Below are 60,948 nucleotides of genomic sequence, written 5' to 3' on the forward strand. Positions count from 1 at the left end.
AGCTGCGGAAGAGAAACAGCAGGAAGCCCAAAGCTGGCTTAGGCCCCCGAGCGCTGCTAATTATCCCAGCGTTACCCAGGTACCCACAACCCCTCGCTTGTCTCTAGCCCTTTTCATCAAAGCACTTTACAGAGCCAGTATCTTTATTTTACAGATGGGGAAACTGAGGCACAGATAGGGGCAGTGACCCAGCAGGCCAGAGGCCAAGGACCCCGGGCTCCTGAGTCCCTCTCCAGTGCCCTAAGCACATGCTGTGCGGCTGAAGGTACCAGCTTTGTTTCTGCAGCGCTGCCCTCCCATTCCATACAGCAGGCGTGGTGGAGAGCCAGCAGAGAAAGGGTTAATCGAGCACGCCTGGGGCAGCCGATGTGGGTGTAACAAGGTGAACCAGTGGGGCTGGTGCCTGAGGAACTGATTCTGTTCTCAGCTCCGTGCAAAGCAGGGCTGGAGTCCTGGCCTGCCGGCATGATCTGGTTCTGGTTCTGGTTCCAGCTGGGGCACTGAGGGTCACACATGCTGCCTGCCCTCGGTACCTGCCTCCACCTGTCTGGTGTGTACGGACGGCGAGCAGCCTGCGGCACTGCAGCCACGTCCATCCAGGGACACATCCAGGCCAAGCCAGCTGGCCCAGCAGCAGCTGAGGCGACCGAGGTGGCAGGACGTTCGCAGAACGGGAGGAGCTGAAAATATTTCTGCAGAAAAACTCTGTGCCCAGGGGAAATCTGAGGCTTAATAAATTCCTCGATGCTAAAGCCAGAAGGGACCCCTGTGACCTCTCGTGTAACACAGGCCCTGGGACTGCCCTGACTTCATTCCTGTTCCAGCTAGAGCAGATCTTCTAGAGAAACAGCCAATATGGATTTAAAAATGGCCAGTGAGGGAGAATCCCCCTCCCCTGCCCTTGGGATACTGCTCCCAGGGTTACTGACCCTCCCTGTTAAAAATCTCCACCGGGTTTCCTGACAGAATTTCTTTGGCTTCAGCTCCCAGCCACTGGCTCAGGTGTGCTAGACTGACGAGCCCGTTATCAAATATCTGTGCCCCGGGCAGGTACCCCTGGGCTGCGGTCAACTCACCCCTAAATCTGCTCTTCGTTAAACTAACTAGCCTGAGCTCCTGGAGTCGCTACTGAGCACGTGTTCCAGCCCCATGGCTCGTCTCTGACCCTTCGCCAGTTTGTCAACAGCCTCCTTGAGCTGGAGCGGAGCTCGACCTGCCCGAAAGAGCAGCCCTCCCCGGGGTGTATCAGCAATAATTCCCTGGGACGGCACATGGCTTCAGACTGCATTGCCCAAGCACTTGGCTAGTTCAGCTAAAGCTACATGTAAACCAGCCCCCTCCCTGCCCCCTTCCTACAATACAGGACGAGTATCAAGGGGCTTGAAATGGGAGAGTTCCTGTGACTTATTTTTCCTCCAGTAGGTGTTTGCAGAGTACGGGGCTGGGCGTGTGTACTGAAGTAACACCCACAGGCCTCAACTGGGGATTAGGCCCCCCGCGCTAGGTGCTGTACGCATGCATAACAAAAATACGGTTCCTGCCTCTGAAGAGCCTGCAGTCTAAGGGCTTGTCTACATTCAAAATGCTGCAGCAGTGTCCGTGTATCTGGAGCTCTCCGGTCGGCATAGGTAACCCACCTCCCAAGAGGCAGTAGCATCCTAGCACGGTCTCCATGGCTTAAGTGCACCATTCGGGGTGGGGGATTTTTCACAGCTCTGAGTGACATAGTTATGCCGACATCATTTTCTAGTGTGTCGACCAGGCCCAAGTGTGTGATGAGGGTTCACAGGGAGATACAACAGCAGGTGGTGGAACAAAGGGGAGAGTATGGTGCCCCTGGTCCCTGTTTGCCAGAAGCTGGGAATGGGCGGCAGGGGAGGGATCACTCAATGATTCCCTGCTCTGTTCATTCCCTCTGGGGCACCTGGCACTGGCTACTGTCGGCCGACAGGACACTGGGCTGGATGGACCTTTGGTCTGACCCCGCCTGGCCGTTCCTATGATCTAAGAGTGAGGCTGTAACGCCCAGCATGATACACAGCAGTCACTGCTCACCAGCTGTGTTGTGTGGGCATCTCAGCATCGCGCTGCGACAAGAGCTGCTGGGCTGCGCATGCTCATTCGTTATTGTGGGGCGGTTGTGGGATGCTGGGCTGTGAATGCGGGACTGTTTCCAATGCTTCTCGATACGCAGATGGAAAGTTTCTCCTTGGAGATCTCTTCTGCACCCCACTGCTTAGAGAGCCGCGTCTGTTCTTTCTAACGGGAACTTTGCAGATAAAGTCAGTCTCCTGCCCCGTTGAGGAATTTCTTTCCTTGCTGGTGGGTGCCCTGTAGTGTCCATTTGTATCATTCACAGCTCATAAATAACAGTTCTGGCTACGGTGGCCCCAGTGCAATTCGCCACGTCCTTGACAGGGCCAAGCAAAAGCAGGTGTTACTGGTTACCCAGTGCTGGGCGCCTGGGCTCTGACAAACGGCGCCCTGAGAGCAAAGCTGCCAGGCTCCACGTGGCCAGGCTCCCAAGCACAGAGCTTTCCAACCACAGGGAACTAGACTTCCGCCTGCATCTGCATGCAGCTAGAGGTGGGACCTTGCTACGTATTCTGTGTAAACGGCTCCTGCACCAACTTCATTCCGTTTTGAATCCACATGCATCTGATACAGAAGTTTGGGTGGCAGAATTGATCTCGCAAGAGAGATCGACAGTGCCACCTTGTGGACACTGCAGGACAAATACTTCCCACCGAGGAATGTGTTTTAAGGGGTATCCCAGGCTAAGTGGTTAAGGAACTGCTCCTGGAGGTCACTAATTGCACAAAGCAAAGGGTCAAACAAGTGAGAGGGAAACGTTCCCTGCAGGGTGCGTGGGGAGGGTATTTCCATCTGGCCTGGCAGAAAAGAAATACACTTCGAGCCGGTATGGGTGCGACGAGACGTGTGTCCTGATGCCAGCAGTGCTAGAGAGGTGGCAGTGCCTGCGATCACCGCACTGGCCTGTGACCTAGGGCTGGCTGGAAAACTCAGCTTGAAAAAAGGGGGCGATATTTCAATGAAAACGTTCCCGTTTCCGTTTTCCAGCCAGCTGCAGGGGTCGCTCTGAACCGCAACGCGCTCTCCGAGTCTTCCTCTCGCTCAGGGCCGCTGCAGCCACTATGCAAACTAGGCGGCCGTCTAGGGCGCCAAGTGCTTGGGGGCACCAAAAAGCAGCAAGCCCCAGCCATGGAGGAGCCGGTGCGGCACAGAGGGGGCAGCAGCCCTGCAAAGGCGGCAGCGCCACCAGCAGGAAGCAGCTGCGCCCCTCCTACCCGCAGGCTGCAGCAGATGCATGCGGTTGGCGGCCCCCGTGCACCCCCCAGTTCCTCCCTCACTGCTCTCGGGCTCTGCGGCTCCCTGGCATGTGAGCTGCCACCACCCCTGCCGGAGGGCTCCGACGATCTGCGGGGGACAGAGGCGGCGGGTGGCATCCAAGCATGCAGCCGCCTCCTCCCTGGGCTCCAACTTTCCTGGCTCCCACCGCTCTCCAGCCCGTGCGCTCCCGGCCGGGCGCTTCCCCAGCGCAGCAGCAGCCGGAGCTGGGCAGGAGCGGGAAGTTGCTTCGGGCCGCACGGTTCGGGGAGCCAGGAAAGTTGGAGCCCGGGGAGGAGGCGGCTGCGTGCTCGGATGCCGCCCTCTGTCCCCCACAGATCACCGGAGCCCGGTGTTGGCTCCTGCCCTGGGAGTGGCAGCAGGAGATGGCGCAGGACTAGGACGGATGCTGCTATGGCCCGTGGCCACCAGGCAGAGTGAGGTTCCTGACCATCACCGGCTGGCTGGCGCCAACCTGAACCTGGGAGTTGCAGCCACTCGGGGTCCCCTTCCCCACATGTTTCATGGGCCAAGCCTCCACAGCTCAAAAAAAAACCCTGGACTTTCTAGTTGTATTTCCCTGTATGGATTAATCTGGGATATCTATGAGAAAACAACCTATTTACAAAGTTACATGATTAAATACTTGATATTTGCATTAACCTAACTTTCAAAAATATGCCCCAACTTTTTTTATCTGCAGTGTTTAAATCAAGAAAACAATTCCAGCTGCAATGATGTATCCTGCTCTTCAAACTGTTCAGAAAGCCACAGCATACAAAGAAATTAATGTAGCTAACATTTTAAAAAGTAATTCAACTGATTATAAAACAGCCACAAAACTAGGACAGTCATGCCAAGACAGTTAGTTTCACACTTCCCACATAAGGAAGTGATTAGTAAAGTAAGAAACATACTGTATTATGCATAAGCAGAGTCAATGTCAAATAGAAACAGAAGTTTTAGTAAATATTAGTTTAAACTTAAAGACAAACTTTACCATATGAAATAAGAACATTCCAAAAAAGCCCTTTTCAGCAGTTGCTGGAAACTTGTCAGGTCATTTTTAAGTAGAGATGTCAAAGGTCTGCAAATCTGCTATTGAATTTCTTACTGTGAACACTTGAAAAGGACCAGGGTGATGGGGTTTAGCTCCAGGGACACATGATTTCATACAGTCCCTTGTGCTGTCACATTATTTAAATGAGACACAGTGGGTGAGGTGGGATCTTTTATTGGACTCTTCTGTTAGCGAGAGGGACAAGTTCTCGAGTTCTTCTCCGGGTCTGGAAAGGTCCGAACAGTGTCACAGCTGAACACTAGAGCTAACAGAGAGTTTAGCACATATTCAAGGGGACCATTCAGGGTGAAGTAGCCCATTAACTCCCTTGTAATCCCAGGATAAAAGGGGAGATTCGTGGGTTGCAAGTTGTTGTGATTAACCATAAATCCAGTATCTTTAGGAAGATCATGATTTTTAATGTCTAGCAACGTTTTGAATTCCAGCTCCCAGGCTCATCTTTTGAAAAGCGTTTTGCGGGTTTCCTTTGAGGCTGAGGACTGATAGGTCAGGTAGCGAGGGATTCTGTGGGGCCCAGCTCATGAGTTCTGAATGTCTGAGGTTGGCAATACTGGCTATTACATCGTGTCACCAAAGAAATGTAAGTCCAGGTTTCTCAGACTTTTTCACAGGCTGCGTCTTAATACAATTATTGTTTCATGGGCCAAACCCTCCCTCTCTGTCTTAGTTCCAATGAACAAGGCCACATGATGCAGGATTCATTTTTGAAAGTTTACACTCAGCGATGCTCCGGGGGGAGGGAGGGCGCAAGGTGGAAGTTTCACTTAGGGCGCAAAATATCCTTGGACCGGCCCTGCTCTCTCTTAGTTTTACCACTCAGAAGGTCTTTATTGGAACAGCCGGGAGGGGTCAATTGGCTCCTTTCCCCCAAATCTCTATGAACAGAGTCTAGTGACTTCCGGGGTGGCCTGGCAAAGGTTGGGACAAGGGGTCAGTCCATGCTGTCAGCCAGGAACTGGAGCTCCAGGTGGTAGATTGCTCTGCTGCAGTTCTGGGTGTCTAGACCGCTCTGATGGGCGCCGTAGAGACGGGAACCAAGAAAATCCGTTTGCTAGAGGAAGTGATTGTGGTCATTCCAGAGGCGGCGCGTTCCCATGGGCGTCGCTACGGCAGTGCTGCTGGAGGGAAGCTTAAGACAGGGTGTAAAGCTCAGGCCCCGATCGATTATGGTCACAGTTATTGTTTCATGGGCCAAACCCTCCCTCTCTGTCTTAGTTCCAATGAACAAGGCCACATGATGCAGGATTCATTTTTGAAAGTTTACACTCAGCGATGCTCCGGGGGGAGGGAGGGCGCAAGGTGGAAGTTTCACCTAGGGCGCAAAATACCCTTGGACCGGCCCTGCTCGCTCTTAGTTTTACCACTCAGAAGGTCTTTATTGGAACAGCCGGGAGGGGTCAATTCGCTCCTTTGACCCAAATCTCTATGAACAGAGTCTAGTGACTTCCGGGGTGGCCTGGCAAAGGTTGGGGTCAGTCCATGCTGTCAGCCAGGAACTGGAGCTCCAGGTGGTAGATTGCTCTGCTGCAGTTCTGGGTGTCTAGACCGCTCTGATGGGCGCCGTAGAGATGGGAACCAAGAAAATCCATTTGCTAGAGGAAGTGATTGTGGTCATTCCAGAGGCGGCGCGTTCCCATGGGCGTCGCTACGGCAGTGCTGCTGGAGGGAAGCTTAAGACAGGGTGTAAAGCTCAGGCCCCGATCGATTATGGTCATTAAAAGATTTGATTCCATGGCACCTTGCACAAGAGTTGGAGTGTTGGACGTTCCCCAACTTTGGTAATAACCAACCCTGCCAGCCTAAATTCCCCCTCTAGCTTAAGCGGTTCTTCCCTTTCCATCCTAAACACCATTGTACTGTTTTGCTGTCACAGTGCAGGGGCCACCTCAGAAGCGGCTGCATTTCAATCAGAAGTGAATGATCCCACTGTTCACACTATGTAAAGGATCTGGGGACCTGTCTAGCTGAGAGACACTATATACATGTATAATTATGTCTTTATCATCTAGAGACTGCGGAAGGGATGCTGCCAGATATGACATCTGGGAAGGGAAAGTGTGAACAGAAAAGCAGGCACATTATCCCAGACAAAAGAACCATCTGTTTATTCTGGATGCTGGTACAGCAAATTCACATTTCAGAAAAAAACAGAGCAGGATCTCCCGTGAAGCCATCCCACAGGAACAACCCAAGGGGACAAATGCCTTAGAAATACCAGACATGGACACTGAAACGCACTGAGGTGTACCCATCTCGCTGTCTGGTAAAACCAATAGTTAGCTTTTAATCCATTTAGCTGTGGTGCACCTCTGGGCTAGACGTGTTGATGCTAGTTGGAGAAGTGGGTCAGACTAGATTACCACAATGGTCTCTTTTGACCTTAAAATCTATGATTCTATGATTTATAAATGAATAGAACTACCAAGGATGATGCAATCCCTAAATAACGTCATTGCTCACAGGTGCCACAACGTGGCAGCACAGCCACTGACTCCAGCAGCAAAATATTCTCTCAGTGAATTCCTACCAGAGTAAAACAGCATCATCATGAAAGCTGAGGGCCCCAGAGATGTGTGAGAGACTGATGAACTGTAGGTTCGACAAACCTCAGTGCAATAAATACAATGCAATAGCCCCAAATGGCTCCAGGAGCGTTGGGTGGCAGGGGGGTGGCAGTCAGTTTCCTCCAACGTAACTGCTCCCCAGAGGCGGGTGTATTAGTTCTGTGGATCCGTATGTTTTTTGTTTCTATTACTTGATTTGAATTTTAGTGTATTTTTTAAAAAATAAAACACCAGGAGCTGGATGTGAAGTTCAGTTGCAAAGAAGAATAACCCACAATTAAACTCCAATCCAGTTTTACTCCAAACGGTGGCTGCACTGTGGGAAGACACTTCCCAACCAGTCTGGGAAAGGGGTTTTTGGCTACCACGGGACAACAGGAAAGCTATACACCGTCTTTTGAGAACTGAAGCTAGTTCAGACTGCTGAGATCCAGCCTCTTAGCCCCTGGATTACAAGGACCTGGAAACAGGATTAGATGCTTCTATTTTTGAATTGCGTTCAGCGACAACAGGCCCATCCACACAAGGTTTGGGGAAAGGATTTGATCTGAGACAGCTAATTCCTGCTGACAAGTGAGCCGGGCTTATCAAATTCTTAGGAGCCCAAGGTGATAGATTCACCCCAACAGCCCTTCTGTCATTTCCAAGGGCCACAGACAGAGGGTGCTGGATTAATTGACGGAATGACCAACCCAGCATAAGCCTCTGCTGTCATTAAATCCCGCCCAATGAGTTGTTTTCAGCAATGCCAAGCTGCAGTTTGGAGGGCAGTAGAGTCTATTTACGCTGACTGTAATTACAGTTTATAAGGAGCTGCTGCTTCTGGTGTCACAGCTTGAGCAGACTGGATGCTGGGTGAGATGTGCTGTCCAGGGTGTCATGAGTCACCGCTCAGAAAGCTCAGAAAGGTGCTCAGAAAGCTGCTGCTTTGTGATATTTCAGCTGAGCATGTATGGAGCAATCAATTCACCCACCACTCACACAGCTACCTCTGGAGTGAAATGTGCCAGCAATGCTACACAACGGTTTAGGACAGGAAGTGGAGTGATTTACAGTAGAAACTCAAGTTACGAACACCTCAGGAATGGAGGTTGTTCGTAACTCTGAAATATTCGTAACTCTGAACAAAACGTTACGGTTCTTTCAGATGTTTACAGTTGAACATTGACTTAATTCAGCTTTGAAACTTTACAATGCAGAAGAAAAATGCTTCTTTTGACCATCTTAATTTTAATGAAACAAGCACAGAGTTTCCTTACTTTGCCATAGCTTCCTTTTATTTTTCAGTAGTTTACTTTCCCTTTATTTTTCAGTAGTTTACATTTAACACAGTACTGTCCTGGATATTTTTTTTGTCTCTGCTGCTTCCTGAGTGTGTGCTTCCAGCTCCAATTAAAGTGTGTGGGTGACAGTCAGTTCATAACTCTGGTGTTTGTAACTGAGGTTCTACTGTAGGCAGTTGACATGCCAAGGGGAATTTAAGTTGGTCAAACTATGATTGCCTGAAACGGAATTTAGTCAGAACAGGGGTAGTGCTAGACGTTTAATGAGCGTTCCCCTTTTGGGGCCGGGTTAGTTGAAAGACAGCACCTCAGCAGCGAAGTGCCCCCAGCACCACCCTATGACACTGTGGTCAATCCTGGCTCAAAGGGAATCAGTGACACCACGTTCTGCAGCAGCTTAGGGTACCCTGAAGATCTAACTAGAGACCCAGCAGTGCTTTGTTTGCGATCTGACAAAATCACAGCTCGAGATGGGATCAATGACCAACATCGAGGCTGCTGGACCCCATAGGTGCTTTTAAGAGTGACAAGATCAACTGTTGTTACTGGTTTTGCTGTTTAAGGTAATTGAGGTGATTTCTTTAATAACAGCTGTGGCTGTGCTGGAAAGTCAGCCTTGGAAGAGAGCACAAGGAATCAGTCTGCATCTCTGAATCACTATCTACCTGCTGGGTTTCACACTACATCTGTTACCATCGTGGGATCTGAGTAACAAAAGTAAACACTCCAACCTCTGCTGAAATAAAATCCGTTGGGGATGGAGCTGTAAGCAGTGGAGGTTACGCTGCATCCTACACGTCTGATCCACAAGCCATCTGCCTCTCCTGCTTTCGGCGTCTGTATGCTTCCAAACAGGTTCAGAAGAAAGTTTCCTGCATTGCAGGAGGGGAGAATTAGAGCCTACAGCTCAGGGGTCTCCTTGTCAAAGCAGCATTTGGCCACTGCACTTTTTTCTGAGAGTTTTAATTGGTTGAGATTCTTGGTGCAGGATCATACCTTCCTCTGCGTTTCCTGCAGTGTTGATGTAGCCATGTAAGTCCCAGGATATTAGAGAGACAATGTGGGTGAGGTAATATCTCTTATTGTACCAATTTCTGTTGGTGAGAGAAAAGCTTTCGAATTACAGTCTCTCTCACCAACAGAAGTTGATCCAATAAAAGACATTACCTCACCCACCTTGTCTCTCATCTGCTTTTGGGAGCCTCAAAATTATCAGTGATGATAACAAGGGTCAGCACGTTTTGCTCTCTGGTGCGGATGGACACGCAGCGCATGTCCCGGGCACACTGGGGGGACACCACGTGCTTCCAGTGCGGGGCTGTTGTGTCCAGACATGCCAAACCCACAAAAACACACAGAAATGGGGCTTGGTTTTGGCTTAATTGGCTTGTGAGTTGCTTGTTGGCTAGTTTGTGGCGTGTAGCGTCTTTGTTGGATCAGCTCCGGGCAAGCAGGGGCCGGGGATGGGGGACACGCCGGGGCCGGGGGGCGAGTCGGGGCTGCAGGGCGGGGGCCCACCCCAGTCCCAGGCTGCAGGCCGGGGATCTAGTCACAGTGTTGGGTTCCGAGGGCCTGGCCTGTTTTGAACCGGGACTCGCTTGATTTCTGGCTGATTGTGAACGTGGGGGGGGGGTATTTACCCTGTGGGCGTGGGGCTGGGGGGCGGGGCGGGGGGGCTCGGTGCTGGCGGGGGGGCACTGAGCGGGGGGGGGGCCACAGGGCCCCCCCCCGCGCTGGCCGTTACTCCCGGCGGTTCCACCACAGGCACCGGCTTTAACTCCTGGGGCCTCCAGGCCCGCGCGGGCGGGTTGAGACCGCGGGTGTTGGGGGGCGATGCCGGGGGGGGGGGATGACGGGTGGGGGAGGGGCCGGAGGCCGGCGCTGGGCTCGGGAAAGGGGACAAGGCCCCGGCTCCCCTCCCCCACCCTGCGGCCCTGTCCCACTAAGGCCACTCCCGTTCCATTGCGCATGCTCCACACCACGCTCCCGCGGTCGCCCAAGGCGCATGCGCAAAACCCCTTCCCGGGCCCAAGCGCGCAGACGCCCAGCCCCACCCCTGCCAATCACGCCGCGGCTCCCCCTCCGTGCGTGGTGACGTAAGCCGCCCCAAGCCAATCGCAGCCCTCGCTTCCCGTGCGCGCTGGCGTCACAAGGGGCGGCTATATAAGCAGGCGGCGCCAGTCCCGCCCCCTTGACACGGTCTCGAGCCACCGCAGCGAGAGCATCATCCTCCTGACAGAGACCCGCTCGAGCCGCTGCCGCCCGCCCTGCCCGGCCTCCGCCGCCCGCCCGCTCCCGCCGCCGCCGCCTCCACCGAGGGAAGGGAAGCGTATCGTATGTCCGCTATCCAGAACCTCCACTCCTTCGGTGAGCGGGGGGGCCGGGCCCGGGGGGGGGAGCCTGGCGCCTGCGCCCTGCGCCGGGGGGAAGGGGGAGCGCGGGGGGGCCGCTCGGTGGCGCAGTTACAATTCCCCGGAGCGCTGCGTCAGCGGGAGGGGCGGGCTCTGCCCAGACGGACGCGGCCGCCGCCCAATCGCGAGCGCTGTTTCGGGTGCGTCGGTTTGTCGGGGGCGGGGCAGCTGTGGCGCAAGGGGCGGGGCCTGCGGGCGCCGCGCCGATGTCACCGCGCCGCTGACGTCACCGCGCGCGCTGTCCCGCAGACCCCTTTGCGGATGCAAGTAAGGGTGATGACTTGCTCCCCGGCGGCACTGAGGATTACATCCATATAAGGATCCAGCAGCGCAACGGCCGCAAGACCCTCACCACGGTCCAGGGCATCGCGGATGACTACGACAAAAAGAAGCTGGTGAAGGCCTTCAAGAAGGTGGGGGCCGCCCGGGGAGCGACCGGTGGGGGTGCCCCGGGAGGGGCAGGGGGCTAGTGGGGTTGCCAGCAGTGACGGGGGTTCTCCCGGGGCTAGAGGGGTTCTGCTCCGGGAGGTGAGGGGCTAGAGGGTGTTCTCCTGGGGGACTGGTGGGGGTTGCCCCGGGGGCGGGGGCTAGAGGGGGTTGTCAACAGTGGTGGGGGTTCTGTGGTGGGGGGCTAGAGGGGGGTTGCCAGCAGTGAAGGGGGGTTCTCCCCCTGGAGGGGCCTAGTGGGGGCTGCCCCATGCGGTGTTTTGCCGGGCAGTGATGGGGTGCGGGGGAGTGAGTGAAGCTTAAATGCTTCCAAACTAAAGGGGTCAGAAAGTGCTTTGGGCTGAGTGGCAGGGGGCACATGAGGATTAATATTGGCCGGTGGAGCTGCTGTTAAACTGAAGTCTTGAGCCTCTGAAGGGGCTAGTTACAAACCTTTGATTTAAAAAAAAAAATGCTGGTTTCCGGGGACAGAACCAAGTACATCGAATCCTTCCTATGTTTCCATGTGTAAAGATGACCTTGTGTGGTGTGTGGCCGCCTTTCTGATAGGCGGACACCTGACTGCACTGCAGTGTTGGCAAAATGTGATTTTTCTACTTGTAGAAATTTGCTTGCAATGGTACTGTGATTGAACACCCAGAATATGGAGAAGTGATTCAGCTGCAGGGTGACCAGCGCAAGAACATATGCCAGTTCCTCATCGAGGTATGACCTTCCCTTCTAGAACTGGTGCCCCAGAACTTAGCAGATTGTTTACTATTCATCAACCTTAATGTAATTTCGTTATAATTGAAGAGATGCCTCTATATGCTGTGGTTTAATGAGCTGTTAGTATTGGATCTGGTACGTCCTCATACCAAAAGGTAGAATAAGACTCAGAAGAGGGGGTGGAGGGACACTCAGTAAATAAATTACCTGTGTTTTTCTCAACCCGTGTATTGATTATAATGTTCTTGCTTTTCTGGGGACTCTGCCTAGTTCTAGAAGTTGTAGCTTTGTGCTTCCTTGGTGACAGGAGCTTTGGTAATTTTACTGTGTCCTACTTAAGCAGTATCTGAATGTCAGAAGTCCACCAGGTTAGTGTTCTGTAAGGCTTATGGTTATGTCTCTTTTTTTTCTTCACAGATTGGTCTGGCTAAAGACGACCAGCTGAAGGTCCATGGGTTTTAAGTGCCTGTGGATCTCTGACGCGTTAAGTGAGAGGACTGCCTTGCGATGAGTAAAATCCCATTCTGTCCCTTGTCATAAGTTTAAAGCCAGCTGGATTGTGTAATGTAACCATCTGAAGTCCGCTGTCTAGTCTGGACTAGTGTAACTCGGCGATGTAATAAACTGGCCAGAGCCATGCTGTCTCGTCTTGCTGTCCCTCATTTAAACCGAGGTAAATCAGGCAGTGTCCAGCCTGAGGCTAAAAATAACAGAAGTTTGTGTTAAGTCCAGGGACTCAACATGTCTGTCCAGAGACTGTCTGAATCTCTCTTCAGTCCAGCGTCCTTTCCATTTAAATGGACTTTAATACTTGAGGTGCCTATTGTGGTCCTAAATGGCAGGAGGCACCAAACATGAGCTGTGACACTGAATGGGGAAATAGCATCCTGTAGGCAGGGCTGGCTTCTGGAGGTGTCGTGGGCTAGGCGCAAACTGACCGACCAGGAAGAGCAACTGAAGAAATCGACCTTAGGCGATACCTGGAAGAAGGGCTTCTCCAAGGCTGAATGTCTCGACCTCGGGCCAAGTCAGCTGTTGGTATCCTTAAACCCAAAGCTGCGGGAGTAGAGTGCTCAAAGGAAACATTACCTTGGGTTAAACTTCTGACAAGGGATCAATTTTGGATCATTGTAGATAGAGCTGCAGAGCTTACATGTTACTAGTAACTGCTGCCCAATGCCCTGTGAAGCAACAGATTCTTCGTTTCAGTTTTAATGTTGTATGTAATGTATTTAAACCCTTATTTAAATAAAAATGGTTTTCAAAAACATCTGTCTGGTGGATTCAGCTTCCTGTTTGAGCCAGAGGGTCTCTAGTGGCTGCTGTCTACATTGGGGCCATATGTACTGGATGCTAGTCAAGCGAATTGGCTTGCTCTGCCTTGTTGCATCCGCTCCCATAGCACTCCACAGCCATCAAACAACCTCCCATTGCTAGAGTGGCAGGGACAGACCTTGACGGTGCACACAAGGTGGCCAGCTTCTGTTCACCTTGCATTGGGGATGACACCGATTACCTTTCCCAGACCTGAGAGCCTCTTCGTAAGGGCAAAACTTTTCAACCACAGAAGTTAATCCTTTATTGGATCATTTCACCTGCCTTGTAGTCCTGAGACCAACAGAACAGCACTGTAAACTGACCCTAAGTCAGACAGGAGCCTTGAAGCAGTGAGTAGGGGAGGTCATGTGCCTAAAATGACAGGCAAACAAGGGCTTTGCGGTACTGAGCCTCAGCCAGGTTGTTCCTGTGATCTTACACTGTACTCAGTGGTGTAAATAGGCCTCTGCAGGCAGTCACCATAGAAATCCAGATCTAGCGTAGCACAGCGTTGTGGAGGAAACATGCATTGAACCAATGATCACTGTGAGCTGCAGTATGGGCATTGCCTTCCTGTTTCTATAGGCTAGTGTTCGTGCACCAACTTGGTGCTGATTTAGTACAAAGCAATTATTTCCTCTTTCCTAATCTGTCTGCCAAAGCAGTGAACAAAGTGGTAAACAGTGACTCAGCCTGTTGTGTTGGCCTCACGTGTTAGAATAGCAAATCCCACCCACTGTTAAAGAATTGAGGGAGCAGCTTGTTAGGAAGCTTCATTTAAAGGATGTTTACACCCACATGAGTACCATAAAGTGTCATCTTGTACAGGCAGTGCATTGGGACTTCACGCCATTCCTGCTTTAATGACCTTGGCCCCTCTGCAGCCTGTTTTTTAGATAGTGGTCTAGTTCTATGGGGTTCTTCTGACTGGTAAATAGCATTACAAAATGATCTTCCTCCAGCTTTGCCCTGTGAGCAATTGATAGTCTCCAGTCATTGCTGTGCAAACATCTGGACAACCCTTCCCAGGGATCAGAGTAGCAGCCGCGTTGTTCTGTGTCCGCAAAAAGAACAGGAGTCTGTGGCACCTTAGAGACTAACACATTTATTTCAGCATAAGCTTTCGTGAGCTACAGCTCACTTCTTCGGATGCATAGCATGGAACACACAGGGAGTTGCTCGGGTGGGATTTCTATGAAAAGTTAGTGGGCACTGCCTCACCCCCTATGGGATTGAGTGGGAATTTCCTCCCACCATCCCCACTGCGTTACCTCACAATACTGTAGCTAAGTCAAAATGTGGCAGCCATGGTTGCAGTGTTGAATTGGTGTGGACAGAGACCTGAGTTGTTAGCCTGACCCTGTAGTGTAACTAGCCATGTTGGTCCCTTTCCCAGACCTGAAGAGGAGCTGTGGCTTGAAAGCTTCTCCCCAATAAATGAACTTGACCACCTTTGTTGTAAGCATCAAAAATCTTGGAGTTGGTTAGTGGTAGCTTGTGGGTGCGTCTCTAATACAGACACGCTCAGGAATGTGGCTTGAAGCTGGAGCCCGATGAGTTTTTATCTAGGGTGAGAGGCTCTTTTGAGTGGAGGAAGAAGTGTTCCAGGGTTTGACATCTGCCACCAGAGTGCAGAAGCTACAAAGGATTTACCATAATAGATCAGACTCGGCCTGGCAGTTGCCTCACACCACTGAGGGGGGATGTAACCTGAAAGGAGAGAGAGAGATGGAGGTTGTGTTGGGGGTGGCACTGAATCAGCTCCACTTCCATGGAACAGGTACGATCGAAGGCAGAGCTGGGAACTGTCTGCTTTTTGCCTGACTTTCTTGTTAAATTACAGCCACCTCTGACTGGCTTCCCTGAAACAGCCTTTGATGTCAGACCTATTTCCCCAGTGGAGCGCTCTGCCTGCTTTACAAGCCTCTCCTGAGAGCTTGGCTACAGTTACACAGCAGCAGGGAATCTCTTACTAAAGCAGTGAGTTAGAACAATGACTTTCTGTTCCTAGAGGAATGACTAAATGATGTGTGCTTGGGGCAGGATTGAAATCGGGGCAGGAGATGTTCATCGTTCATTGATTGAAGGGCTGCGTTCACTCAGCTGCACCTGTGCACAAAATCTGTGTGATGCAGTAGCCACCTCTGTGCCCTGGGCTTTAATTAGTGGAACAAAAGAAAAATATTCTCATGCTAAGGTGGAGAGAGGTTGGGAGTGTCTGAAGTGGCAAGGACTAGCCTTCACACAGGGTGGCTGCCATGCAAATGAGCTTTGATGGAGTAAATTACTTCTAGAGCTCCTGTCCTGAGGCTGAGAGTGGTGACTGCTCCATCCGTACCCTGCTGATGCCTGGCAGCTTTGTCGCTTGTCCTTCCGTGTGAGCTCCCCGCAAGGCAGAGCCTAGCGAGCACTGAGAGTAACTTTTATGTATTAAAATAGATCTAGGACCATCCCCAGCAGTAAGCTGCAGCTGGGTGGGTGGTGGAATGATGAACACGCAGCCCTGGTTCCCTTCCCTCTGCTGCTTCACGTCTGATGAAAAGCTCAGTGTAAGCTCAATGGCTTGTCTCACCAATGGAAGTTGACCCAAGAAAAAATATGACCTCCCTGGCACTCACAAGGCTACAACAGTGTCTCTCTTAACCTTCGTCCCTCAGTGGCCCTGCCTGGGGCTGGAGGAGGAGCCCTGCCTTGGGGAGCTGCAAGGCTCTGTCTGCCAAGTACAAAGGGTGGGGGCTGTTTTCCTGGGGTTGGGAAATGGGATGTTCCACATGGTGGAAACTTGACTGCACACGTGTGAAATCAGTTCTCCCAGAGACCCGACCCCAACCTCAATTCCGAGGTTCTCGTGTGAGAGTAATGTGTGGCTGCCAGACACGAACGTCAGGCAAATGGCTAATTGTTACAGGGGGGGGAAACCACTGGGCTAGGGCCCTTGTTAACACTGCTCTCTGATCCATAAAGAAAGCATAGAAGGTCTTTTCACCTTTAGAAATTCTGCTCTTTCATGAGGTGGAGAGGAGTGATTTGAACCTAGGCTGCTTAACTGGCTCAGATCCTGGCCTTATTTACGTCAATGAGAGTTTTGCCATTGATCCCCCCGGGACCAGGATTTCAATCTGTTTTAACCACTAATGAATTTATGGCAAGGAAAAAAAGTCTTTGTCGGAGATTTGATGGCCTTCAGTTAATGAGCAAACTCTCAATTAACATCCCGAGGGGAAGGCTGACTTGATATTTTAAAGTTAAAGAACCAATCAAGAAGAAAATCTCTTTCCAGGCCTCCCACTAGTCATAAGTATAGCAGAACATGCATCAGCCCAATTTTAATTATTTCCAAACAAGCCCCATGAACCCCCTTCGCAGGTTTTAAGAATTTGCTAGCCCTGCTGGCTGAAACGGACTCTACTCAGTGCTCATAAAAGCCTGTTCTCCGCCGGCCATGCCCTAGCCGCGATGCCGTCTGCTAATGCTGGTGGAACCGGTGACCTGACTTTACATGGTATGTGGCAGCCTGACACAATGAGATCCTGATTCAGCTGCTGGGCTTCCCTGCTGCAAAAATCAGATCCGTCAGGTAGGGCTTAGCTACGTGGGAAAGTGATTCCGGTTAGAGCCGTGTAGTTAAACGGGTAGAGATACACTGGTCTGACTCCCATGTGGACACTCTTTCCCTTCCCAAGCGACGTTAGACAAGGCCTTAGTCATTGGCTGCAGTACTGCTGTTCAAACACAAGAGGGAGCCGCTTGCACCCCAGAAGAGAGTAACTGGGACTTGATTTTTCAGGTCCATTCTGAACCCTGCGCCTGGGTCTGGCTGTGATCTGTCCACCTGCCTGGGGAGAGGGACCCGGCTGGCTGCTTTCGCCACCAAGGGCCTCTGGGAACTCACCAAACGGGGACAGTGCAGGTGGCCAAATATTTACTTACCTGCTGCTGAACCAAGGGGAAAGAAGCAGCACACGCCCGTGGGTCACGCCTCAGACGCATCCAGTATCACAGGGACTTTCCAGGGAAAATTGACAGAGTCGGTGGCAACCGCACTTGACTCGGATCAGCGGAAAGGCTCATTTAGCCCAGAGCGGCGGCATTAGGGGCCGATAATGGCAGAACAATTTGTTTGTGTTGCCTGTAGGAAGTGCTCCAGGGAGCCAGCCATCGATTGGGGCGAAGCATTAGCACTTGACACCTTCCCCGTCACTCAGAGCCGGTTTGTCCTGGGAGCCAAAGGGGAAGGATTTTGTCCACAGAATGTGTGCGCTGCGCGGAGCCTGTTTTGAGTTGGGGGCAAGCTGTGACCCTCCCAGGATGCAGCTAAGCCAATGCCGTATCCTTGGCCGCTAGCTACCCAGCGATACCTGCGTTAGCTTGGCACGTCAGAGGACTTTCCTCCCGGCCTTAGCTATGGGTCAGCGCATGTCTTAATGCACAGGCAGAGCCAGAGGCTGGGAGACCCGCTTCGGTTCCCAGGTCTTTGTCTCACCCTGGAAAAGAGGCTTCATCTCCCTTTGCTCTTCTGGGAGGATAATGCTACCGCCCCACCTCAGAGGGCTCGGGTGACGTCTCTCATCCTCCCCCCGTATCTTAGCCCGATCCCTTTCCACAGCACCTGGCTCTTGCTGCACCCAGCTGTGTTTCTAGCACAGCAGCTGGAGCTGTCTCCAGTCTTTAGTTTAAAACACCATGGAAATGGGGAAAGAGCCCTGAGAATTGGTGACATCCCATCCTGGGAGCAGAGCAGAGACATGCACCAAGACGAACGCCCCATTCAGAATATTGCCTCCTGTGTCCTGAGTCTACCTGGAGCCAGGGGCGGCTCTAGGCACCAGCGGGCCAAGCGCCCGCTTGGGGCGGCATCCTGGGGAGGGCGGCATTTGGCCCCGGTGGAGCTCCCGCCGGCATGCCTGCGGCAGGTCCACCGGAGCCCGGGACAAGCGGACCTGCCGCAGTCATGCCTGCGGCGGGTCCCTTGAGCTCCCGCAGGCATGACTGCGGCAGGTCCGCTCGTCCCGGGCTCCGGTGGACCTGCCGCTGGCATACCGGCGGGAGCTCCACCGGAGCCAAATGACGCCCTACCCAGGATGCCGGAGCCGCGGGAAGAGGGGACCCGCCGCGGGACTGGGGAAGGGCGGCGCAGCGCTCCGCGCTGCTTGGGGCAGCCTACTTTGTAGAGCCGCCCCTGCCTGGAGCTTTTCTCCCTAATCCCCCCCTCCAATTAACACCTCCCCCGAATCCCAGGTGTCCCTAGGGTGACCAGACAGCAAGTGAGAAAAATCAGGATGGGGGTGGGGGGTAATAGGAGCCTGTATAAGAAAAAGACCCAAAAATCGTGACTGTCCCTATAAAATCGGGACATCTGCTCACCCAAGGTGTCCCAGACAAGTTCCGTCAGCTTCATCCTGGCGTTTTCACTGTCACCTGGGATGGGTGGGATGTGTGTGCCAGGGGCCAGCTAGTCTGGGATCCTGTCTCCAGAGAGGGCTGCTGCCAGAGGCTGGCTCGTGGGAGAAGGAAAGTCTCTGCACAGCATGAGCCCTGCTGGCCGAAGTCCCGCTGATGGGATGTGACAGACCCTGAAGGGACACGAGACCGAGGTTGGCGGGGCAAACAAGGAGTCAACAGAAGAATGTCAAGAAACAGAGGATCAAGGTAGCAACAGGGGAAAACTCCAGCCACCCAAAGGGTGCGACAGCTCCTCCTCCAGCAGGAGAGCGGCCTCGGGTCCCGCGTGGTGGCTGCGCTGCCATCGCACCCTGCAGGAGGGATGGGAATAGCAGCTCTGCAGCGAGCGTCACAGCAGGAATCCCGAGCTCAGGGCAGGGCCGCCCAGAGGATTCGGGGGGCCAGGGGCAAAGCGGGGGAGCTGCAGCACTTGTACTCACCCGGGGGCTGGCCAGGTCTTTGGCAGCGGGGGGGGCCCTTCAGTCGCTCCGGGTCTTCGGCACCGAAATGCCACCGAAGACCCGGACCACTGCCAGGCCAGGGCTCGCGGGCCCCTGCAGGGCCTGGGGCAAATTGCACCCCCCCCCCCCCACCGGCAGCCCTGGCTCAGGGCACAGAGCAAAAGTGCTCAGCAGCGTAAGACCAGCCAGACTGATGGGCCGCTGAGCCCAGGCCAATGCCAGGTGCCCCAGAGGGAATGAGCAGAGCAGGGCAGCTGGCGTGTGGTCCAGGCCCCGTTCAGTCCCACACCCCCGTTTGGCAGAGGGGAGACGCGACTCTCAGCCGGGAGTAGATCAGTTCTCCTGGGTCCCCACCCGCTGCCAGAGGCGAGGCCGCGTGGGGACCGACAGCCGTTCATGCACATGGGCAGGGCTGCCAGCTGCCACCACTCGGCTCTGTAACTTCTCCAGAAGCCAGCCCAGCCCTGGTCGCTGGCCAGGTCCCTCCGAACTTGGGGGGGGGCCCTCAAAGAGGCTAAACCCGGCCAATATTTTCCTCCTCACGTGTGCGCCAGCGAGGGGCCCTGGCCCAGCAAAGTGCCCCGCTTAGGGCTGGGCGCGAACACGGGCTGAGCCCGGCGCTGACGAGGAGTCGCGTGGCCCTGGCCGTCCGGCTGAGAACGAACCCCGAGGCCTGGCACGCAGGCTCTGAAAGGCCTTAACGCCTCCTCCAGCTGCAGCTGGCATCGCGGGTTGAGCTGTTTCTGGTGGCGAGGGGGCTGAAGGATCTGTCTCCGCAGAGGACGGGGGAGGCATTCAGGCTAAGCAAAGGCTTGTGGCAAAAAACAAAATCCAGCTCTGGTGGCGCAGCTGTGGGTGAAAGCCTGCCCCACCGACTTCAAAGGGGCTTTGCGCTGAGTGGCTCCAGTTTTGGCCGAGTGATCGGCCCAGTCCCGCTCCCAGCGCAGCTCAGCTTCTCCGTACACCCGCCAGGCCCGCTCCAGACGAGAGCCAGGCCCAGCTGCTGGCTGAAATCTTGGCCTGGACCCTGGCCCATGGGAGCAGCAAGCGTCAGCCCAGGGTGGCGCAAAGGGCCGGGCGCAGGTGAGCACGGGGCAGCCTGTGTCCCTTTAGCAGGTTGTTTCAGGGCAGCCAGGCAGCGAGCGACTCCTGGCTTTCGGAGGCAGGTTCGTCCTGCGTGTGAGCCTGGCGCCTGGCAGGGCTGGCTTGGGAACGGAGCTCCCCCCGGTTCACGCCCAGGCCACTGACTGGGCACGATGCAGGCCCAGCTGACACCCCGTGGGGCAATCGCAGGCCATTGTCTCATGGGGCCGGTGCCCACCTCCTACTGGCCCCACTTTCCCGGCAGCCTCAGCAGAGCGGCCGCGGAGTGACGGGGTCCCAGAACGGGCGGGAGGACGCGAGCTGGGGAACGTGACAGGCGGCCCGTGCAGTCACACTGGGTCCCTCCCCCCCCCCCCCAGCTGCTCCCTTGGTGATTAAGTGGACGGGTGGCGGCTGCTGCACTGACCCGTGGGTGCTCTGCGGTTAGTGGGCTCCCGGGAACAGCTCCATGGGCTTCGCTCCGCGTCGATTCTCCAAACAGGCGCAGGGATGTGAGCATGTGTCTCGCCCCATTGATTGCCAGAGTCAACAGGCCCCCGGTGACAGCCCAGGGGCAGGGCCGCCTCGAGCCCTTAAAAACTGCCATTTGAAAAGGTCGCTGGGGAATTAAAAACCCATCTAGGGCTGAGCCCCCCCCCGCCCATCGGCTCCCAAGGCTGCTGTGCTTCACAGGGAGGTGAGACAAGAGGGTGCCCCGCCCTGCAGCCTCCTTGCCGCTGCCCTGTGTGGCGCTGGGGTGACGCAGGGGCTCAGGCGTGGGGGGGTCACGCCCAGCGTAGCCTGAAATCACTTGGGGGTGGGCGGTGGGTTTGTCCCTATAGGCGAGGTCCTGCAGCTGGGACCCATCCTGCAGGTCACCTCCCCCGCGTGGAGCGTGCACGCCGGTGGGACCCATTGCTGCTGCCCCCGGACAACGCGCCTGCGAGGGGGGGCTGCAGCAATGAACCCAGCAAAGCGGCCAGGGACAGGCGTGAGCCTGCCAGGCATGGGGGGGGGGGGGGTCCCCCCCACACACACACTCCCCTGTGCCCGAGGGGCGCTCGCCGCCATTCCAGCCCTAACGGCGCTTGGCATGAAAACAAGGGGCTGTGCGAGCGCCCCACCTCCCCCCATTGCGTAACCCCCCCCTGTGTGTGAGCCCAGGGCATTTATGGGAGGCAAAGCCCCCCCTCCCTCCCCCGCGCCCTGCACACGCCACGAAGCAGTGAACCCACCGCAGGGGCCCTCAGCCTCGTGCACCCGTCGCCACGCCGCCCTGGGGCCCAAGCCAGACTGACGTGAGCTGCGGCCGGGGGGCACAAGGGGTCTGGTGCAATGCCTGGTCCTGCCCGTGGCCCCTGACCTACTGCTCCCTGCGGTGCCCAGTGGGTGGGGGGGCGTCGCCTCGCCCGCCCTGGAACGCGCCAGGCACGTGAGCCGCGGTGCCTTTCACCGGGCGGGGGCCGGAGATCGGTGCCCACGGACGCGCTGCCTGGCCAGGACTCCTGGGTCCATGCCGCTGAGTGGACGTGTCACTGCCCCGAGGCAGACAGGGAATCCGCTGACGGGCGTCCTGCCGCCCCGCCTAAGGGCTCCACCCTGCACCTTGCTCAGCTGGGGACGGCCAGGGCCCTGGGGTGGGTCCCTGTTCAGGGGTGGGACCCTGCACCTCTGACTGCCCCAATTCCCTGGCCCAGCCCTGGGGTGTCGGGTGGCTCGGGGGGTGGGGGAGTTCACCTGCCCAGGTGCCCCCTTGTGAAGAAGTGGGGGGTTTGCCTGGTTTGTCTTTGTTTTCCAGGGAGTTGCATGCAGAGGGGTGGGACTCAGTGTCCCCGGGTGTTACTGGTTTAACGAGGGGAGGGGAGAGCGAGTTCGTTGGGACACAGGACCGGAGAGGGACGCGGGACCCCGGCCGATGGCCTGGAGGATGGAGACCCCAGCGACTGGTGACCTGGAGACCCAGCTCAGGAGTCGCAGCTGGTTTTGGCCGGTGGGAGGACAATGGGCTGCAATGAGAGGACCCGGGTGACCTGAGCAGCCGGTTCCAGCCAGAGGGGGGGCTGAGAGGAGAGGAGACGCAGGCCTGCCTGTTTACGACCCTGTTTCCCTGGAGAGAGGACAATGGACAGAGGGGACTTGGGGCTGGGGGTATCAGGTGCCCAGCTGGGAAGCAGGGCGCGTGAGGCCGACCAGGATGCAGGGGGACTGGGATGTGCTGGGCAGAGGGAGGCCAGGCCTGAGGCCCTGAGAGTTTCCTGTGCTGTGTTCAACTCTCAATAAACCGCCTGTTTTACGCTGGCCGAGAGTCACTCCGGGCTAGAGAACAGGGGGCATCAACCCCTTCGGGGGCGAGGGGGCCTGGGGGCCCCAGAGCGAGGGGACTCCCTGAGGGGCCCATGGTAGAGACAGACGTGCTGAGGCTCAGAGAGGTGCAGCTCCAGGAGGCGGAGGGGCCTGACGCTGAGAGAGAGTGGACCCCCGAGAAGGGCTGTGGCTCTGAAAGGGGCACACCACCACCCCCCCCATGGATGGCACGGGGCCACGAGTGGACACGATCTGTGAGTCCGTGACACCCCTTTGCCGGGGAAACTGAGGCACACTGGCTGGGGCACTGCCTTTGCCTTTAGCTGGAAATGCAGCAGAGTGGCTGGTACCTGGGATTAGCCATCAGGCTTCCCGCCCCCGGCACTGACTGGGCGGCCTTTGGCCGCGTGCGCTGCCTCTTTTCTCAGCCGTGGCTGCTTTGCTGGCCAGCGATTTGAGGGTGGGGGAGGGGGAAGCATCCAGAACAATTCCCCCCACCCCCACCGCCCCGCAAACCCCCCCCCACACACACACACAGACACGAATGACAGCCTGGCCACAGCCTGCCGGGCCTTTCGGGCTGGCCCAGCCGTGCTGACTGACACCCCCTTCCCCATGCAGCAGGGCACATGGCCTGTGACGCAGGGTACAGCCAGAGGGGGCGGGGCTGGGGAGATGGGAGGCGGGGCTTCTCTCCATGGGGGTGGAGCCTAGCCCCCTGCACCACCTTTAAAAAGCAGGGGCTGGTCCCCTGCCAAGACAGAGGTGCAAATCGACCCCGCGGTGACACCTGATTCCTTCGTCTGCTCGTTGCCACCGGAGTCCAGCAGGTGAGAACGCTGGGGCACCCTGTGCCCAATGGGGGGGGCTGCTAATGATTGGGGGGGCTCACACACCTGGGGCTCCCCTGCAGCTGGGCACCTTTGTACCACACGCCGCCTCGCGGGTCCCCCCCTTAGCTCACGTTCCTGCCCCCACCCAGCTATTTGTGTCACTGGCTCCACTGTCGCCTGGCCGGGTCCCTCGTTCTCCGGCCGGGTCAAAATCCTGCTGACGGGGCCCAGGGAGGGGCTGAGCACAGCTCCCCTCCCCCGCATGCCAGGGGCTGGCCGCTTAGCACCCAGTACCTGGCCCGAGCCTTGGTAGGGCTGAAACCGGCGCCAGCCTTTAGGTGCCAAGGCCGAGACGGGCCTGGCAGCTCGTTCCCCAGGGGCCAGGGCAGGGGACGGGGACACACACAGGCCGGCCTGGGGCTCCCAGCTCCCCCTAGGGCTGGCCACAGCCTGCTGGCCGGCTCGTCCCTGTGCGGCAGCCAATTGCCATGTGCCCCCTTTGCCTAGTGCTGCCCTGACCAGCCCCGTCCCTGGCACGGTGTGAGCGGCTCAGCTGTGGGCACCACATACCGCCCCCCCCCCGTGCTAGTGTGGGGGTGGCACAGACCCAATGGGACTGCGCGTGTCACGCCCGACACGATGGCGTTTGTTCTTACGCTGAAAGCTCCTGGCGCTGATCAGGGGGCTGGGGGTGGGGGCCTGCCCTGACCCTGACTGCGGGGGGGGGGGGGGGTGTCAATGCCTGGGGCAAACTCACCCCACACTGCATGCCCCTCCCACCCTGCCCATCAGGAGTGCATGATACCTGCTGTGTTTGACCCACATATCACTACGGGTGTGTGTGGGGGGAGGCTCTGTCTGCACTGGCGGGCGTGGGGGGAGCAGGTTAAGGGGCCGTCTTAGGGCTTTGCCAGCTGTGAGGCACAAAGCACAGGCTGGGGGGAGCCTTGTGCTGGGCCCAAAGTTACCAGCGCCCCCCTCAAAACAAACACACACACACACACACACACACACAGACACACACACACACCCCTCCCTCTCGGGGAAGCTGCTGCAGCCCGCCCCTGTCCCAACCCGGAGCAGGGTGCAGCACCAGCCCCCCCCCAACAGCCCCGTCTCCTCCCTTGCAGCCATGACGGGGGAGCTGTGCCTGTGCCTGCTGCTCGTGGCCCTGGCGACCCCCTGCCTCTCCAGGCCGGACACCCGCCAGCTGGGCAGAGCGCCGGGCCCTGACGAGCGCAGGAGCAGCGGGACTGACCCCGGCCCTGTCCGGAGAGACCTGCTCGGGGCCCTGTCTCAGGACCAGAAGCTCCTCATGGCCAAATTCCTGCCCCACATCTACGCAGGTAGGAGCTGCAGCGGGGCCAGCGCCAGGCACACGCCAGTCCTGGCCCTTAAAGCCCTTTTGTAACTGAGTGCCCGGGGATGGGGGGGGGGGGGCAACGCGCGCACACGCTCGCTCGCTCGCTTTTAAAGCCACATGTATCTCTCACACCGTCCAGCCTCCACCTCTGGGGGTGGGTGGGACACGGCTGCTGGTCACACGCCTCAGGATGGTTGGGGTGGGGGGAATTCACCCGACTGGCTTGGTGCTGCGGGTGGGGGCGGGGGGAGGTTGGCTGCCCCACCCCGACGCTGCCGGGCTGCTCAGGGGGTGCCGCCAGCGGGCTCTGGGCAGGGGGTTTGATCGGTGTCTCTGCTCCCGCTCCCGGCAGAGCTGGCAAACCGGGAGGGCCAGTGGCACGAGGACGACGCCCTGCGCTCCCTGCACGACCACGACTATCCCGGCTGGATGGACTTCGGGCGCAGGAGCCTGCCCGAGGCCGACGAGGCCGCCTAGGAGCAGCGTCCCGCGGGGGCCGGCTCCGCCCTGCCGGAGGGGGCGGGGCAGGGGCTGCAGGCTTCACCCCCAGGACTTATTTTTAAGCATGTCCCACTTGCCCTTGTCTTCAAAGCCCTTTGCTGCTGCCCCCCAATAAAATCTGCTCAGCACAACCCCTGTGGTGTCTCTTCTCGCTGCGCCGTGACGGGGGCCTGGGCACCTGGGTTCTGCCCCATGTCCCCCCCCCCAGGTGGCTGGGGCTGGACGAGCGGCTTTAGGGGCTGAGGACACAGCTGGAGAAGGCAGCCAGCTGCTGCTCGTGCAACCCCCCCCGCCACCGGCCGGGCACTACCAGAGCCCCAGGGACCCTGCCGTCGCGGCCGCCAGCCCCGGGGGGGTTGCTCTCCCATTGAGCCGGACGCAGCTCACTGGGGCCCTGGAACCTCGGACTCGCTTCCACCCAGAGACTCCGGCCCCTGCTTGCTCCTGGGTGGGGACGGGGCTGGGGGCAGCCCCCTCCCCCCACAGGCCCAGGTGCAGCCAGTGACTGCGGGTGTTTGCTGGGGCTCAGGTAACCCAGGGCCACCGGCCTTGAACCCAGGGCAGGCCGCTGCAAAGGCCCTGGGCCCCCTCCCGTCCACCGCACCAGCCCGCTGCCAACACCCAGTAATTTATTCTGCTGAAGCCAGTGCTTCCTTTTACCCCCCACCTGCTCACTTTAAAAATAGAGGGGGGGGGAAGCTACAGCTAGAGAATCTCCCCTCCCCCCCAGCCCCACCCTTAATTAAAAAGCCAAAGGCCCAGCCTGGGGCTCCAGTCCCTTCTATGGCCAAAAGGGGGGCAGCCTGCAGCGGGGAGGGGGGCGCTGGTGCCCTAGGGGACAGGTAATGCTGGGGGTGGCTGGAGTGAAGGTGGGGTGGGGGAGTCGAGGGGGCATCAGAGGTTCCTGCCCTCCGGAGCGGGGGCAGGAAGAGCAGCAGCAGGGTGAGGTCTGGTCATACTGCAGCTCCCTGGTCAGCAAGGCCTGAAGTGGAGGGGGAGGGTTTCTTCCTGCCCCCTGCCCATAAGCAGAGGGATCCTCCCCAGCAGCAGCTGCCCCCCCCCGCCCCATTGCTTTCCATGCCCACTAGCCCTGAGGCACACGAAGGGCTTCCGAAGAGCCGTGCGCATGGTGAGAGAGCCCAGCAATCCCCTGACTCCAGGAGCTGGGGCTGAAGGAAAACCGGTGCGAGACGTAATAAAATTGCCAGCGCTGGCCCTGCTTCTCCCTGCCCCTGGCCCTAGCCATGTGGGCGATGCCCGAGCTCAGCTGCTGGGCCAGTCCGTCGGGGTAACTGCGGCTGCTCAGAAGAGCTTTGAGCGCAGGCCCAAGCAGCTGCAGAGCACAGGGGTGTGGGTGTCTGAAACACCCCTGCAGCATGACACAATCAATCCCTCCAAGCAGCCACCCTCGCGGCAGGACGGCTCCTGGGGGCAACACGAGCACCGTCCCGCCCGCCCCCCACCCACAGGTGCCTGCAGCCAGGGCAGGTTCACCCTTGCGCCCTACGCACGGGGCAAGAGGGAAACGAGGGCCTGGCCTTTGAAAAGCCGCAGCCAAGCAGCTGACCCTGCCGACACCCGGCCCCCCACCCCTGCTTTGCTGAGCCCATGGGGGGCGGCTCCAGAGACCGCCCCACGGCTGGGCTCTTTTCATCAACCTCAGCAAACCTGGCCCTTGAGGTGTCAGGGCCCCCAACCCCCCGCCCTGCTCCGATGGCGCCGCAAACACCAGGCTGGGGCCCGTTCTGATCACGTTGTGTTTATTTCACCAGAAAGACACAGCTGGGGGGAGTCACAGGGGGAGGGGGGGGACACCAGCTAGTGCAGAGAGGTATCGAGAACAGCGGGACTTCGGGAGCAGCAGATGTGCATGCAACAGCCACTTCCCCCGGCAGCATGCAGGCCCCGCCCCCTGCTGGGAAGGGGCGGAGCCTTCTCAGTAGCTTAGTTTATTGGTACAAGACAAAACAGTTGTTTAAAAATCTCAGTGTTTTAAAACGACGTCGGCCACAGGCCCGGGGCCACGCTCTGCTGGGGGGTGGGAAATCACACAGCCCAGCCCTGCCCTGCCCTGCCCTGCCCGCCCGGGGATTCGAGCGCAGCCCGGTCCAGGGACTCGGGCCAGAATTGCCTGGGCAGGGCTGAGCCCTTCTGCTATTGCCCAATATTAACATCCTGCACTGACCCCCTCCCTGCCCTTCCGGGGAGCAGATTTCCTCCCCCCGCGGCGCTGTTCTGAGGGCCTGGCCTGTCCCTAAGAGTCACTGCCCCCTCCCCGGCTGGAACAACGGTGCTCGTTTCTCATCTAGGCCCTAAGGCCCCCGCCCCGGGACAGGCACGGCCGCAGGACCTGGCCTTCCCCCACACACACTGTGTTCGGCTGAGAGCGACTGTGGGGAGGGGGCTCAGGCAGTGACAAGAGGCACCGGCACCACCTCCCGTAAACCACAGATCTGAGCCACTTCCCTGCCTGCCGTTCCAAGGGCAGACACCCCCCCGCCCCAAATCTGTGCCCACCACCTTCCGCTGAAGGCAAGTTCAGGGCTCGGGGCGGCAGCTAGAGCCCTTAGGAGCAGGGGCTGCGCAAAACTTCCCTCCCCTCAGCCCCAGAGCTTCCAGACCTAGTTTTGTGATCCTGACCCCCCTGCCGCCCCCCAGGAGCGGCGGAGGCTGAGATGCTGCTGTCCTGCAGAGGGAGCAGGGGAAGGACAGGCCAGTGGATCACTGAGAGGGGACGGGCAGCACTAGGTGCACCGAGGCCCCCCCCGGCCCCAGCGTGCACTCAGTGCTCCCCCGGCAGGCAAGGCCGCCCCGCTAGTGCTGGGGGAACACCTGGCTCCAGGAGCCCAGAGCCAACGTCACAGGCCAAGGCTGAGTTCCAGCTCAACAGTGTCCCCAGCCTCACCCCCTTGTCACAAGGCATGCGGGAGACCTGCTGCACCACGGGGGGGGTGGTGCTATGGGGCAGCCTGAGTCCCCCAGGGCACACGTCCCCTACTCCCAGCTCAGTGGCAGAGATCCCAGGTGCCTATTAAACTGCAGCAGCTGATGCACCCGTTGTCACAGCCCCTCAGAAAATGGTCACCCCACCCCCATCACCTGTGGCCCCCCCTCACCGTGGCTGGAAATAAATTAAGACGACAGAGCAGACCCCTCTGCTGAGCCCAGCTCCCGCCAGCAGCCAAGCCCCAGACGGATCACTGCTCTCACACCCCCCCCCCCACCTCTGCCGGCTCCTGGCTGGCTGGAAAGGACTCTGGGGAGGGGGTGATGGGGAGGCCCAGGTGGGAGCCACGTTGCTCTGCAGGGGTTCATGTCCCAGGCAGGAGGCAGAGTCCCAAGAACCAGCTCACGACTGCGTGGTGGGGGCCGGCACCCCGGCGGGCTGTCTGCCCTCCCCTGCGCCCCGGAAGGAGGCCTCTCCTCTGGCCACCACTTTGTCCAGCCTGAGTCTCTTCAGCTTCTCCACCAGGTTCCAGCTGAAGATGTTGCTCTTGTTCTGGGCTCCGCTGGGCCCAGCGGCCCTGCCGTCATGCAGCCCGGGGGCCCTCGGGAAGGGCTGAGCCAAGCCTGAGCTGCCCCGCTGCTCTCTCAAGGGGGAGAGCCAGGAGGGGGGCTCCGGTGCCCGCAGCGCAGCCAGGGCCTTGCCAGCCCGCACCGAGGCCGAGATGCCGTGTTCCAGCAGCAGCGTGACGAGTCCGAGAGGCGCCCGGGGGCCAGGCTCCAGCGCCTGGGGCACGGGGCCGGTGGCTCTCAGCCTCTCAAAGGGCCCACAAGAGGGCACGACTGTATTATAAAGACTGGGAGAGGAGAGAGGGGAGAGCTGGTCAGTACAAGGAGGTGGCAGCCCCACAGGCGGCGCCGGGCCAGGAAAGAGGAGCTGAGTCTGGGGTGACTTGCCCCAGAGTGCCCTGACCTGACGCCCGCCCTCCCCACACACACACACCCAGTTCTGTGCCAAGCTCCGGACTCCTGGCTCTGTCCCCGACTCACTCTGGGCCCTGACTGTCCCGGTGCCACCGGCGTCCTGCCCGGCGCAGAGTGAACGGTTTGCTCCAGCCAAGGCCCCGGCAGCCCTTGCAAACGCCCACTGCCAGCACTGAAGGGATTTCCCCCGGTGCAGCCTTGGGTGAGAACTGTCTGTTCGGAGAGTTCCTCACCCGCCCCCACCCACAGCTAGCTCTGCCCTGGGCAAGGAGCTCCTCTCTCCCGGCACCGGCCCCGTTAGCTCGTTTGCTTAACGAATCCTTTACCATTAACCTGCAGCAGCCAACACCCCCCCCCTTAGCCAAGTCACAGCGAGTTTGGGACCCCCTTGCCCAGGCTGGGGGCAGCACCTCCCGCCCGGTGCCAGCCACGTTAGTCTCTTTAGGCCTAGAGAGAAAAGGGAGGGTGGGTTAATGGCACATCCTGTGTCCAGGCAGCTACTGGTTAGTGGGTTAGTTGGTGCCCCCCAGAGGCAGAGGCTGGACCCAGGCTGCTCCCGCCACGTGCAGGAGGGGCACGACCTACACACCGCATGGCACTGCCAGGGCCCCTGGCATGTTGGGAATCTCAGCCCAGGGCTCATTCATGTCACAGCCAGTGCCAGGTCTCTGCAGAGATCCCACTCCTGGGCTGCACAGAACTCCCTTCATCTCATGGGAGGCAGCAGCTGCCCGTTCCCAGCTCCGACGGGCTCGGCGGCCGGCCAGGAGCAGCCACCCGCTTCTTCGCACCCAACCCCTGTGACAGGGACACCCGGGTGCGCCACCTCCCAAGCGCCGCTGGGAATGGAGCCAGGCCCCAATTCCCACGCAGCCATGGGGCACGCGGGGAGAAGCCTGGCCCAGCCTCTGCAGTCCAGTCCAGCGGTAACCCCACTCACACCTCGCAGCCTGCAGGGGCTAGCTGGCAACAGCTCCCTTGGTCCCCCTCCAGCAGCTGCCCCCCGGGATCCCGCCCAGACAGGCAGCAGTGTGCACGCCCCGCCCCCCGTGCTCGGTGTCTGTGGGGCTGCCGCGCCCTGCTCTGCCAGCGCGATAGGGGGACTCTTACGTTCGCACCGAGTGCCTCTCAGAGCATCAGGGGCTGCAGGAGGCGCCTGCCCCAGGAGTGTCGCTGCCTAGAACCAGGAGCCATAGAGCAGCCCGAGGCGGGGGCGGGGGGGAGAAAAGGAGACAGTTAGAGGGGGGGCGATTGGTTCGCACGGCGGCGGGGGGGGTGGGCGGGCGGGGTCCTGGCTGCCTTACCTGGGCGTCACCGTGGTGATCTCCTTGCTGGGGTGTAAGATGCGGCAGGTGGTGATGGTGAATGTAGATGGAGTCTGGGGGAGGTTGTTAATGGAGGAGTGGAACACTGGCATGGACAGGAGACACGGGGTTAATGTGTGGGTGGGGGGGAAATGGACAGAGACAGACCTGGGCACAGAGACAAAACCCAGGGGCCTGGGGCTCTGCCTGCGGCACAGGCCCCCAGTGCGTCAGCAGGGAACAGGGAGGCAGAAGGGGGCGGGTGCAGGGACCCTGGCTGGCTCAGAGAGCCACAGGCTCTGTAGGGCCCCAGCCGGGGGCAGAGATTCGAGGCTGATGTTTCCACACGGCCCGTTTCCTGCGGCACCAGGCACACGAGAGCAGCTCCCTGGGCAAGAGAACAAAGGTGTCGGGGGGCCGGAGCGCCCCACGGGGACTGGGGGAGAGTCTCTCGGGCCCTGGCACGGCTGCCCAGCAAGAGGCTGGAGACGGGGCCAGGCGCAGCGTCCAATGGGGATGAGCGAGACAAGCTGGACGTGCAGACAGACAGGGGAAGGAGAGACGGTGGCAGGGGTCGGGGGGACGGGGCAAGTCCTGGAACCACCTGGAGCAAAGGACCAGCCTTGTGGCATCCCAGCAGGGGACAGGGTGAGTCCCAGTAGCCGGGCAGGGCCAGGCCGATACCCACCAGCTGCTGGCTCAGGATCCCCTCCCCTCCCCCTTGGCCCCCGCTCACCACTGGAGCAGCCCGTGGCTTTGGACGGTGTGGAGGCAGCGAGTGCCGGGAAGGTGCTCAGGTCCACCTCGTCCTCCTCAAGGTCGTTCAGGTTGTAGACCTCCTCCAGGTCCACGTCCAGCTGCCGGAAGTCTTTGGTGAGCACGCCGGGCCGGGGGTCCAGGATCCCGCCCAGGTTGGGCTTCGCCAGCTGCTGCCAGTGGTGGAGAGTCACCGAACCTGGGGACAGAGACACCAGCCATGCAGATCTCCAGCCTTCAGCTCCATCCCATGCCGCCGGGGGCCCCAGTGCAGAGCCCTCCCCAAGCCCCCTCCTGCAGCGGGGGAACGTCCCAGGCTTGCAACACAGGAGACCCCGGCTGCGATGACGCGGCTCTGCCCTGCCCAGCCCCTGGAGGGCAGCAGTGTTCACAGCACCCAGCTGGCTCCCGGGGAGGGACGACTCTGGGGGGAGAATTTGGGTCTTAAACTGGGGGGGCCTTGCCATAAAACCTTGGGGTTGTCTGGCCAACTTCCCTGGAGCATCGTGTTGTGAGCGAGAAAACCCGGCTCCTCCCACCCAAGATCAACCGAGCTGGCCACTAGATGGCTCCAAACTCTACACTGACAACTAGAACATCGTGTGCGCACACTAAATGCGGCACGTTGCCTTTTCCCCTGAAGATCCCGCCTGCTGTTATGAGCACAACACTCGTCCATCCCTTCGCAGGCTGGGGGCTCCGGATGCCCAGCCCCAGGCCTCATTCAAGGCTGTTTAATGCTCTCCAGTCACACCGTTGGCCCAGTTAGTCCATCTCAGTTAACACAACACTTCACTCCCAAGGCTGATGCAGGCGGCTCCGCCAAGCTGCTCCCCTTGGACCTGGCCCAAACCTGGCCTGTTCCCTCCGCGCGAGGTGCCCCAGGCCCCCTTGTTCCCCTCACTCACCTTCCAGGGGCTTGACGATCTGCAGCTTGTCCGGCAGGTAGGAGAGGGAGCCGAGGGAGAAGCCGGAGCCCCCGGTGTGCTCCGAGCTGCCCGAGTAGTTGGTACCGGTGGACAGGACGCTGTCATCGGGCGTGAGGAAGCCGCTGGAGCTCTCCACGTCCCTGGACAGTTGGTTCAGCTTCTGCTCGCGCTCCGTCTCGAAGAAGGAGCGCTCCGAGGCGTGGCTCTCCTGGCGGGCGGACAGACGCTGCAGCGCGGCCTCCAGGTCGTGCCTGCCCGGGGTGCCCGGGGTGCCCCGCAGCTTCTCCTCACCCCTGCCGCAGGGAAGCAGGAGATAGTTGGGATGGGCCCCGGGAGCTCAGCCCTGCAGCCGGGTGTGCTCTGAGGAGGGCCCCCACACTGTCCCCAGGCACCACCCCAGTGCATGTCCCGGGGGTGAGAAGCTGGCTCAGCTGACTAGTGCCCTGTCATCTATGGGATAGACCCTTCCTCTCCATTAGCCCCTCGCTGGGTTGGGTCCTGGCACCAGAGCCAAAGGGGCCACACACCAGCTACACCCCCCTGGGGCACGGCCAGACCCAGCCACGCTGCTCCCATCCCCCATTGGGGGTCCTGCTCCTGACCCCCACACCAGTATAACATCAGCCAGGGGACCCAGGAGAGCACCTCTCCGGAGAGCCCAGCAGGGGTCAGGTATGGGCTGGGTGTGGATGTTTGCACCCCCACCCCCCGGCGTCCCTCCCCAGCACAGACTTGGGGGGGGGAGGGAAAAGAGTGGAGGCCCCGACTGACCCCAGCCCACCGGTGCATGGCACCCGCCCTCCCAGCTGCCAGGGGGAGGGGGCACTTACAGGGTGCTCTCCGGGGCCAGGCTGGCGCTGTCTGACCCGTAGTAGCTGGTGCGGGGCGTGCTGACCCGGCTGCACCCTGCCGAGGGGAGGGCTGAGGACGGCTTGGAGCCGGGCAGGTTTTGGGGTGACTCCGCACGCGACTTGGCTTTGACTGCCTGGTTCACGACCTTCACCGTCTCGAAGACCCGCTTGTAGCTCCTGGGAGGGGACAGCGCCCGTCAGTGGGATTCCCTGTCCTGGGGCTTCCCGCCTGCCCCTTCCCTCCACACCAGACAGCATCACTGGGGGGCTTGGCCACCCCAGCCCTCATCTGGGCCCAGGGGACACCCCCTCAGCCCCCATCCATCACATGGGTCCACTCACGTCAGGTTCACTGTGTCCATGAATCGCAGCTAAGCCGGCTCCCCCGCCCCACGGCCCCAGCCCCACAGCGCAGGGGAGACTCACTTGTACTCCGAGGAGGACGAACTGTCAGCTCCTTTCCTCATGATCCCTTTGATCTCCGCAGCCAGCGAGTCCTGCGGGCAGAGAGCACGTGGGTCCCAATGGGGCCGGCGCAGGGAAATGCCAGCTGCCAGGCAGCCCGGAGCCAGGCAGCCCGGAGCCAGCCACCCCTGGGCACCAGCACCCAGAGCTCAGCACAGATGTGCCCAGCATGCCACACTCGTGCATCCCTCATCTCCCTGCAAGGCAGAGCCATGCCAGCTTCCCCCGGGGCTGGTGCAACAGGCCTGGGCAATCCAGTCACGCACATGGCACAATGCCCGGCTCACCCTGGAGTGGCAGCACCCAGGAGCACAGCTCCAACGCGCCCAGCAATGCCAGACCCACGCGCAGGGACCGCGGCGGGGCCCAGGATGGGAGTCTCCCCCTGGCAGTGCCGCCCAGGGCCCCGCGGCCGTACTCACCAGGGGCAGCAGGCTGTAGCGGTTCAGGCTGCTGCTGGGGAGGTTCCGGGTGCGCAGGGCTTTGATCTCCTCCTGGGCCTCGTGCAGCATGCCCTCGCACTCGGCGTATTTCTCCTGCAGGTCCTGCAGCTGCACGGGCACAGGACGGGGGTCAGGGTGGGGGGAGCAGGGCCTTGCACCCCACCCCCCTCAGCATGGCAGCTGCGCCCCCGTCCCATGCTCTGTGCTCCCCCACCCCCAGCACTAAGAGCGAGTCTGGGCCTGGCCAGGGATCAGGCCGGTGGATGGAGCAGCAGTGGCTGAGCACCGGGGACCCAGCACCGCCCTGCCCGAGGGACTCACCTCAGTGCGCAGGTTCTGCTGAGACGCCTTCGTCGCGGCCAGATGCTGCTGCAGCTCCTCCACCTCTGCGCCGTACTGGGGGAGACACAGCGGGTCAGGGCTGCCGCCACCCCCCCACTCCAGGGAGAGGCCCTGGCAGCCAGCCAGACGCAGGGCCAGGCACTCACCGTGCGGCACTTCTGCTGCAGGTCCACGATCTGGGCCAGGAGCTGGCTGATCTCCTCCTGCTGCCGGGCCGTGTCCTCGGTCTTGCGAGCCAGCTCCTCGGAGAGAGAGGCCACCTGCCGGCTGGCTTCAGCTGGAGGGAGGGGGCAGGAGATTAGCTACTGAGCAGCCCGGCCGGGCCCCATGGAGACCTGGGGTGAGCTCACAGCCATGCAGGGATGGCCCCAAAGGGAGGCCACTGCAGCCCCCTCCCCACAGAGCCCCCCCGACCCGGCGCCGACGTACAGAACTGTTCCACGCAGTCCAGCATCAGCTGCTGCTCCTGGTCCTCGTACTGGCAGGTTTCCGTGGCGATGCTGGTGGCCTGGGGGAGAGATAAGGAGCGTTAACCACACCGTGACCAGCCCCCGCCCCTGCCGGCTCCACAACACGCCCCGGCTCTGCAGGGCTTCCGATGGGGAACAGCCCCCGGCTCGCCCGCAGCACCAGGGCGGGAGCAAGGGGGGCCCAGCTGCCAGCCAGGGGTGGGCAGGGAGGGCGGCTGGGACAGAGCTCCCTCGGGGCCAAGGATCCCCCCACCCGCCAGGTCACTGGCTGCCTGTTCCTATGAGCCACAACCACCCGCCTCAGCCATCGCCAGCCCGGCCCGGCACAGAGCGTCCCCCGCACCAGCCCAGCCCAGAACACACGCCCTCCCCAGCCCAGCCCGTCCCAGCTCAAAGCATATGCCCGCCCCCCAATCCCAGCCCAGCCCAGAGTGTCCCCCCACCAGCCCGGCCCAGCACAGAGCCCCCTCGCCCCTACCCAGCCCGGCACCGCACCGCGCCACCCCGCCCCGCACCGCGCACACCCACCCACCCCAGCCCAGCCCGGCACAGAGTGCCCCACCCCAGCCCAGCCTGGCACAGCACAGAGCCCCCCTCACCCCATGCCCAGCCCGGCCCAGAGCCCCCCGTGCCAGCCCCCAGCTCTCACCTCCAAGCGCAGCTTCTGGTTCTCCTCCTCCAGGCCCCTGAGTTTCTGCTGCAGGGCGTCGTACTGGACGTGCTGCTGCAGGGACAGGGAGGACTCGTTCCGCCGCAGCCTGGGGGGCAGAGGGGCCGTGAGCAGCGGCAGCCTGGGCACCCAGCCCCTGTGTCACTGGGCAGGGAGGCAGCCCGTACGGCTCCACCACCCCCACCCCCGGGAGGGGGCAGCATCCCGGAGAGGGGCCCATAAACCCCCAGTGCCACCCGGAGATGGGCCAGGCCCCACCCCCCAGGCAGGAGGAAAAGGGACCCAAGGCCCTTCCTGCACCCAGCTGATGGGAGAAGGGGGCAGAGCCGCTCCCGTCTAAGGAGCTTCCCCTCAGGGCAGGTCCCAGCTGAGGGCAGCTCCAGGGCCGGAGGCTTTAGGGTTCAGGGGCAAAAGACATATCTGGCTTCAGGACTGAGCGTGATACATTGATGGAGGGGATGGTATGATGGGAGAGCCTCATTTTGGCAATTAATTGATCTTTGATTATCAGCAGGTAAATATGCCCAGTGGTCTGTGATGGGATGTTAGGTGGGGTGGGATCTGAGTTACTACAGAGAATTCTTTCCTGGGTGCTGGCTGGTGAGTCTTGCCCACCTGCTCAGGGTTTAGCTGATCGCCACATTTGGGGTTGGGAAGGAATTTTCCTCCAGGGCAGATTGGCAGAGGCCCTGGGGGTTTTTCGCCTTCCTCTGCAGCGTGGGGCATTGGTCACTTGCTAGAGGATTCTCTGCACCTTGAAGTCTTTAAACCACGATTTGAGGACTTCAATAACTCAGACATAGGTCAGGGGTTTGTTACAGGAGTGGGTGGGTGAGGTTCTGTGGCCTGCGTTGTGCAGGAGGTCAGACTAGATGATCATAATGGTCCCTTCTGACCTCAAGTCTATGAATCTATGAGATGGGGGCCCAGCTGCGAGCTGGGCAGGACACGGCTCTGTGGAGCGAGCAAGGCACGTGCTGTCCTGCAATGAGCTAGCCAAGGGCATGGTCTCCCCCCGGCCCCAGCGATGGGAGCAGGGCCCGCGGGTCACTCACGGCGTGGCAGTGGCTGTGGCCGGCTCGCTGTCCTCCACGGTGTTGGTGTAGAGATGGAGCAGGTCATCCCGCATGGACACCTCATGCCGCAGCTGGGCAACCTACGGGCACAATGGGGGGGTGAGATAGGCTGGGCAGGGTCCCCAGGGGGCTTCCACTCACGTGAGGTCACCAGCCTGACCGCAGCCCAGGGTGGTACCAATATGTCGGGGAGTTTAGAGGGGTGCAGTGCAGGGGCCCCATCACTGACAGTTGCCCCTCACTGGGGGCACTGCAGATACTGCGGATGGGATGGGCCCCGGGGGGCAGGGCTGGGACGGGCTCGCAGGGCAGCCTGGGAGGATCTGGCTCACTGGCTGGTACACAGAGCCGGGGGTTCTGCAGGTGCAGGTGCCAGGGCCCTGCTTCCCACCCGAGCCCGTGGGGAGCCTTTACCTCCTCCTTGGCCAGCTCCAGCTGCTCCTCCAGGAGCTCATTTCGCTCCGTCAGGCTCCGGTTCTGCTTCAGCAGGGACTGCCCGATCCGGGCGGCAAGCTCCAGGTCCCGCTCCTTCTGCGGGGGCGGGAGGGGAGACGACAGGCTGCTGTTAACTGGGGCAGGCCAGCGGGTCCCCATCCCACCCCCAGACTGGCCCCTCTCCACCTGACCCAACCCCCCACCCCCTTACACACTTCCTCCCTCCCCACCCAGCTCTGACCCCTCCCCGCCCTTCCAGAACTGCTGCCCCATGCCCAGGGCCCTCAACCCAAGCCAGGAGCCTCTCATGGCATTTCTGACCCAGCAGGGCACCGTATGGGTTTGCCACCACCTCTGGGGAGGAGCAGAGACCTCAGGCAAGGAGGGGGAAGCAGCTCCACCTACCTCCTCCAGCAGGTTGGTCACCGCATCAAGATCATGGTAGGTCTTTGTGATCCTGCCGACCCGCTCGGAACAGAGGACTGTGAAACAGCAAGAAAGAAAGAGGGTTGGTTCCCCATCACATCAGCTCCACCAGCCCTCTTCATCCAAGGATCACCAAGCCTCCTAGCTCCCCTGGAACGGGTCACTTCACCTCCCACTGAAATGCAGCCACCTCTGGGATGAAGCTATCAGCTGCCCAGCCACTGCAAACTACAGCTTTAGGACAGGATGTGCAAGAGCAGGAGTGGCCAGGGAGGCAGGAAGTCGACTCCTGGGGTGCATTCTGGCATTCTAGCCAGTGCTCCCCCACAGCACGCTAGAAGCAGGTGGTGTTCAGTGAAACTGAGGGAGGAAGGGTGGTGCAGTGGTTAGAGCACTGATTGGGGCCCAGGTTCAAGTCCCTGCTCTGCCACAGGGCCCTGTGTGCTTGGTCCAGACACTTAACCTCTCTGTGCCTCAGTTCCCCATCTGTACAATGGGATAACAGGGCAGGGGCTGTGAGGATAAATGCAATGAAGATTGTGCTGTGCTCACACACCATGGGGACGGGGGCCAGAGCCCATTTGTAACTGAAGAGAGGGAGCATGTTATTTGTGCAATGCACAGTTTGCCTGTGGAACTCACTGCTACAAGGGAGGCCAAGAGCTTGGCAGGGAACAGATGTTAGATGTGGCTACTGGGAACCTCCGTGGCAGGTTGTACAAGGATCTAATCCCTCACACCCTGAGGCCGCTGACCGGGGGGGGCGGGTGTTAAGGAGACAAAGCCCAAAGTTACAGACCCTCCTGCCCCCCTCAATGTTCTTCCCCTACACACACTTCACTGGTGGAGCTTGGTTGGTTACACACACACTCACACTCTCTCTCTGCTGTGCTCAGCTGGGGTGTCAGGCCCCCCTGCGGGACATCGGTCAGACCGAGCTCAGTGGGGCCGGAGGGAATGGAAAAATCCAGGCCACGGAGATGGGATTGGAAGCGACATCCCGGCACAGGGCCAGGCCGGAAACTGCTCGGCTCCACTAGCCTCTATTTATACCACTGCCAGGCTCCCCAGGCCATGCCACTTCCCATCCGTCTCCCGCCTGCCCCATCCCCCAGGAGATCAGTCGCCCTCATTTCTCCCTGGAGCCGGGGGCAGAGGCTCCAACCCGGCTCAGCTCACTAGTGCAATGAGCTTTGGCAGGTCTCAGGCCAGCTCCGTTGCCAGTCTCCACTCAGGAGAGGTGGGACGGGTGCAATGGACACAGACAGCCAGTTCCCAGCCCACGGCCCAGCTCCCCCACCCCAGAGGGCCCCTGCAGCTAGAGGGATGCTCGCTGCTCTGTGCCAGCCTCACGGGCGCTCACCTGGCCTGCTCTGCCAGTAGGGTGACCAGACGTCCTGATAAAATCGGGACCGTCCCGATTTATAGGAGTTTGTCCCACATCACCCCATCTGCCAGGCAAGCCGGGAACTCCAGGCAGGACTCTACGGGCCCAGCTGCTTGCAAAGCTCCCACTGCCTGGCCTGCAGAGGGTCCCAGCTCTCGAGGGAGTGCCAGGCTCACAGAGAGGCTGGAGCAGAGGCCAAAGGGTAACTGAGGCAGGGAGCAGGCCCCACAGCCTCCCCTCAGCCGCACAGGACACAAACCTGCTCCCCAGCTAGCGCCTCCCCCAGCTCTGCTCCAGCGCCAGCCATCATGGGGTGTCCCAGCCCTCGCACAGAGTTCGGGAGGCTCCTCTCTCTGGGGGCTGGGTCAGGATTGTCTCTGCTCTGCGCATGAAGAAACTGAGGCACCGAGCAGGGAATTGGACTTGCCCAAGGGAACAGAATCAGCAGCCAAGAGTTGAACCCAGGAGTCCTGGCTCCCAGTTCCCAGCTCTCCCCACCCAGAGACCCACCTCTCCCTATCCTGCAGCACCACAGAATGGCCCAATCTCCCAGCCAGGCAGACCGATCCCTGGCATAGCCCCCATTAGAGACCCCCTCGGCTACACCCTGCTGGGTCTCAGCACGAGGCAGCCAGGCCGATCGGCCCTTCTGGCCTGTGCTCGCTGCCCTCCCTGGCCCCTGCTGCCCTGAGCCCCCAGCCCCCCTCCTGCATCGACCCCCCAAGCTGCTGCACAGCAGAGAGGTGCCAGCCGAGCACCAGCCCCGCGAGCTGCCATGGGCCCAGGCAGGTTGCCTAAGCAACAATCACTGCCTGCCATGCTGACATTCAGTGGAGCCAACGTGTCCTCAGGCCCTTCCTAAGCAGCAGCAGCAGCGAGGAGGCTGGACACAGCCGGGCGCAGGGGAGAGACGCTCCAGGGAGGCAGGGAAGCAGAAGGGGCCTGCACCATGGCGGGGGGCCGGGGGCTCTGACCCACCAGCACTAGCTCTGCTGACACTGCCAGGAAAACCTGCCAGGGCTCATGTCGGGCTCCTACCTGAGGGAGGAGCAGAGAAACAGGAGGCGCCCCACCAAGGGGGGTGGGGGCAAGGAGGGGCGCTGGGAGCCAGGACTCCTGGGTTCTATCCCCAGCTCTGTAAGGGGCGTGGGGGCTAGTGGTTCCAGGAGGGGCGCTGGGAGCCAGGACTCCTGGGTTCTATCCCCGGCTCTGTAAGGGGCGTGGGGGCTAGTGGTTCCAGGAGGGGCGCTGGGAGCCAGGACTCCTGGGTTCCATTTGCAAGGTTATCACTGACTTGCCAAGCAGGCCGCGGGGACAAAGCATCGCAGCTGCGTGCCTCGGTTTCCCCACCTGTTGAGCAGGGACTCTCTGCCTGGGAGGGGTGAGAGGATCAGCGAGCGATCTCCCCACCCAGAGCACTGAACCCAGCTAAGCCCGGCTGACACAGGGCGCGGGGTGCCTCTGAAATGGGTTAGCAGGAGAAGCTCAGAGATCCCACAAATCCCATTACGTTGCCCCGGTCAGCGGTGACGTAATGGCGGCGCGTTGCCATGGCGATGCCCCCACACCCCCTGATGCCCACCCCCGCTGACCCTCGGAACAGCCTGTCCTGTTCCACCCAGCTGCTGTCTTGTCAACAACCTGGCTAATCCCGCAACCCGGCGCCCCCGTCCCCGCCCCCTCGGGCACCGCGCCCTGCTCCCGACACCCGGCCCGCGTGCGGGCTGGCACGTCCGCATGGCGGGCGGGGGCAGGAGCCGAGAGGTCGGCCCCCTCGCCCAACAGGGCCTCGGTCTCTGCAGGGGACCCCCCCAGCGCCTTGTCAGGCTGCTGAACCATAATTGGAAATAATTAGAGCATGAGCTTCGTTAAGGCGTGAGTGAGTGACGGGCCGCCGGGCGGCTGCTGGGGTCTGCAGGCTGAGTGGCAAGATACAGACCCCACCCCCCCCAGATCGGGAATGGGCCAGGCATAAGGTGGGTGCCTGCCCCAGCAGCAGGGGCCCCGGGGGACCCAGCCCCTGGGGATAGAGTCGCTTGGCAGCCATTGTTTGGCGAGAGAAAACCATCAAGCTTGGGGATGCAGAAAGACGGACACCGAGCCCCATCCCCTGGCTGCGCCCTTTCCCCCCAGCCCCAGCTCTGCCCCCCCAGCAGTGTCAAGATCAACTGCCCTCCCCTCACTGCTCCTCCAGCTCTCAGCCAACCCCCACCCCAAGGAGCCACTGGCCCTGCGCTCTTGGGGGAAGGACGATCTTCCTCCTCGGGGTCACAGAGACGCCACCATAGCCCCCCAGCCAGGGGTCTAGGGCGCCAGCTCAGAGCTCTGCATTCACTGCGCCATCCTGACAGCACATTGCCCCCCAAGCCCCACCCCCCAGCCCCACGGCAGTCGGTACCCAGGGGCCTTCCACCCCCAGGCCCCATGACCCCCCCAACAGCCACCCTGCAGTGAGCCAGAGGCGGGCCCGGGGCAGCGGCTGGGCCCCATGTGATGCCAGCCTCCCTGCCAGGTGGCTGGAGTGGGAACGTGGGTTCCTCCTGCATCCCCCCAACATTTCCAGCTGGGCTGTCAGTGCCAGCACCGGGAAGGGGCCCCCCCAGCCCTATCGGAGAGGGGTCCGGGAAAACCTGGCACTCCCCGGGGGGGCCTTCGGCTGGAGGGCAGCCCACAGCCCCTGCTACTCTCTAGGACCAGTCGGTGCCACACACCTCGCCCGGACGACACGGCGCCCACCCTGCAGCCAGCAGCCCTGGACAGACGCAGGGAGCACTGCCCAGGCATCGCTGCCAGCCCAAACCCTTGGGGAAGCAGCAGCTGGGCCGGATGGACCCCACTTGTCACCCTCCTCTACCAGGAGAAAGAGCCCAATAGCACCCAGCGGAAGACGAGGCCACAACGAACCGGAGCAGCCTCCTGTCCGGGAGGGCAGACGCCCAGAGCAGTTCAGAGGCTCTCAGACCCGCTCCATGCCTGCAGCACCTGCTCCGGCCCAGGAAGCCGCCCCACAAGGGGAGAGCGACAGGGGTCACCCCACCCCGAGGGGCTCTGGCACGGCACAGCTGAGCCACCGGGGCGCTTCCCTCCAGGCGGGGCTGGAAGCCAACAGTGGCGGGCGAGCAGCGGGCAGCCACCCCGTGAACACACTGCCCATGGGCCAGACGCACCGGGGCCACCGCAAACCCGCAGCGGGCGAAAACCAGGCACCAAATAATCCACACAGCACGACCAAGCGCTCGCCCCAGCGCCAACGCCCGGGCAGGCCTTGCCACGCCGGAGGGGCGAGCTGCAGCCAGGCCAAAGCACACGGCACAGCCCCCGGGGATGGGACCTGGCAGATTTAACCTTAGCCAAGCAGGGGGGTTACATACAGCAGGGCAGGATCACCGCAGAGCGTGACGGGGGCTCTGAAGGTCAATGCACCCACTGCCCCGGGTCTTACCTTCCTCCAGCTCGTTAGTGATCAGCTCCGCGGAGCCGTGCAGAGCCGGGCTCCCGGGCACCTCATCATAGGCTGCGGGGCTGCTCCAGAACTCCATGGCCTGGGGCCCGCGGAGCCCCCCACCCTCGCACAGCTCAGGGGGAAACATGCAGCCAAGCCCCAGCTCCCGGAGCAAAGGGAAGATGCGGCTCTGCCGGGTGCAGCAGCCTGTCAGCGAGCAGCAGGCAGCAGCTGTGCAAGGGGGGGCTGGGGGGGTATCAGTCAGGTCAGCCCAGCCCAGCTCCCTCCCCTGCTCCTGCTCCCTGGCAATGGTCCCCCCACTGCTCTGCCTACCCCTATTTATAGGGTCTCCCTTGTTTCTGCACCTGGCCGGGCACATCTCATTCAAGCTGAGGGGGGGGGGGAGCAGCACAGACTAGACCATCTACATGGAAAGGGAGGGTGTCCAGTTTAGAGAGACACAGGCATTGCTGGGGATAAAAGGCTCATGGGGGGGGCAATGCTGGGGTTAAGCCTGCATCTGTGGGAGTGGCTATGGGGGGGCCAGTAGGAGCTCCCCCCCCCTTTCCCTGCAGAATGGATCGGCTCTGACAGAAGCCCGTTGTTCTGCAGCTGCATCCTTCTGCAGTGACACCTGGCTCAGAGCAGCCCCTCTTGGGGGGGGGGGGGCAGGAGCTGGGCTCCCCCTCCCCCCCACCTGCCGACTGGACAAGGATCCCCTGGAGGCCAGTGCAGCCCCTAGGAGCTGGGGGCAGGGAGGGGGCGGGGGCAGGGGCAGGGGCAGGGGCAGGGGCTGCCCTCCCCAAGGCCAGGCTGCCAAAGGTCCCCAGCTTGGAGGGCTCCGGGGATTGAGGGATCGGCCCGGAGCTATTTGAAAATCTGACCCTGACCTGACCCCTCTTCTGGCCCATAGGAGGCTGGAAGGGGGGGTCCTGCTTCCTGGATGGTTCCCCAGTGCTCAGGGGTGTCTGCTGAGCCCAGCCCCCGCAGCGAGAGGAGGGGGAATCCTGGGCCAGACCCTGCAGGTGGGTCCCTCCCTGTGCAGGTGGGGGCCCCGGCTGTCGCTTCGGCGCGACATGGACAGACGCTGACGGCTGGTGTCGGAAAGGGGGAAGCATGGCCCTGTGGGGCTGACAGTCCTGCTGCCCGGCACCCGCTGCCCCCCGCCGCCTGGAGCTGCATGAAAGCAGCTCCCCCCTCCCTGCCCCGTATGCACCTAATGAACCGGGGCGCTCGGGGCTGATTCTCAGCCCGCCTGCCGCGTCGGCTGCACCCCGGGAGTGGAGCTCCTCACCTGCCCAAACCTGCAGCCTGGAGGTGGGACGGGGAAGCCTGTGACGGTGGGAGGTGCTGGGGGGGTCTGGGGCCTGTGCACAGGTCTCCAGCCTGTACTGGGAGCATGGGGGTCTCTGCCCATGAAGGGAGGTGGGTGGGGAGCTCTCTAGTCCATCGGGGGGGGCAGCAGGGGCCACACGGGGCAGGTAGCAGGGGAGGTCCATGCCGAGAGGCAGTGGGAGGAGCTCCCATCTTTACCCCAAATGTGCCAGGTGCACTCTGGGAGTCGGGGGGCTCCTGTGACCCGGCCCAGACAAGTCCCAGATTTCCCACCACTCAGGTTCTTCTCAGCTGCAACGGTTTGAATCTGGCCTGTCTCACGAGCTCCGGCCCCAGAGCAGCGATGCTACAAACCAGCCCTCAGCTCCCAGCCCCACCTCAGGTGGGACCAAGCTTTTTGGGTGGGAATTTCCTTAGTCCTGAGACGCCCCTGGGTGCTGAGGGAGGTGCTGTCACCTGGGGCGGGGGGCGGCCCTGCACAGCCCGTCTGCTCGCTGCAATGCTCAGAGCCGGAGACCTGTGACGGGGCTGCTCCAGCCGGCACGGAGCGTCCCATACGCAGGCCCCAGGCCGCGCGCTGGCCGCGCCCACGGTGCCCCACATCCCCTGGCTGGCTGGCGGCTGTAACCGGTCTGGCTCCCTTGGCAGCTCTGCCGTAAGCACCGTTGGGTGAAGGCAGCAACGAGGCCCAAGCAGGGGGAGACGTGAATAATTTATGACGGTGCTTTAATAATGGACGAGGTGCAGGGGGGAAACTGCACGGGCAGGGGACACAAGCACCACGGGGAGTCCAATGGGACACGGGCAGGGGCAAGCACCACGGGGAGTTCAATGGGACACGGGCAGGGGACGCAAGCACCACGGGGGGGGGGAGTTCAATGGGACACGGGCAGACGCAAGCACCACGGGGGGGGGGGAGTTCAATGGGGCATGGGCAGACGCAAGCAAATCCAGCAGGACAATGAACAATGGGCAGCTCCCGTCACAGAGCCGGTCACACGCCCCCCCCCCCACGCCCTCTTGCTGAGTCTCAGGGCAGGGAAACCACCGAGGCTGGATTGCTCCTGCCCTTCGCCCCAGAGTCCCGCCACTGCCGGAATTAATGCTCTGAACCAAAGGGAAACCGAGGCACAAGGCAACCTAGCAAAGTGACTTGGCCACGGGGGGAACCTATGGCTTCCAGCCCACCCCTAGCCCCCCCTCCCCTCCCCCAGCCGGGACTGGCACCCAGCCGCTTTGCTCTAACCACTAGACCATCCCATGACTGGCTAGGTTCAGCGAGCGCCGTGAAGCCCGTTTCCACGAGCGAGCCTCCCTCCTGGGCACAGACCAGCAGCCAGACCCCCCCCCCCCGCAAGGTGCAGGGAGCCCCCAGGGCGGATCCGGGCCCGGCGCCCAGCGGGTTTGCACTCGTGGCCGGGGAAGCTGGGCTGAGGCTCCTTGCACCAGGGCAGGAGACGCAGCCTCTGCCTAAACCCCCCCCCCCCCCCCGGCAGGGATGTGCTCCCCGGTTTAGGTCCCACAATCAGATTACAGGGGGCTCGTTCCGATTAACGGGCCAGGACGCGGGCTCAAGGAGAGGAGCCAGCACCCCCTCCCCCCACCGCCCCCAGCACATGGACCGACGCGGGGAGGGGGGGGTCAGAGACACGCAGGCAGCCATGCCCCTTGGTCTGGGGTGTCCCGGAGGGGAGGGGCTGCTGCCATCTGCCCGAGGTCCCTGGCCGGAGATGGCCCGGTGGGACTGGGAAAATTTGGCTAAGTTCCCAGTGGCCCATTTATACTCCCTCCTCACCCCCCACCTAGACCTCCTCCCTCTCCCCGCTACAGTCCCTGCCTCCCCGTAACTCCCTCCCTGTCACCCCCACCCCGCTCTAATCTGCCCCCTCCCCCTTTGCTCTCGCAACACGTGGACAATAATCACAAAGGAACCAGAGCTAATCCTGTCTGTGCCCCATATGGAACCTCTGACCCCAAAGCCCCCAGGGAGGGGGAACCACCTGGCCCCATGGTGCTTCCTTTCCTGGCCCCCCAGCTTCGCCAATCCCAAGGGGTCAAAGGTCACAAGTCTCCCCCCCCCCCACACCGAGAATGGGGGCTCTGTGAATGTACGTCCTGGTCCCGGAGTTCCAGCTCCTCTGTGCGTGGGCTGCTCCAGGACTCCAGCAGCTGGGGGTCCCGCCTGTGGGCGGCGGAGCTGGGGGTCCTGCCTGCGGGCAGCAGAGCTGGGGGTCCCGCCTGTGGGCGGCGGAGCTGGGGGTCCCGCCTGCGGGCGGCAGAGCTGGGGGTCCCCCAGAGGGCGGTGGAGCTGGGGGTCCCGCCTGCGGGCGGCGGAGCTGGGGGTCCCCCGGAGGGCGGCGGAGCTGGGGGTCCTGCCTGCAGGCAGCGGAGCTGGGGGTCCCCCGGAGGGCGGTGGAGCTGGGGGTCCCACCTGTGGGCGGCGGAGCTGGGGGTCCTGCCTGCGGGCGGCTGCGCTGGGGGTCCCCCAGAGGGCGGTGGAGCTGGGGGTCCCGCCTGCGGGTGGCGGAGCTGGGGGTCCTGCCTGCGGGCGGCAGAGCTGGGGGTCCCCCAGAGGGCGGTGGAGCTGGGGGTCCCGCCTGCGGGCGGCGGAGCTGGGGGTCCCCCGGAGGGCGGGGGAGCTGGGGGTCCCGCCTGTGGGCGGCGGAGCTGGGGGTCCCCCAGAGGGTGGTGGAGCTGGGGGTCCCGCCTGCGGGCGGTGGAGCTGGGGGTCCCGCCTGCGGGCGGCGGAGCTGGGGGTCCCCCAGAGGGTGGCGGAGCTGGGGGTCCTGCCTGCGGGCGGCAGAGCTGGGGGTCCCCCGGAGGGCGGCAGAGCTGGGGGTCCCCCGGAGGGCGGTGGAGCTGGGGGTCCTGCCTGCGGGAGGCAGAGCTGGGGGTCCCCCGGAGGGCGGTGGAGCTGGGGGTCCTGCCTGCGGGCGGCAGAGCTGGGGGTCCCCCGGAGGGCGGTGGAGCTGGGGGTCCCACCTGTGGGCGGCGGAGCTGGGGGTCCTGCCTGCGGGCGGCAGAGCTGGGGGCCCCAGAGGGCGGTGGAGCTGGGGGTCCCGCCTGCGGGAGGCAGAGCTGGGGGTCCTGCCTGCGGGCGGCAGAGCTGGGGGTCCCCCGGAGGGCGGTGGAGCTGGGGTCCCGCCTGCGGCGGCGGAGCTGGGGTCCCAGAGGCGGCGGAGCTGGGGTCCCGCTGCGGGCGGCGGAGCTGGGGTCCCCAGAGGCGGTGGAGCTGGGGTGCTGCCTGCGGGCGGTGGAGCTGGGGCGGTGGAGCTGGGGTCCTGCTGCGGGCGGCAGAGCTGGGGGTCCTGCCTGCGGGCGGCAGAGCTGGGGGTCCCCCGGAGGGCGGTGGAGCTGGGGGTCCTGCCTGCGGGCGGCGGAGCTGGGGGTCCCCCGGAGGGCGGCGGGGGGGGGGCAGCTCTTACCAGCTCAGCCCACGCGGAGGCGACACTGAGTGGGGAACCACGCCCCGAACCTCGGCCCCAGGGCTCTGCCCTGAGCCCCGAATGGAACTGGAGTGGGTGCAGGGTGTGGGGCCTGCACAGCAGCCAGGCGCCCCATGGGAGGCCAGACACGTTTGGCACCAGCTGGTGGTGGCCTGGGTCCCATGGGGAGGCCTGAGCCTGGGGGGAAAGGCCACCAAACGGGGGGCAGAGGGAGTGGGGGGGTGCACCGAGGCTCCTCCTAACCGTCCTCGCTGTCCCCTCCTTGTAACCCCCCCTCACCCTCTCAGCAGCCCCCCGACCCCAGCCCGCAGTGCGGGGGTCCCTGAGAGGGGACGGAGGCTGCAGCTCTAAGATATTCTGGGCCTGGAAATCCCCCCACTGCACCCGGGCAACCTAATTAGTTGCAATTAGCTCCCGCACGGCTCTTGTATCCTGGGCATGGGGGGAAGCTGCCCCCTAGCCCTGTGGGGCTGGCCCAGGAGGGGGCACCCGCCAGCCCCGCTCCCTGCCCTGGTTCAGCGCCCCTGCCCCCCCATGGGACCCCCAGTCCCCAGCTCCCCCCACTGGCACTCACGGAAGTACTTCAGGGTCTCCTCAATCTGCTGGGGCGTCAGGGGGGTGGGCGCCTCGGGGGGCAGCAGGGGCGTGTGCAGCCAGTCGTCGTGTTCGTAGCCGAAGAGCGTGTCGGCCCGCAGGGTGTAGTGGGGCAGCTGCTCCCCCAGCAGGCTGATGATCTCCACCTCGGGGACGTTGCCACAGCTACACAGGTCTGGGGGGAGAGGAACGGGGGGCAGTGAGGTGGGGAGGGGGCCTGGGCTAGGAGGAGAGACAGCTGTGGGGCAGATTGAGGGGCACTGGCAGGGCTGTGGGGTTCAGGGAGCCCAGGACTGGGATAGCAGGCGGTGTGGGTCGGGATTGGGAAGCACTGGCAGATCTGTGGGGTTGGGGGTTCCCAGGGCTGGGCTAGCAGGGGCTGTGCATCAGGAGTGAGGGGCATCAGCAGAGCAGTGTTGGGGGGGTACCCGGGGCTGGGCTAGCAGGGGCTGCGGGTTAGGAGTGAGGGGCACCAGCAGAGCTGCAGGGGGGTACCCGGGGCTGGGCTGGCAGGGGCTGCGGGGCAGGAGTGAGGGGCACCGGCAGAGCTGCGGGGGGGTGGGGGAGGAACCCGGGGCTGGGCTAGCGGGGGCTACGGGTCGGGAGTGAGGGGCACCGGCAGAGCTGCAGGGGGGTACTTGGGGCTGGGCTAGCAGGGGCTGCGGGTCGGGAGTGAGGGGCACCAGCAGAGCTGCGGTGGGGGAGGTACCCGGGGCTGGGCTAGCTGGGGCTGCAGGTCGGGAGTGTGGGGCACCAGCAGAGCTGCCGGGGGGGGAGGTACCCGGGGCTGGGCTAGCAGGGGCTGCAGGTCGGGAGAGAGGGGCACCGGCAGAGCTGCAGGGGGGGGTACCCGGGGCTGGGCTAGCAGGGGCTGCGGGGCGGGAGTGAGAGGCACCAGCAGAGCTGCGGGGAGGGGTACCCGGGGCTGGGCTAGCAGGGGCTGCGGGTCGGGAGTGAGGGGCACCGGCAGAGCTGCGGTGGGGGAGGTACCCAGGGCTGGGCTAGCAGGGGCTGCGGGTCGGGAGTGAGGGGCACCGGCAGGCTGCAGGTCGGGAGTGAGGGGCACTGGCAGAGCTGCGGGGGGGGGGGTACCCGGGGCTGGGCTAGCAGGGGCTGCAGGTCGGGAGTGAGGGGCACCGGCAGAGCTGCGGGGGGGTGGTACCCGGGGCTGGGCTAGCAGGGGCTGCGGGTCGGGAGTGAGGGGCACCGGCAGAGCTGCAGGGGGGGGTACCCGGGGCTGCACAGAGAGTTGAGGTGACGTCCCCAGGTGCCAGAGGGAGCCGTTGACCCCTCCGGGAGCAGAGCCCAGGTCACTGTGATTAACCATTTACATTCCGGCAGCAGCCAGAGGCCCCGGCACCGCTCAGAGAGCCCAACCGTCCGCGTTCGGGACCCACGAGAGCCTCCCACCGGGCGTCTCTTCGCTCGGGTCCCCCCTCCGGGGCTGGTTCCCCCGCGTCACTGTCGGTGTCATTCAGGGATTTCTGCTGTTTCCTCTCAGCCCCTGACTCAGCCCACATGGGGCCTCTTGACACGCTGGGAGCAACAACCTCCAGTTCCTGCCCGGGGCGAGACCGGCGCCCGCGACCCCCAGTGGGGACAGACCCCCTGCAGCATCCCCCCCCGCCCCGAGCCAGCCGGTCCCCCGTCCTCGGGGCAGATGGAGCCGGTGCCCCCTAGTGGGGACAGACCCTGTGCCACACACACACCCCCCGCCCCGAGCCAGCCGGTCCCCCGTCCTCGGGGCAGATTGGAGCCGGTACCCCCTCGATGGCCCGGCTGCCCTGAGTCCCTCTGGCTTCTGCCTTTCTTTGGCTGTGGGTGCCCAGGACGAGCGGCCCCTGGAGGCAGGGCACGGAGGCTCCCGGGTCCCCACGTTCCCCTGTCACAGCCCTGCCCACCCCCCCCAGGCTCCACGGGAAAGGTCCTGCCGCCACCTGCTGGCCACGGCCCCGGCAGAGGAGAAAATCTCCAAGGAGAAGTGTGGGGGGGGGACAGGACAGCAGCCTGGCAGGCCCTGGGCACGCTCTGGGGTCACCTGCCCCGGACGCCCATCTCCCTGACAGGCTGCTGGGCCTGCGCTGGCAGCAGGGGCTGGCCGGTGGCGCTCGGGTCCTTCCCGTGCGGCGCGCTGGACGGGATCCCCCCCAGCAGTAGCCCCAGTGCCCTGGAGGGGGGGGTCCCAGCCCCTCCATCCCCTGCTGTGAACTCTGCAGCCCTCAGACCCCCCCATAGCCCAGCCCGGCTCCCCGTGTGGTCACCCCAGTGCCCCCAGGTCCCAGCTGGACCCACCGGTGATGGTGGTGGCATCGTGGTATCTGCCCCCAGCCGATCCCTTCGGCCCCTGGCCGGCATGGTGCAGGGAGGCTGCTGGGGAGTCCCAGCTGGGCTGGGAGTGGCGGGCGGGCGGGCTCTGGCCTGAGGGTGTCTCACGTGGGCCCGAGGCGTCCAGTTTGACTGGCGTTACGGGGGGCACCCAGCTGCCATGTGGGGAGCGCGGCACCACCCTGCTTCAGGAAGCTGCGACGGGGCCCGGCCGTCTCCGTCCCACACCTAGGGAGAAAGAGTTGGGCGTTAGGGGGAGCCATGGGGGACAGGCAGCAGAACCCACGTCCTGGCCACACGTGTCTCTGTGTTGCTCCCACAGCCCTGGCAACCCCCCGTGCCCAGTCGGGCAGCATCGGGCCAGCCGGCTGGAAACCCACGAGCCGGGCGTGCCCCAGGGGTGACGCCCCCGTCAGAGCCAGGGCCCAGGGCTCCTGCACACCCTGGAAACAGGCTCTGGGCACGGCCGCCTTCCCCGCCCGGGGCCCCTGGCCCAAGGGTCCCACTGGGACTGGTGGAGGCTGAGAGTGGGGCAGCCCGGGGGGATCAGAGACGGTTTCATCCGGAGGTGAGGGGAGATGGGGGGGTGGGGAGGGGGCCCCCATGGCAGTTAGAGCAGCAGTGATGAGATGAATTGGCCACCAGAGGGCGCCGGGGGCTGCAGGCTCAGTGAGGGAGGGGGCCGAGCAGGTGGGTTTGAAGAGCCGGAGCGAGGGGCCCAGTTAGATACCAGGGTGCGGCCTGCGTGTCGCCTTGGTAACCCCCAGCCCGCAGCCCCCTGCTAGCCCAGCCCTGGACCCCCCCAGCCCTGCCAATGCCCCTCACTCCCGACCCGCAGCCCCCTGCTAGCCCAGCCCTGGACCCCCCCAGCCCTGCCAATGCCCCTCACTCCCGACCCGCAGCCCCTGCTAGCCCAGCCCTGGACCCCCCCCAGCCCTGCCGGTGCCCCTCACTCCCGACCCGCAGCCCCTGCTAGCCCAGCCCTGGACCCCCCAGCTCTGCCGGTGCCCCTCACTCCCGACCCGCAGCCCCCTGCTAGCTCAGCCTGGGCTCCCCCCAGCCCTGCCAGTGCCCCTCACTCCCGACCCGCAGCCCCTGCTAGCCCAGCCTGGGCTCCCCCCAGCCCTGCCAGTGCCCCTCACTCCCAACCTGCAGCCCCATTGCTCTCCCAGCCCTACGCTCTCCCCTCACACCCTACAGGGGGTCGCAGCCCTGCAGAAACCTCTCATTTCTGATCCCCATGCAAGTGTTCCCATTCTTGTTCATCCCAATAACCGTTGGTGTTTTTTCACCCCATCACCTCCTGGAGGGTGGATCTCTCCAAGGCGCCCTGCCGCCCCACATCGGCTGCAGAGCTGGGGGGGCAACCGGGCCATGACCCTCACCTGACCACTTTCTGGCCAGGTCACACCTGAGCCGCGCTGCGACCCCATGTGCCAGGTCACAATGCCAGTCCCCTGGGCCAGGGGGGGTCAGGCTGCTGGTGGGGGAGGGGAGCTGAGTGGGGAAGAGGAGGTTTAGGGGGCAAATCTGTCCCCCCCCTTTCAATGATGCTCTGCAGCTCCTGCACCTAGATACACACAGCAGCACTGAAAAGCAGCCACCTCTGGGGTGGGGCGGAGCAGCCAGGCAGGGCCACACTGCACGGGGAGGGGGGAACTCTATTGCTTATCCATCGACAAACTCATCCCCGCAGGGATGGACCCTCCTCATTATCCCCAGGATACAGACAGGGAAACTGAGGCACGGCCTGGGGCCAGGACGTGTGGCAGAGCCAGGACAACAGGTCCTGGACTCACACCACACCTCAGGTCTCAGCTGAAAGCCCATCTCGCAGGATCCAGGGAGGCCATGTGCAGCCATACAGCTGCCTAGGAGGCCCCGAAGGGGTTAAATTAACCCTCACGGTTATTCAAATCGTTAAACCCCCTCAGCCCAGAGCCTAGCAACAGAGCCAGGAACGCAGGGCCCAGGGCTCGGGCAGGACGTGCTTTGCCTGCTGCCCTGGGTTATTATTTAACTCTGGGAAGGGGCGGGGTTGGGGGGGGGGGTGTCACTGGGATTCTGCTGCCTGGAGCCAGCTGGGGCTGGGTTGCTGGAGCTGAGAATATCTGACTCCAAACACAAACCCCTCCAGGGGGGCGTTGGGAGGGGAGCAGTCAGGGGGGTGGGGGGTGAATCTCAATTTGCATTAAACTCTCTCAGTGTAATCAGAAGCCTGATAACCCCCTACCCAGGGTCCTGAGAGACAGGGCTGATTCTCCTGGTACAGCCACATAGATCTGCAGAGACACCGAGTAAGGACAGAGCCCAGCGCCTCATACAGGATGTTTGTAAAACACGTCTTGTATCCACCCCCTGGGTTGTTCAGCATAGAGGGTAACAGCCTACTACTGCTGCCCAGACAATGGCGCTGGCCCCTTTGGTGCCAGAGGACTCTGGTTCAACACTGCGGCACCCTACGCGGGGCGGGAGGCTGCTGCTAACCCAGGGATCCCAGCCTGGGCCGCCTGCTATCTCCCAGCCCAGCACACAGGCGACTTCCCAGATGAACAACGGTTCCCTCCCCATCAAAGCACTAGACCTGAGACAGCATCCAGAGCTACCCCACGGCCTGCCCCTCACGGGCGTTAACGGGACCCTTTCTCCTCCCCCCGCCCCAGTGCACGTCAGGAGCGTCCCGGGCACAAGGTGTCTGATGGGCCCTGCAGAGACGCTGGGCTCCGGGACCCAAGGGGCAGCAGTGCAGGCTCCAAACCCCCTTCCCAGGATGCTGCATGAGCTGGGATTTGTCTCGCCCTGGTGGGCAGGGCAGGGGGGTTGGTTCTGCAGGGACCGGAAGGAGCCTGGGATTTGCAGCTGCAGTTTTGTGTTTCTCACCAGCTTCATTTGCCGGGTCAAGCCTGGTCTGGCCTTCCCCACTCAGGCTCTGAAATGCCCCGAGGGGGCCAGATCCCCGGGGAGGCCCCGTGTGCTGCCCTCAGGCATCCCTCTCCCAGGAGAGGCCTGATTTCCACACAGGGAAACTGAGGCAGAGAGAGGCTGTCCCCCAGCCAGTCAGTGGTAGAACTGGGACTAGAACCCAGAAGGCCTGACTCCCCCACCCCCATTCCTACCCCTGGATGCTGCTCCTCTCCCAGAGCTGGGAACTGAACCCAGGAGCCCTGACTCCAGGCTCCCTCTTGCTCTACCCACTAGGCCAGGCTGCCTGAAGAAACGCTGACGCTCTCCCTGCATCCCACGGGCAGGACGGCTGTGACCAGCCAGGCCCCACCCTGGCGGGAGCAAAGTCCAGCCAGCTGCACTTTCCCTGGCAGTTCAGGATGGGCACCTGCCACATCACGTGGGGAGACACAGGGCCAAGACAGGGCGGCTCCCCCAACACACCGTCTGCGGCCACAAAGGGACCACGGGACGGGCAGTAAAACCACTCAGCCTCCCGCCCTCAAGGCTGCCCTGAAGGGAGCCACTGCCCGCCCTGGCACAGAGCCTGCCCCCCCTCCACCCATAGGGGCCAGGGCCCTTCCCAAGGCCCTGCAGCAGCTTCACCCACTTCTGGCCACCAAGGGGCCGGCAGCGCAGGACCTGTCGGGATGGGGGCGTCCTCCCGCCCAGGGAATCAGGGCCATGTCCTTCACAGCGCCCACATGGCCTGAGCAGCGACTGCCAGGGGAGGAGCCCCCCCCCCCCGCCCGCCTGTGGCAAGGAGGGAGGGGAGCGCAGGATGGCGAAGGGGGGCTGCTAATTTCAGTGTCGGGCCATCCCCTCCCCAGCCCCCATGCAGAAATCCTGCACAGAAGCCTAGTGGTTAGAGCAAGGCAGGGTGGGAGGCAGGACTCCTGGGTTCTAGTCACACTACTGGGAGGGGAGCAGGGGCTAGTGAGGGAGGGGGGCACCTTGGCGGCCAGGACTCCTGGGTTCCATTCCCAGCTCCACTGTGTGCCACTCTAAAGGCTCCTTCCCTTCTCCAGCCTTGGTTTCCCAGGCTGGGAGTGGGGCAGGGTCCGTCCTTCTGGGAGCCCTGCGGGCTCGAGCTGCTTCGGGATCCCCGATAGCTGGGGCTAGTGGGGGAGGGGCGGGAGCGATTCCTAGCCCCCCCTCCCCCCGGCCCTGCACCTGCTGACAGCACAGCGCGACGCCTGTGTGATCTGTCCCCGCCCCTGAGCACCGTGGTTCCAGGCAGGAGCAGCGACCAGCAGGTTACGGCAGGGGCGGCTCCCCGGGTGTAAAGCGTTTCCTCCTGTGGCACGTCCGCCCGCCCGGCGCAGCTGCTGGTGCGTTTGCCAAGCCCACGACTGCCGCGTAATAAACCGCCCGCTACTTCCCCCTGCGCCTTGTGACTGCCCTGACCTCCGCTCTCCTCACGGCTTCATCTTCCATTCCCGGGACGCTGGGACATCCCTGGCGGGCTCACAACCCAGCTGCCCTCTGGCGCGCCGCTGGGGGGCCGGGCACGCGCCCTGAGGAACCCGCAGCGGGGCCGCCGGAGCCCCCAATTTCAGCTCAGCCAGTGGCCCGAGAAGCCGGACTTGGCTTGGGGCCCAGGGGCTGGGGCCTGGCAGTGGATTCTGAAGGAGACACTGGGGTGGGGTTCTCGGGACAGGGCGATTTCTGGCGCCAGCAAACCCTGACTTGGATCCCTGTCCGACCCCTCAGATCCCAGCCCACGTCCGGGCTCCGCCGGGGTCTGCCGGCGGGACGGCTCTGGCACCAGAGCAGGCGTCTGAGCAGCGGGACGGGGAAGCTGGCTGGGGCGGGGGCTCCCGGCTCCTGCCTGCTCCAGGCTGCGGTTGCTCCCCTGGGCCTAGCTGGGTCCCCAGGGCTCCTGAGGAAGGACGTCCCGATGCTGAGGGGCAGCGAGGGACGGGACGGGAGCCCAGCCTGGGAGCTGGGAACTGGAGCACGACCCTGCCCTGGGCCAGGCCTCTTGGCCTCGCTGCCGCCAGGGCACCCGCCCCCCAGCCCTCACTGGGTCCACTCCCACCCCGGAGCCTTTGTGCCGTCTGCCGTGGGGCCCCATTGCTCCAGCCAGGCCGCGGTGTCACCGGGGCCCAGTGGCGGGTGGGGATGTGGCCGGGGGATGCTCCGCACACAGCGCCACCCGCCCGCTGCAGAGCTAGGCAGGAACCTCCTGCTTCCCCGGCACAGGGCCATGGGGGGCAGCCGCACGACGCCCCCTTGAGGGGCCCGGGGTGGGTGCAGGCTCAGGCAGTGCCCGCTTGGAGGGCAGGACTAACACTTGGGCCCAGGCGACCCCAGTGCTTCCCTGGGCTTAGGCCCCCAGGAGGAAGGAAACGCTGCAGGGACGGAGCATCACCCACCCGTCTACCTCCCCCCCCCCGATCCCTTTCTCTCTCCCAGGGGTGAGCGTGGAAGCCGCCTTCCCTCCCCGGTTTCCCGTGGGGACAGACCGTGCGGTTCAGAGGCCGGTGGCTCCGGGATCCCGCTGGCGGCACTGTCCTGGCTCTCCGGCAGGCCAGATCTGGAGGGGAAGCGGGTTCGTGAGTCAGCTCCTTGGCCTGGCTCCTGCAGACAGATGAACGCAGCCTGAGAACGGGACCCTGCTCTGATGCACCGACAGCAGCTCAAACCGAGCCCCGAGCCCTCCGCCACCTCGGCACAGCGGGTGCAACCCACAGGGGCTCCCGGGCATCTGGGGCCAAGCAGGGCACCTCTGCTGCTCCATCCCTCCCCTCCAGAGAGCAGCCTCCTCCCCAGGCCCAGCACGGCACGAGCCTGGGCCACAAGCTCTGCATGGGGCGTGTCCAGACCCACCACAGGGGGCACTCCAGGATCACGGGGGGCTCCCTGCCCTGGGCACTGAGCTGCCCCGCTGGCCCCAGGCACAATGGCCCGGCCTCAGGGATTGAACCTGGGTCTCTTGTGCAGCCCTCTCTGTACCACAGTCCACTTCCAGCTCTGCCCCCCTCTTTCCTCCAGTGACTGCCGAGCCCCCGGCTAGCCCGGCCTGCCAAGCAGCCCTCACACGGGCATTTTCTTTGCCAGCCCGCGTGACTCACCGGCTCAGAGCCAACCACGCCCAGAACGAACATGCACAGAGCAGCCGGGGCAGGAGGGTGAACGCTGGCTGAGCGCCCAGGCCTGCGGGGAGGGGTCCCTTTTACTGGATACTTGTTTGGACAGAGGTTACAGCAGCCGGCCGGGGACTCCTGGGTTCTATCCATGGGTGAGAGAGGGGAGTGGTGTCTAATGGTTAGAGCAGGGGGGCTGGGCGGGGGAGGGAGAGCTCAGTGGTTTGAGCATTGGCCTGCTAAACCTAGGGTTGTGAGTTCAGTCCTTGAGGGGGCCACTTAAGGATTTGGGAATTGGTCCTGCTTTGAGCAGGGGGTTGGACTAGAACCTCCTGAGATCCCTTCCAACCCTGATATTCTATGATTCTATGACTCCTGGGTTCTGTTGTCACTTCAGGGACAGGAGTGGGGTCTGGTAATCAGAGCTGGGGGGCTGGGAGCCTGGACTCGTGGGTTCTACTCCCAGATGACACTGACTCACTGTATGACCTTGGCCAAGTCCCATTCCCTCTACCCTATCGACTGTCAAATGAGCCCGTGGCGCTGCCCGACCGGCTGGGGACTGTGAGGCTCCGTGTAAAGTGGTGTGTGAGTCCCTGGCGGTACCAGGCTAGAGACGGGCCCCCGGCGGGTACATAGGCCAGGGGCCCCAGACTATGGCACGTGTCCAGCAGGAGGCAGACAGAGCCTGGGGGGCATGTCTGACCCTAACGCCTCCCAGCCGCCCCTGCTGGGCTGGGACCGGCAGTGCTAGGAGGGGCGGTGACAGCCTGAGCCCCCGGGAAGGCCCCAGCAGCTGGGGGTGTCACCGGGAGGCCACGGGCTCCGCGCCGGCTGCCGTTTCAGAATGCGGCTGCTGGACTATTTATTCCCCGCAGCTGCTGCTGGAGCATGAGGCTCGCCCTGGGGGTGGGCCTGGGGCAGCCAGCTCGCAGCAATCCCAGGAGGGGTCTGGGCAGGAGATCCGGGGGCCGGGCTGGGCTCGCTGGGAGCCGCCAGCTCTGGGAGTTGGGGGGAAGGCGGGCGGCAGGTAGCCAGGAGCAGTGGGCATTGCTGAGAGGCAGCCAGGACAGGAGCAGAGCAGGGTGAGGAGACGGCAGGCCCCAGCTCGCCCGTCCCCCAAGCCAGACGCTGCCTCACTCCTGGTGATTGTACAGGTGGCTGGAGCCTGGGTGGGGCCGCAAGCGGCAGGTCCTGGCAGGCTGCAGCCGGCTCCACGCGCCAAGGAGAAGCACCGTCTCCCGGGAGCCCAGGGCAGGGCTGATGGGGCCAGGACAGCTGCAGATTGGTGGGACGCAGGAGCTGGGAGAGCCGCCCAGATGCCAGGAAGAGGCTCACACGGCTCACCAGGGACCCTCTCTAGCTGGTGAAGGGGCAGCACTGGCGGGAGGGGTCCCTGGGGAGTCTCATCCGGCCCTGCTCAGCTGGGAGGGTGGGAGCTGAGATGCTCCCGCTTGAGGCCCAGGGGGGACACTGGGCCTGGGGCTGCTGTTTGAAGCCAGGCAGCCCCTCTGCTCCTCCCTCCCGGACGTGGGAAACGGGCCGTTCCTAGAGACGCCCATCCAGAGCCTTGGCACGGACACCAGCGCACCCGGCTCACCGGGGGAATCTCAGGCCCAGGACAAGCTACACGCTCAGCTCCAGGCACGGCCACCTGCCCTGTGCGGAGAAGCCGACACCGGAGTCACATGACACCGCGCCCTGCCCCAGCCCCGGAGAGCTGGCACCGGTGCAGGGAGGGGGAGCAATGGACCCGGGGATCCCGAACATGCAGGCCAAGCAGGACCAGGAGCCGTAAAGGCTCGTCTAAGAGACCCTCATCTCCTTATCCACGAGGGGAGGGTGAACTCTGCTGGGACTGGTCCCTGGAGCCCCGGCCACTAACCCGCCCCCTCCCACCCATCCCAAGCTCATTCAGCAGCCACTGAGAGACATGCAGCGGGGAGGGCTGACCACCAGCGTACCCCCCAGGGCACCGCACGGGCCACCTACAGAACGTCACGCAGGGCAGGCCCAGCCATCACCTCCCATCTCCCCCCGGCACAGCTGGGAGGCACCAGGCCAAAGGGGAGATTTGGAACCTGCCTGGAAATGTACTTCCTGCAGCAGCTTATGGGGCTGTGGAGTGGGTGAAGCCAAAGCAGCCAGAGCTGGGGCATTTGCATGGGCAGGGCAGGGCAGCCCTGGCATCTGCATCCCTGCTGCGTGTCTGGGCAACGAACAATACCAGCTAACACTCACTAACCATAGCAGGGCAGTGCCCGGGGGCAGAGAAACCCAGACCCCAAACTTTTCTCGGCACTGGTTTCTCGCCACATTCCCCGAGTCCCCCGCTGAACATCATGTCCCATCCCTCCTGCTCCTACTCCCCCACCCCCACGTCTGCACTCTAAGCCAGATGCCTGCGCAGAGCGGCCCACGGTAAATATAACACAACCCTCACCCCTACACTGTGGGCTGGAGCACTGACGGATGAGCCAAGTGCTCGACTGTCCGAGGTTCGGCCCTGGGTCACTGCAAATTTGTCCGGAGACACTGAGGCAAGACTCCAGGATCCCCATGGCCAGGCAGGATGAGAATGGGCATTTGTGGTACCAGGAAGCCAAGTCTCAGACCGTCCCTGACCACACGCCACTCCCTGCCTAACCCTGAAAGCGGGCTGCACAAATCAACAATTTCTCCTGCAAAAAAAAATATTTTTTTTTTATTAAAAATGTTTCAACTAAATTTTCTGGGTTTTAACCCCCAAAAATTGAAACAGAACAAAAGTTTTCATCTCGCCTGGCGATTTTTGGTTTGGTTCCGATTTCAGATTCCTGGGGCAGGAGAAAAGCCCCTTCCTCACCTATTTCTTACTTTTTCCCAGTGGAAAAAAGTACAAAGAGAGAGAAAGGGGGAAGGGGACAAATATCTGAACATCAGGAACAGAAACAGAACAAAAATATTAATTAGAGATTAAACAAAAACTTTCATTTTGTTTCATTTCTGATTCCCCCTCCCCCCATTGAACCGTTTTTGCAAACCATTTTGATTGCAACAAAACTATTTTTCAACAGAAAAACCCAGACCTGTCCGCCCGCTCTTCTGATGGCCTCGAAACGGCTGATTGTCCACCTCTGCCTTCCTGGTTCCTCTCTGTCCTCGGCTCAGGCGTGGAACTGTATTGGGATGAGAGAGGCAGGTAGGACGAGGCTTGTGATGCGCTGAGGACTGATCACAGCCATGAGCGCCAAGATGCATCGACAAGGGGCGTTATCTCAGCCCGGCCCAGCGCAGGGGCATGTCGGGTTTTCATAGTTTCACAGCGTATGAGGCCAGGAGGGGCCATTAGATCCACTAGTCTGACCTGCACATCACAGGCCGTCAAGCGTCAGCCCGTTCCCCCTGCACTGAGCCCAGTAACTTGTGTCTGGCTAACGCCCCCCTCCGCCAGAGAGGCGCCAGTCTGGGGCTGCAGACCCCCGGAGATGGGGAACCCCCCATTGCCCTGGGGAGCTTGTTCCAGTGCTGGGTCATCCGCCCTGTTCAGAACATGAGCCTGTGGGGCCGGGATATGAGCCTGTGGGGCCCTGTGGGGCCCGGATATGAGCCTGTGGGGCCCTGTGGGGCCTGGATATTTGCTAGACCACCTGTGGCCTCTCTACAAACATGAGCTTTGTTTCAATTTGCCTGACTTCACCGTCCAGCCGCCGGTTCTGGCTCTGCCTTGTTCTGGATTCCAAAGCCCGCTGGTATCTGGTATTTTCTGCCCAGAAGGTATTTACACCATTCACCAGAGCGAGCAGAGTCACCCATCGGGCTGGGTCTGAGACGCTGAACAGCCAGAGGTCGATAGGTCTCTGTGGCCGACATTTCCTTCAGCCCTGGAATCCTTGTCTCCTTTCTCCACCTGCTCCACTTTGCCAGCACCCTTGGGAGCCCCAGCACCCTTGGGAGCCCCAGCACTGGGTGCAGGATCCCCTCCCTGCCCCACTCACTACTCCCCTAGGATCCTCCCCAGCCCCTTTGGCCACAGCTTCTCCTCCTGAGCCTCTTGTCTGGGGGGCCCGGGGGCTGCCCTGCCCCCCACGCACTCCAGCTCTGCTGGGTAAATCAGGGACCAGGCAAGACCCCCCCCCCATCAACAGCCCCCCAAAGGCCTCGGATCTCAGCCCCCAGCTCTGGGGCGCGTTCCGGGATCGCTCCCGCGCGGCTGTTCCTGCGCGCTGGGCCAGTCCAAGGGAGGTTCCGAGCCGATGGGACCCGGGCGCCTCTGGCGAGCCCGGCCGGCAATGCGGCGGCGCTGCTCAGGCGGAGCCCGGCCAAAGCTGCATCCCCGGCACAGCTCGTGTCCCGGCGCCAGCGGAGCGCGAAACCCGGTTAAATCCCCCCGGCTAATGCGCCGCCGGCGGGTCCCTGCAGGGCGCGGAACTTCCAGCGCCGGCCGGGACCCCCCGTCCCCCCCCGGTCCCGGCAACGCAGGGACCCGCGTCCCCTGGGCAGCCCAGACCCGCTTCTCCGACTCCGGGAGCAGGGCAGCCGGGGAGACCGGTCCCAGGGTCCGGTGCCCGGGGGCAGCCCGCAGCGGGGCTCGCGGGGGCTGCGGGGGGCTCGTGGGGGCTCGCAGGGGATGCAGCGGGCTCGTGGGGGGCTGCGGGGGCTGCGGGGGGCCAGTGGGGGGATCGCGGGGATGCAGCGGACCTCGTGGGGGCTGCAGCGGGGCTCGTGGGGGGGATCGCGGGGATGCAGCGGGGCTAGGCGGGGGCTGGGTCGGACTCACTGTCTCCTGCCGCGGGCCGGCCGGCGGCTCCGAGCTGCATTTAACTAGGAAGCAAATGAAAGTTACACATCACCCCCCCCCCCCATTGATCTGTTACCGAGCCGCTCCTACAGCAGGTGGGGGGAGGGGCCGCAGGGCCTGCTGGGAGTTGTAGTCCGGGGGGGGGCCCCCAAGTTGCCTCTCCAGGAGCCTCTCGGGCAGGGAAGCGGGACTCCATTTCCCAGGGGCCCCGGGGCCCAGCCCCAGCCCCCGCCCCGCCGAGTGTGGGGCCGCAGGCTTTGCCTCCCAGCCCCGGAGCCATCAGGAAGAGCCGGGCTGGCAGCTGGCACGGGCGAGATGGGTGGTGCCCTCCCTCCCCCAGCGGAGCCAAGACTGTGATCCTCTCTTG

The 60,948-nt window shown here is 62.3% G+C and overlaps 3 protein-coding genes and 1 long non-coding RNA gene across 6 annotated transcripts; 2 read left to right on the forward strand and 2 right to left on the reverse strand.

Annotated features, from left to right (window-relative positions):
- The first annotated feature begins 10,457 nt into the window (after positions 1-10,457).
- Positions 10,458-12,491, forward strand: EIF1 (eukaryotic translation initiation factor 1). Its single transcript, XM_039516700.1, has 4 exons — positions 10,458-10,643; positions 10,937-11,100; positions 11,738-11,839; positions 12,260-12,491. Exons 1-4 carry the CDS (start codon positions 10,613-10,615, stop codon positions 12,302-12,304), a joined length of 342 nt encoding a protein of 113 aa, XP_039372634.1. The 5' UTR covers positions 10,458-10,612; the 3' UTR covers positions 12,305-12,491.
- Positions 12,492-23,172: 10,681 nt separating this feature from the next.
- Positions 23,173-25,269, forward strand: LOC120392153 (gastrin/cholecystokinin-like peptide). The gene is made up of 3 exons (XM_039516701.1): positions 23,173-23,279; positions 24,413-24,628; positions 24,998-25,269. The coding sequence occupies exons 2-3, from the start codon at positions 24,415-24,417 to the stop codon at positions 25,120-25,122; spliced, it is 339 nt and encodes a 112-aa protein (XP_039372635.1). The 5' UTR covers positions 23,173-23,279; positions 24,413-24,414; the 3' UTR covers positions 25,123-25,269.
- Positions 25,270-26,813: 1,544 nt separating this feature from the next.
- On the reverse strand, positions 26,814-42,366 carry HAP1 (huntingtin associated protein 1). Of its 3 annotated transcripts, none has more exons than XM_039516676.1 (16): positions 42,070-42,366; positions 37,220-37,296; positions 36,794-36,910; positions 36,359-36,459; positions 35,283-35,391; positions 34,593-34,671; positions 34,310-34,440; positions 34,143-34,217; positions 33,801-33,929; positions 33,340-33,410; positions 32,893-33,090; positions 32,042-32,355; positions 31,114-31,332; positions 30,378-30,483; positions 30,184-30,250; positions 28,808-28,946 (listed from the first exon to the last, which is right to left on the reverse strand). In XM_039516676.1, exons 1-15 carry the CDS (start codon positions 42,215-42,217, stop codon positions 30,202-30,204), a joined length of 1,923 nt encoding a protein of 640 aa, XP_039372610.1. In that variant the 5' UTR covers positions 42,218-42,366; the 3' UTR covers positions 28,808-28,946; positions 30,184-30,201. The 3 variants fall into 3 exon arrangements, with proteins under 3 accessions (XP_039372608.1, XP_039372610.1, XP_039372611.1); XM_039516677.1 differs by having other exon boundaries at positions 28,816-28,946; positions 30,192-30,250; XM_039516674.1 differs by lacking the exon at positions 30,184-30,250 and having other exon boundaries at positions 26,814-28,946.
- Positions 42,367-49,805: 7,439 nt separating this feature from the next.
- On the reverse strand, positions 49,806-60,655 carry LOC120392155. The gene is made up of 4 exons (XR_005591606.1): positions 60,561-60,655; positions 58,870-58,959; positions 55,181-55,295; positions 49,806-49,997 (listed from the first exon to the last, which is right to left on the reverse strand). It is a non-coding gene; the product is annotated as an uncharacterized LOC120392155 (long non-coding RNA).
- Between the last annotated feature and the right edge of the window lie 293 nt (positions 60,656-60,948).

The sequence above is a fragment of the Mauremys reevesii genome, linkage group 27 (assembly GCF_016161935.1).
Source record: "Mauremys reevesii isolate NIE-2019 linkage group 27, ASM1616193v1, whole genome shotgun sequence".
NCBI lineage: Eukaryota > Metazoa > Chordata > Testudines > Geoemydidae > Mauremys > Mauremys reevesii.

Excerpts from the sequence above, each read along its gene's own strand:
- EIF1 (XM_039516700.1), top strand. The coding sequence starts at position 10,613 with ATGTCCGCTATCCAGAACCTCCACTCCTTCG. Across the intron at positions 11,101-11,737 it reads TGGTGAAGGCCTTCAAGAAG|AAATTTGCTTGCAATGGTAC; the intron begins GTGGGGGCCGCC and ends TTCTACTTGTAG. Across the intron at positions 11,840-12,259 it reads TATGCCAGTTCCTCATCGAG|ATTGGTCTGGCTAAAGACGA; the intron begins GTATGACCTTCC and ends TTTTCTTCACAG.
- LOC120392153 (XM_039516701.1), top strand. The coding sequence starts at position 24,415 with ATGACGGGGGAGCTGTGCCTGTGCCTGCTGCTCGTGGCCCTGGCGACC. Across the intron at positions 24,629-24,997 it reads CCTGCCCCACATCTACGCAG|AGCTGGCAAACCGGGAGGGC; the intron begins GTAGGAGCTGCA and ends CGCTCCCGGCAG.
- HAP1 (XM_039516674.1), bottom strand. The coding sequence starts at position 42,217 with ATGTTTCCCCCTGAGCTGTGCGAGGGTGGGGGGCTCCGCGGGCCCCAG. Across the intron at positions 31,333-32,041 it reads GATCGTCAAGCCCCTGGAAG|GTTCGGTGACTCTCCACCAC; the intron begins GTGAGTGAGGGG and ends CTCTGTCCCCAG. Across the intron at positions 28,947-30,377 it reads ATCACCACGGTGACGCCCAG|TCTTTATAATACAGTCGTGC; the intron begins GTAAGGCAGCCA and ends CTCCTCTCCCAG.